The 72,089-nt window shown below is 42.2% G+C and overlaps 2 protein-coding genes, 1 long non-coding RNA gene, 1 pseudogene and 2 gene segments (V, D, J or C); 4 read left to right on the top strand and 2 right to left on the bottom strand.

The window, feature by feature from the left end:
- LOC111955591 (Ig kappa-b4 chain C region-like) overlaps nucleotides 1-1,203 on the top strand; it is a 2,019-nt gene extending 816 nt beyond the window's left edge. Inside the window, 1 exon segment of the C gene segment in view lies at nucleotides 604-1,203. Within this exon segment, the coding sequence occupies nucleotides 604-920 (317 nt within the window).
- A 16,647-nt stretch (nucleotides 1,204-17,850) lies between these two features.
- LOC111981729 (Ig kappa chain V region K29-213-like) lies at nucleotides 17,851-22,570 on the bottom strand. The segment is given in 4 exon segments: nucleotides 17,851-17,994; nucleotide 21,953; nucleotides 22,054-22,234; nucleotides 22,383-22,570. Coding segments are annotated over 4 exon segments (399 nt in total).
- A 4,818-nt stretch (nucleotides 22,571-27,388) lies between these two features.
- Nucleotides 27,389-29,766, top strand: LOC139029546 (tetraspanin-7-like). The gene has a single exon (XM_070449759.1). It carries the CDS (start codon nucleotides 27,995-27,997, stop codon nucleotides 29,081-29,083), a length of 1,089 nt encoding a protein of 362 aa, XP_070305860.1. The 5' UTR covers nucleotides 27,389-27,994; the 3' UTR covers nucleotides 29,084-29,766.
- A 2,535-nt stretch (nucleotides 29,767-32,301) lies between these two features.
- On the top strand, nucleotides 32,302-39,735 carry LOC111981693 (protein adenylyltransferase SelO-1, mitochondrial-like; annotated as a pseudogene).
- A 768-nt stretch (nucleotides 39,736-40,503) lies between these two features.
- Nucleotides 40,504-43,499, top strand: LOC112081355 (angiopoietin-related protein 5). Its single transcript, XM_024147789.2, has 7 exons — nucleotides 40,504-40,665; nucleotides 41,370-41,448; nucleotides 41,543-41,570; nucleotides 41,660-41,751; nucleotides 41,958-42,075; nucleotides 42,280-42,465; nucleotides 42,701-43,499. Exons 2-7 carry the CDS (start codon nucleotides 41,383-41,385, stop codon nucleotides 43,000-43,002), a joined length of 792 nt encoding a protein of 263 aa, XP_024003557.1. The 5' UTR covers nucleotides 40,504-40,665; nucleotides 41,370-41,382; the 3' UTR covers nucleotides 43,003-43,499.
- Nucleotides 43,500-60,273: 16,774 nt separating this feature from the next.
- On the bottom strand, nucleotides 60,274-65,864 carry LOC111980896 (uncharacterized). Its single transcript, XR_002879517.1, has 4 exons — nucleotides 65,792-65,864; nucleotides 64,402-64,443; nucleotides 62,616-64,103; nucleotides 60,274-60,776 (listed from the first exon to the last, which is right to left on the bottom strand). It is a non-coding gene; the product is annotated as an uncharacterized lncRNA (long non-coding RNA).
- Nucleotides 65,865-72,089: the final 6,225 nt, after the last annotated feature.

Below are 72,089 nucleotides of genomic sequence, written 5' to 3'. Positions count from 1 at the left end.
TATTATCTTTAACTCAAATATTTTTGGTTAAATGTAGCTTTTGACAGAGCCTTCTTTCAAATAAATATTTATTGAATCAAAATGATAAATTGTAGGTTTATTTGTATGTCTGATTTGTATAATTGCAGAATATCACTCCTAATTCTGGTATAATAACTAATAGTATTGTATATAGTATTCATCATTGTTGCATTGTGTTCATGGTAGACTTCATTGTTAGTGTGAAGACAAAGGGTCTCAGTTATGGTTGTAACTGACTTCATAATCCAACATGGATGATATGTGATGAAAATACTATGAATATGAGCAGGCTGTTCTGATCAAATCCATTCCTGAACAATATCTGTATAACATGTATAACTGACACCGTATGACTAGTAACTCTAGTTATTTAAACACTTTCTACTTGTTTGGTTCATAAATCTGCTTTATATCATATTACTTTAGTGTTTCTCCACATCTTTTAAACAATCCAACTTCTACATTAATATTTAGATGGCATTTCCAATTCACTTTATTTTGTTGTGTCCTTTGCTGAAGGTAATCTCTTACTGTAGCTGTACTTGATGTAGTTACTTAGTTGATGTGTTCTGTTTGTTCCAGGTAACAGTGCCCCCACCCTCACCGTCCTGCCCCCCTCTAGTGAGGAGCTGTCCAGTACAACAACAGCCACACTGACGTGTCTGGCCAACAAGGGTTTCCCCTCAGACTGGACCTTGAGCTGGAAAGTGGACGGGACCAGCAAGAACCAGAAGACCAGTCTCGGGGTCCTGGAGAAGGACGGTCTGTACAGCTGGAGCAGCACCCTGACTCTCACTGGCCAGGAGTGGACCAAGGCAGGAGAGGTGACCTGTGAAGCCCAGCAGAAATCCCAGACTCCAGTCACCAAGACCTTGAGGAAGGCTGACTGTTCTGGGTAGGACCCCTCAGTCACACACCCCTGTGGAGAGAGGCTGCTGGTTCCTCTGCTTTGACTCTGTTCTGAGATCAGATGTTCTCTGTCTTTTGATCACTGACATGTAGACTAACAGGGGGCTTTGCTTGAGTTCATGTATCAATCCTCTCTGTAGACTGAGATTGTGTCAGTGTTAAATTTGATGAGTTCTGTTCTGAGTTCTGTTTTATTACTATTAGATACTGTAGGAATGATTGCTTTGATGCTTTGATGAATAGATGAAAATAAATATTTCCCTTTGGAACACATATTTCTGTTGTCTTTTTAAATAATTAAACTACAGTCTTAAATGTTGTTGAATGGTATTGACATATATTAATAAAGCCTGATTCACAGTTTCTTTGAAAACTATCAGACCAAAATGTCACTGCTTAGTTATTTATGTTCTCACTTGAAACCACATCATCTTCAACCAGCAAATCAAATCAAATCAAATGTTACTAGTCACATGCGCCGAATACAACAGATGTAGAACTTACAGAGAAATGCTTACTTACGAGAGCCCTAACCAACAACACAGTTAAAAAAAAATATGGATAAGAATAAGAGATTAAAGTAACAAGTAATTAAAGAGCAGCAGTAAAATAACAATAGTGAGACTATATACAGGGGGGAACCGATACAGAGTCAATGTGCGGTGGCACCGGTTCGTTGAGGTAGTACGTACATGTAGGTAGATTTATTAAAGTGACTATGCATAGATGACAACAGAGAGTAGCGGTGGTGTAAAGAGGGGGAGAGGGGGGGCAATGCAAATAGTCTGGGTAGCCATTTGACTAGATGTTCAGGAGTCTAATGGCTTGGGGGTAGAAGCTGTTAAGAAGCCTCTTGGACCTAGACTTGGCTCTCCAGGACATCTTGCCATGCGGTAGCAGAGAGAACAGTCTATGACTAGGTTGGCTGGAGTTTTTTAGGGCCTTTTTAGGGACTTCCTCTGACACCACCTGGTATAGAGGTCCTGGATGGCAGAAAACTTGGCCCCAGTGATGTACTGGGTCTTTCGCACCACCCTCTGTTGAGCCTTGCGGTCGGAGGCCTAGCAGTTGCCATGACAGGCAGTGACGCAACCGGTCAGGATGCTCTCGATGTTGCAGCTGTAGAACCTTTTTAGGATCTGAGGACCCATGCCAAATCTTTTCAGTCTCCTGAGGGGGAATAGGTTTTGTTGTGTCCTCTTCACGACTGTCTTGGTGTGTTTGGACCATGTTAGTTTGATGGTGATGTGGACACCAAGGAACTTGAAGCTCTCAACCTGCTCCACTGCATCCCCGTCGATGAGAATGGGGGCGTGCCTGGTCCTCTTTTTCCTGTAGTCCACAATCATCTCCTTTGTCTTGATCATGTTGAGGGAGAGGTTGTTGTCCTGGCACCACATGGCCAGGTCTCTGACCAACTCCCTATAGGCTGTCTCATCATTGTCGGTGATCAGGCCTACCATTGTTGTGTCGTCGGCAAACTTAATTTATGGTGTTGGAGTCATGCTTGGCCATGCAGTCATGGGTGAACAGGGAGTACAGGAGGGGACTGAGCACACACCCCTGAGGGGTCCCCGTGTTGAGAATCAGCGTGGTAGATGTGTTGTTACCTACCCTTACCACCTGGGGGCTGCCCATCAGGAAGTCCAGGATCCAGTTGCAAAGGGAGGTGTTTAGTCCCAGGGTCCTTAGCTTATTGATGAGCTTTGAGGGCACTATGGTGTTGAAAGCTGAGCTGTAGTCAATGAATAGCATTCTCACATAGTTGTTCCTTTTGTCCAGGTGGGAATGGGCAGTGTGGAGTGCAATAGAGATCGCATCACCTGTGGATCTGTTGGGGCAGTATGCACATTGGAGTGGGTCTAGGGTTGCTGGGATGATGGTGTAGATGTGAGCAATGACCAGCCTTTCAAGGCATTTCATGGCTACAGACGTGAGTGCTATGGGTTGGTAGTCATTTAGGCAGGATTACCTTAGTGTTCTTGGGCACAGGGACTATGGTGGTCTGCTTGAAACATGTTGGTATTACAGACTCAGACAGGGAGAGGTTGAAGGTGTCAGTGAAGAGACTTGCCAGCTGGTCAGTGCATGCTCGCAGTACACGTTCTGGTAATCCTTCTGGCCCTGCGGCCTTAAAAATGTTGACCTGTTTAAAGGTCTTACTCACATCGGCTGCAGAGAGCGTGATCATCCAGTCTTCCGTGACAGTTGGTGCTCTCATGCATGTTTCAGTGTTATTTGCCTCGAAGCGAGCATAGAAGTAGTTTAGCTCATCTGGTAGGCTTGTGTCACTGTGCAGCTCTYRGCTGTSCTTCCMTTWGTAGTCTGTAATGGTTTGCAARTCCTGCCACATCCAAYTAGYGTCAGAGCCGGTGTAGATCGATTTGATCTTGGTCCTGTATTGATGCTTTGCCTGTTTGATGGTTCATCGGATGGCATAGCGGGATTTCTTATAAGCTTCCGGGTTAGAGTCCTGCTCCTTGAAAGCGGCAGCTCTAGCCTTTAGCTCAGTGCGGATGCTGCCTGTAATCCATGGCTTCTGGTTGGGGAATGTACGTACGGTCACTGTGGGGACGACGTCCACTTATTGATGAACCCAATGACTGACGTGGTGTACTCCTCAATACCATCAGAGGAATCCCAGAACATATTCCAGTCTGTGCCAGTAAAACAGGCCTGTAGTTTAGAATCTGTATCATCTGACTACTTATTGATCTAGTCACTGTTGCTTCCTGCTTTAATTTTAGCTCAAAAGCAGGAATCAGGAGGATATAATTATGGTCAGATTTGCCAATTGGAGGGCAACGGAGAGCTTTGTATGCGTCTGTGTGTGTGGAGTATATGTGCTCCAGAGTTCTTTTTCCCCTGGTTGCACATTTAACTTCTCAGGGATAGGCGTCCCACTAGCAAAGACTGCTGACACCTAGTGGAAGCCATAGGAATTGCAATATGGGAGCTGGACTTACCCTATACTTTCCATTGTAAGAGCATGGGATCTCAATTTTCTTTTTTACGGTTGGTTATTCTTTGGATTTTCTCCTACCATATCTATTGTGTTATAGTCTCATACATTATTTTAACATTTCTACAAACTTCAAAGTGTTTTCTTTCCAATGGTACCAATTATATGCATATCCTGGCTTCAGGGCCTGAGTAACAGGCAGTTAACTTTGGGCACGTCAGTCAGGCAAAAATTGAGAAAAAAGGACCCTAGACTGAAGATAGAAATTAAGTAAAACGGATTTAAGTTTCCTTGCATTAAAGTCCACGGCTACTAGGAGCGCCGCCTATGGGTGAGCGTTTTCTTGTTTGCTTATGGCGGAGTACAGCTCATTCAATGCTGTATTAGTGCCAGCCTCGGACTGAGGTGGTACGTAAACAGCTACGAAGAATACAGATGGAAACTCTCTCGGTATGTAGTGTGGTCTACAGCTTTTTTTTTCTTTTTTTTCTTTTTTTTCTTAATTTCACCTTTATTTAACCAGGTAGGCAAGTGCTTCTTCCTTAGCCAGGATTCAGACACGGCTTGAACATCTTGGCAAAGTGTGCTAAAGCAGTGAATAAAACAAACTTAGGTAGGAGGCTTCTAATGTTAACATGCATGAAACCAAGGCTATTACGGTTACAGAAGTCATCAAAAGAGAGCGCCTGGGGAATAGGAGTGGAGCTAGGCACTGCAGGGCCTGCATTCACCTCTACATCACCAGAGGAACAGAGGAGGAGTAGGATAAAGGTACGGCTAAAAGCTATGAGAATTGGTCGTCTAGATATTATCTAGAACTTAGCTTATCATGAGATTCTCTACCGCAGGTGAGCAATAGCTCGAGACCTCCTTAGATATCGTGCACCAGCTGTTATTTACAAAAATACATAGTCCGCCGCCCCTTGTCTTACCAGACTCCGCTGTTCTATCCTGCCAGTACATCGCATAACCAGCCAGCTGTATGTTGATATTGTCGTCGTTCAGACACGACTCCGTGAAGCATAAGATGTTACAGTTTTTAATGTCCCGTTGGTAGTTCGATCTTCTGCGTAATTCGTCGATTTTATTCTCCTAAGATTGCACGTTTGCTAGCAGAATGTCACGTTCGTCGTAACGATGAGACCAAGGCGCAGCGTGATTGAAATACATTCTTCTTTATTAAACGAAGAACACTTAAACAAACTAACAAAATAACAAAAACGAACGTGAAGCTATAAACAACTAGTGCTGACATGCAACTACACATAGACAACTACCCACAAACACAGGTGGGAAAAGGCTACCTAAGTATGGTTCTCAATCAGAGACAACGACAGACAGCTGCCTCTGATTGAGAACCACACGTGGCCAAACACACAGAAATACAAATCATAGAAAAAGGAACATAGAATGCCCACCCAAATCACACCCTGACCAAACCAAAATAGAGACATAAAAAGCTCTCTACGGTCAGGGCGTGGCACAGAATGGAGGGAAGTGGGGGTTTTTCTCGATCGCCTACAAAGTCTCAGAAGGCAGCCCACCCTTCGGCCCCTCTTTCTYCGCCTCCTTTTCACGCAGATCACGGGGATCGGGGCCTGTTCCAGAGGAAGCAGTATATCCTTCACATCGGGCTCATCAGAGTCATGAAATGAAATAAAGGATTCTGCTAGTCTGTGGAAATCGCAGTCCTGATGTCTAGAAGTTATTTTTGGTCATAAGAGATGGTAGCGGCAACATTATGAACAAAATAAGTAAAAAAATAAGTTACAAACAACGCAAATAAACAAACAAAAAATACAATCTGCTGGGGGCACGTAAAACGTCTGCCTTCTTCTCTGGCGCCATTTTACAGCAGTTGATATAACCCACAAGATAATACAATGTTAACAGATTAACAGGAGAGTCTAGACACTACAATGTTAACAGATTAATAGGAGAGGTCTAGATACTATAATGTTAACAGGATAACAGGAGAGGTGTAGATACTACAATGTTAACAGATTAACAGGGAGAGGTCTAAATACTATAATGTTACCAGATTAACAGGAGAGGTCTAGATACTATATGTTACCAGATTAACAGGAGAGGTGTAGTACTACAATGTTAACAGATTAACAGGAGAGGTGTAGATACTACAATGTTAACAGATTAACAGGAGAGGTGTAGATACTACAATGTTAACAGATTAACAGGAGAGGTCTAGATACTATATGTTAACAGATTAACAGGAGAGGTGTAGATACTACAATAACAGATTAACAGGAGAGGTGTAGATACTACAATGTTAACAGATTAACAGGAGAGGTCTAGATACTATAATGTTAACATATTAACAGGAGAGGTCTAGATACTATAATGTTAACCAGATTAACAGGAGAGGTGTAGATACTACAATGTTAACAGATTAACAGGAGAGGTCTAGATACTATAAATGTTAACAGATAACAGGAGAGGTGTAGATACTACAATGTTAACAGATTAACAGGAGAGGTCTAGATACTATAATGTTAACAGATTAACAGGAGAGGTGTAGATACTACAATGATAACAGATTAACAGGAGAGGTGTAGATACTACAATGTTAACAGATTAACAGAGAGGTGTAGATACTACAATATAACAGATAACAGGAGAGGTGTAGATACTACAATGTTAACAGATTAACAGGAGAGGTGTAGATACTACAATGTTAACAGATTAACAGGAGAGGTGTAGATACTACAATGTTAACAGATTAACAGGAGAGGTTAGATACTATAATGTTAACAGATTAACAGGAGAGGTGTAGATACTACAATGTAAACAGATTAACAGGAGAGGTGTAGATACTACAATGTTAACAGATTAACAGGAGAGGTGTAGATACTACAATGATAACAGATTAAACAGGAGAGAGTGTAGATACTACAATGTTAACAGATTAACAGGAGAGGTGTAGATACTACAATGATAACAGATTAACAGGAGAGGTGTAGATACTACAACGTTAACAGATTAACAGGAGAGGTGTATATACTACAATGTTAACAGTTAACTGGAGAGGTCTAGACAGTACAATGTTTCAAGAATAACAGGACAGGTCTAGCCACATGTACTAGGTGATGGTTATTTTGATTCATATCTTTGGACCATTTTTTGACCATGCTTGATTTATAGATTCATAAAGACAGTACGCTAATGTTATCAACATTTGATCACACTTGTATTAAGCAACGTCTGTTTTACAAGATCCACGTAATTTCAACGGTATCACATCTTCAAGATAGTCAAAGAGTCTTTTCTACCTCCAACCCCCTGGGAACAGAGTGAACATCTGGTGACAGTGCTGCTCTATTCTGGGACAAGCAGAACCACCCAGCCCTGTGTATGCAAATCTCAGTTTCACTCCCACAGCTATCAGTCTAGCAGTTGAACAGTTTCACTGTCTGAAATACCCTGGACTGGGCCAGATGTGAGGTAGTGACTGGTTTTAACCTCTGTAGTGGATTCAGGATGGGAGACATAATAGATATGCCATAATGTAGTTAATGACAGATAAAATGGGTATTCTACTTTATGATGATAGTTTATGTACAAGTAGTTTACATGTGTCTCATGTTGAATCCAGCGTCAGGTCTCATTCACAGAGCTAACAGTACATAACCTACTCATGAAAAAAGTTAATATGCTGCTGTTGATGATCACATCCATTGAATTTCCACAGCTGGTTGTAAGGTCCGTTTGGGGATTTTCTGATGGCTTGGGAGCCTGAAGCGATTGTAACTTTCAAGTAATGTTCAATTACGTGAATAAAAAGGGCATAAATACAATGCTATTTTTGGTTATTGGTTGTTTATTAGCAAGACAAAATTATAATTAATAATGGTGATCGTTTTTTTAAAGTCATACATCATGTAACTTCTGAACATATCACTTTATCTGTTTATTAGTGTTATGGTAATATGCTATGGTAACATATTGRTATCCATGGAAAAGAGGAATACCAGTCAGTTTCCACCTTCCAGTGATCATTGGCACGGCCAGCCCGCTCATTAGGCAGGATTAGGCGCCTGCCTATGGCGTTAGATTGACGAGGGCGGCATTTTCTGAGCTAAACTGACCAGTACACACATACAGCAACACATAAAACCTCACATAATTCTGCCCAAAAACAATGATCATTTCTCTCAACCAGTGGCATATGGGCTTTTTAGGTGAGCGCTGATGCAGCCCTATGATAAGCAGTGCCCACTGACAAAGGCAGGGGCGCAAAACATTTTGCTTGTCCATTCCCAGTGCGCCTCTCCAGGGTGCTGTTGGAGAGACACATCGCTGCGGCGTTCCACCAACGTTCCATAGAAAATAATCATCTAACATATATCATGTCGCGGATATAGGATATGGTAGAAAGAGTATAAGGCTTTTCTGTCGCCTACAGGACAGAGATAAAATGTTAAAAAGTGTAATGAGACGGACACTTACATCATGCAGGTTTCTCCGATCAATTTCTCTATTCATTTCACCTTTATTTAACCAGGTAGGCCAGTTGAGAACAAGTTCTCATTTACATCTGCGACCTGGCCAAGATGAAGCAAGCAGTGCGACAAAAACAACAACACAGAGTTACACATAAACAAACGTACAGTCAATAACACAAAAGAAAATAACAATTTAAAATCTATGTACAGTGTGTGCAAATGCAGAAGAGTAGGGAGATAGGCAATAAATAGGCCCGAGAGTCGAAAATAATTACAATTTAGCATTAATACTGGAGTGATATATGTGCAGATGATGATGTGCAAGTAGAGTTTCTGGGGTGCAAAAGAGCAAGAGGGTAAGTAATAATATGGAGATTAGGTAGTCGGGTGTGCTATTTACAGATTGGCTGTGTACAGGTACAGTGATCGGTAAGCTGCTCAGACTGCTGATGCTTAAAGTTCGAGAGGGAGATATAAGACCCCAGCTACAGAGATTTTTGCAATTTCTTCCAGTCATTGGCAGCAGAGAACTGGAAGGAAAGGTGGCCAACGGAGGTGTTGGCTTTGGAGATGACCAGTGAGATATACCTGCTGGAGCGCGTGCTACGGGTGAGTGTTGTTATGGTGACCAGTGAGCTGAGATAAGGCGGAGCTTTACCTAGCAAAGACTTGTAGATGACCTGGAGCCAGTGGGTCTGGCGACGAATATGTAGCGAGGGCCAGCCGACGAGAGCATACAGGTCACGGTTGTGGGTGGTATATGGGGCTTTGGTGACAAAATGGATGGCACTGTAATAGACTGCATCCAGTTTGCTGAGTAGAGTGTTGGAGGCTATTTTGTAAATGACATTGCTGAAGTCGAGGATCGGTAGGATAGTCAGTTTTACGAGGGTATGTTTGGCACCATGAGTGAGGGATTCTTTGTTGCGAAATAGGAAGCCGATTCTGGATGTAATTTTGGATTGGAGATGTTTATTATGAGTCTGGAAGGAGAGTTTACAGTCCAGCCAGGCACCTAGGTATTTGTAGTTGTCCACATAATCTAAGTCAGAACCGTCCAGAGTAGTGATGCTAGTCGGGCAGGCGGGTGCGCGCAGCGATCGGTTGAAGAGCATGCATTTAGTTTTACTAGCGTTTAAGAGCAGTTGGAGGCCACGGAAGGAGTGTTGTATGGCATTGAAGCTTGTTTGGAGGTTTGTTCACAGAGTGTCCAAATAAGGGCCAGATGTATACAGCATGGTGCCGTCTGCGTAGAGGTGGATCAAGGAATCACCCGCAGCAAGAGCGACATCATTGATATATACAGAGAAAAGAGTCGGCCCGAGATTTGATACCCCCATAGAGACTGCCAGAGGTCCGGACAACAGGCCCTCCGATTTGACACACTGAACTCTATCTGAGAAGTAATTGGTGAACCAGGAGAGGCAGTCATTTGAGAAACCAAGGCTGTTGAGTCTGCCGATAAGAATACGGTGATTGACAGAGTCGAAAGCCTTGGCCAGGTCGATGAAGACGGCTGCTCAGTACTGTCTTTTATCGATGGCGGTTATGATATCGTTTAGTACCTTGAGCGTGGCTGAGGTGCACCCGTGACCAGCTCGGAAACCGGATTGCAGAGCGGAGAAGGTACGTTGGGATTCGAAATGGCCAGTGATCTGTTTGTTAACTTGGCATTCAAAGACTTAAATGCTGCTGACTGACTTCATTTAAAAACATATATATATATATATTAATTACTACTTAGGCAAGTCAGTTAAGAACAAATAATTTTTTCCGATGACAACCTACCCCGGGACAATTGTACGTCGCCCTATGGGACTCCCAATCACCGCCGTTTGTGATTCAGCCCGGGATCGACCCAGCACCTGTAGTGATGCCTCTAGCATTGAGATGCAGTGCCTTAGACCACTGCGCCACTCGGTAGCCCAACTGATCTAAAGGGGAGATCTCCAGAGCCGGCTGCTCTCTGGAACTACCATAGTGGTGTATGATTGAGGGAGGTTTTTGTACGACTCTGTATCACTGTGTGAACACCCAGACACTGTTGGGGTAGTGTAAACTCTGACAGTAGTAATCTCCTGCATCTTCAGCCTGGACTCCACTGATGGTCAGAGTGAAGTCACTCCCAGATCCACTGCCACTGAATCTAGATATAATCTAAGTTTATTAGGTATTTAGGAGCTCCTCCAGGTTTCTGTTGATAACAGGCCATCCCCTTTCCATAGATGGCACTGTATACAGCACTGCAGGTCTTACAGCTGAATGTTAATGAGTGACCCAATGAAACAGTTTTCACTGTTGGAGTCTGAGTCACAATGACCTGGCCTCTGGACTCTGAAACAGAGATGGCATGTCGAATTAGCATTAAATTGTTCATTCATTTGTTCATATAGATTATTATCTTAAGCTGTAATAAGGTTATATAGCCTAATATTGCAATGGTTTGCGTCATTTTCTGTCAAATATATTACCTTGGAGACACAGGGAAAATATACATATGAAGACGGTGATTAAAGTCATGGTTGTTGTGGGTTCTGTTGTCATGAAGAACAGCTCTCAGTCATGAAGTGTTAAACTCACAGGGATATAAACACTTCCAGAGCACTGAAGCATGTGCTGTCTATGCAAAGTGTCCTATGTATGGGGGCTCACAATTGACCCAGCGTCGTCAGCGTTTGGCCGGGGTAGGCCGTCATTGTAAATAAGAATTTGTTCTTAACTGATTTGCCTAGTTAAATAAAGGTTAAATAAAAAAAATATATATGTAAATAGTTTTCCTGGACAGTCAAACTGATGTAATGTAGAAACCTGATAGCTATGTAATGACTGACATGGTTTCTAATATAAGTGCTGAATGGGGACTGATATATTGATTATAGACATCTACAAATGGAGCATATTGTTATTGCTGTGTTATTAGAGCAGATAGTATCGGCTTTATGTCTCCCTCCAGTGGTCAGGATCAGTAACTGCAGTCTGTGTGTGGACTATGATGCTGCTGACTGACTCTGATCGAAAGAGGAGATCTCCAGAGCTCTGACGTCTCCAGTCTCCTGCTTCACCTGCTGCTCTCTGGAACTACCACAGTGGTGTGAGGGAGGATGTATGGGTAATGTTTAGGGGCTTTAATGTATCTGTTTGAATCATGTTGATTAATTTCTAGCTATTCAAAACACAGGTCATCTTTAGGGGTTTGGATCATTGCACATCATCTCTAATCCAGATTGGTTGATGGTTTTCCTTGAGTTACTCAACAGAGTCAACATGTAGTTAATGTTCAGGAGAAACATTTAGTGATCAGTTATGATCTAAGGTCTTCTAGACACAGCTCTAGTTTGACTCTATTGTTGTTCAGCTCTACTACACACTGTGTCATTGTACTGGATCATCTCCTCCCCTCAGCACCTGCAGTAGGTCCCAGCTGTAGCAGTACAGTCACTGTGCAGTCTGACTGAGGGAGGTTTTTGTTCGGCTCTGTATCACTGTGTGAACACACAGCTACTAGGGCAGTGTAAACTCTGACAGTAGTAATCTCCTGCATCTTCATTCTGGACTCTACTGATGGTCAGAGTGAAGTCACTCCCAGATCCACTGCCACTGAATCTAGATGGAATCCCAGACTGAAGTGTTGTAGCAGTGTGAATAAGGAGTTTAGGAGTTCCTCCATTTTTCTGCTGGTACCAGGCTAGATAGACATTACCATGCACATCACTGCTGGTTTTACAGTTCAGAGAGACTGTCTGTCCTTCGAGAACAGCTTTCACTGCAGGAGTTTGAGTCACAGTGTACTGTCCTCTAGATTCTGAAAAACGGAATACAAATATTTATATGAAATTTATTTTACATATAGTAATCAATAGCTCTGAATCAATTTTAACATTAATATACATTTTGATGGCGTAGATTTAATTCATTTTTAACAAAAAATGCAAAACATTTTTTTTACCCTTGATGTAGAAAGCAAGTGTCCAGATGAAGATGGTGATAAAAGTCATGATTGTTGTGGGTTCTGTTGTCATGAAGGACAGCTCTCAGTCATGAAGTGTTAAACTCACAGGGCTATAAACACCCCCAGACCACTGAAGCATGTGCTGTCTATGCAGAGCATCATCACTATGCAAATAATATTCTGGTCGTCTCCCCATCCACCGTTAGTCAGTAAACTTAGACCACTAAGGATTTATCAGATTACAACTGAGAGTCCATTACAACCTGATCTTGCTCCCACAATTGTCCCCTAATAACCATTAAAGTCCATATTAATATGTAAATAAATTATGTGAATAAAAAGGTTATAAATACAATGGATATTATTGGTTTAAGGGCTATAACATATGATTACTATCAATGTTGTTTAGCAAGACAATAACATAATGAATACTGGAGAAAATATTTTCAAAAGTACTATATAATGTAACTAACTAACATACACTGAGTATACCAAACATTAAGAACACCTCACTTTGTCTGGTCATGGACTCTACAAGGTGTTGAAAGCGTTCCACAGGGATGCTGGTACATGTTGACTCCAATGCTTCCCACAGTTGTGTCAGGTTGGCTGGATGCCCTTTGGGTGGTGGACCATTCTTGATACACACGAGAAACTGTTGAGCGTGGAAAACCCAGCAGCGTTGCAGTTCTTGACACAAAACGTTGCGCCTGGCACCTACCACCATACCCTGTTCAAAGGCACTTACATTTTTGGTCTTGCTCATTCATCCTCAATGGCACACACACACAGTCCATGTCTCAATTGACACAAGTCTTAAAAATAATTATTTAACCTGTCTCCTTCCTTTTATATACACTGATTGAAGTGGATTTAACACGCGACATCACTAAGGGATCATAGATCTCACCTGGATTTACCCGGTCCGTCTATGTCATAGAAAGAGCAGGTGTCCTTAATGTTTTGTATACTCAGTGTGTATAATTTTGTCTGTTGCTAAATGTTCATGGAAATGAGGGTGGCAGGAATCCTAGTGGTTATGAGCATTGGGCTAGTAAATGAAATGTTGGTTTGAATCCCCGAGCTGACAAGGTAAATAAAATATTTTGATGTGCCCTTGAGCAAGGCACTTAACACTAAATGCTCCATGGTTTCCCTCAATAATGTCTGATCCCTGGCTGTGGATGGCATATGCCAATAACACATTTCCAACTCATATAATACACACATCTACATGTGTTAAATAAGACAAATGTAAGCACCCATTTAATTATTTAATATGGTATGGTAACATACTGTATTGATATCTATGGAAAATAGGAACGCTAGTCATGTTAAACCGCCCAGTGATCAATGGTCATGTATCGCCCCCTGCAGGGAAATTAGTGTTAATGTAGTGAGTTGTGTGGACTGAGTGGACTGAATATTGGACTGCAACAGAGAAGAGAGAGTCCACTGTGCAGAACTGCTACTCTGTCCCTGACTGAGTTCAGCTCCCTCCCTCCTCTCCTGTGTCTCTGATCAGACACACTGGGACTCTGTAGACTACCATTACAGTACATGAAACCCAGTTTCTCCTCTACATATTAAGAATATAATGTACAATATGTGTGATGTAACTTCAAATATCTTCAAGGAGCATCAGGAAGTCTGTTTTGGAAGATTACAGATTGTAACCGTTTTGCAGGTAGATGGGTTCATGGTTCTCCATGGGATAGTCAAGAACAAATGGAAATGACTGAATACGATCTAACAGCTTTGAGTTATCAGAAATAACTATTGTTGTTCAGCTCTACTACACAGCCAATCTAAAAGCACTCTTAGCAAACTCAGTTCTTATGTTGGGGACATTATATAAAATACAGTTATGCTATCTCAGTCAGCAATGTCCATGACTCTGTAGGGTGAGTAAAGTTCTTAAAACTTCTTTGGGATAGGGGGCAGCATTTTCACTTTTGGATGAAAAGCGTGCCCAGAGTAAACTGCCTCCTACTCAGTCCCAGATGCTAATATATGCATATTATTAGTAGTATTGGATAGAAAACACTCTGAAGTTTCTAAAACTGTTTGAATGATGTCTGTGAGTATAACAGAACTCATATGGCAGGCAAAAACCTGAGAAAAAATCCAAACAGGAAGTGGGAAATCTGAGGTTGGTCGTTGTTCAAAGCTTGGCCTATCGAATACACAGTGTCTATGGGGTCAAATTGCACTTCCTAAGGCTTCCACTAGATGTCAACCGTCTTTAGAAACTTGTTTCAGGCTTCTACTATAAAGGAGGGGGGAATGGGAGCTCTTTGAGTCAGGGGTCTAGCAGAGTGCCACAGACTTGTGACGCGCAGTCACGAGAGAGTTAGCTCTCGTTCCATGGCTTTTCTACAGACAATGGAATTCTCCGGTTGGAACATTATTGAACATTTATGATAAAAACATCCTAAAGACTGATTCTATACAACGTTTGACATGTTCCTACGACCAGTAATCTAACTTTTTGGAATTTTCGTCCGACCTTTCCGCTGGAAGTTGCACGCCCGTTTCGATTTGTTTACCAAACGCCCTAACAAAAGGAGGTATATCGACATAAATGATGAACTTTATCGAACAAATCAAAAATTTATTGTGGAACTGGGATTCCTGGGAGTGCATTCTGATGAAGATCATCAAAGGTAAGTGAATAATTTATAATGCTATTTCTGACTAATGTTGACTGCGCAACATGGCAGATATTTATTTTGGCTGGTTTGGGCTCTGAGCTCCTTACTCAGATTATTGCATGGTATGCTTTTTCCGTAAAGTTTTTTTGAAATCTGACACACGGTTGCATTAAGGAGAAGTGGATCTAAAGTTCCATGCATAACACTTGTATTTTCATCAACATTTATAATGAGTATTTCTGTGAATTAATGTGGCTCTCTGCAAAAATCACCGCATGTTTTGGAATTACTGAACATAACACGCCAATGTAAAATTAGATTTTTGGATATAAATATGCACTTTATCAAACAAAATATACATGTATTGTGTAACATTAAGTCCTATGAGTGTCATCTGATGAAGATCATCAAAGGTTAGTGATTCATTTTATCTCTATTTGTGCTTTTTGTGACTCCTCTCTTTGGCTGGAAAAATGGCTGGGTTTTTCTGTGACTTTGTAACGGTTTTCCTCCTCCTCTTCATCCGAAGAGGAGGAGCAGGGATTGAACCAAAATGCAGCGGGTTGTGAATACATATTGATTTATTAAACAAGACGAAGACGAAACGAAATACACTTGATAAACTACAAAACAAATAAACGATGTAGACAGACCTGGACCCGAACTTACATACAACGTGAAGAACGCATGAACCAGGAAACAGACTACATAAAACGAACAAACCGAAAACAGTCCCGTGTGGTGCACAGACACAGACACAGACACGGAAGACAATCACCCACAAACAAACAGTGTGAACAGCCAACCTATATATGGTTCTCAATCAGAGGAAAACATCAAACACCTGTCTCTGATTGAGAACCATATAAGGCTAATTACAAGTGACCTAAACATAGAAACACAAAACATAGAATGCCCACCCCAACTCACGCCCTGACCAACTAAACACATACAAAAATAACATAAAACAGGTCAGGAACGTGACAGACTTGGTGGTGACATAACATAATCATTTGTGGATCTTTTGCTCTAAAGCATTTTTTAAATCAGACACTGTGGCTGGATTAACGAGAATTGTATCTTTAAAATGGTGGCTGATACTTGTACAGTGGGGAGAACAAGTATTTGATACACTGCCGATTTTGCAGGTTTTCCTACTTACAAAGCATGTAGAGGTCTGTAATTTTTATAATAGGTACACTTCAACTGTGAGAGACGGAATCTAAAACAAAAATCCAGAAAATCACATTGTATGATTTTTAAGTAATTAATTTGCATTTTATTGCATGAAATAAGTATTTGATCACCTACCAACAGTAAGAATTCCGGCTCTCACAGACCTGTTAGTTTTTCTTTAAGAAGCCCTCTGTTCTCCACTCATTACCTGTATTAACTGCACCTGTTTGAACTCGTTACTGTATAAAAGACACCTGTCAACACATTCAATCAACAGACTCCAACCTCTCCACAATGGCCAAGACCAGAGAGCTGTGTAAGGAATCAGGGATAAAATTGTAGACCTGCACAAAGCTGGGATGGGCTACAGGAATAGGCAAGCAGCTTGGTGAGAAGGCAACAACTGTTGGCGAATTATTAGAAAATGGAAGAAGTTCAAGATGACGGTCAATCACCCTCGGTCTGGTGATCATGCAAGATTCACTCGTGGGGCATCAATGATATGAGGAAGGTGGGTATCAGCCCAGAACTACACGGCAGGATGGTCAATGACCTGAAGAGAGCTGGGACACAGTTCAAAGAAACCATTAGTAACACACTACGCCGTCATGGATTAAAATCCTGCAGCGCACGCAAGTTCTCCTGCTCAAGCCAGCGCATGTCCAGGCCCGTCTGAAGTTTGCCAATGACCATCTGGATGATCCAGAGGAGGAATGGGAGAAGGTCATGTGGTCTGATGAGACAAAAATAGAGCTTTTTGGTCTAAATCACTCGCCGTGTTTGGAGGAAAAGAGGATGAGTACGACCCAAGAACACATCCAACGTGAGCATGGAGGTGGAAACATCATTCTTTGGGGATGGATGGGGCATGTATCGCGAGATCTTGGCCAACAACCTCCTTCCTCAGTAAGAGCATTGAAGATGGGTCGTGCTGGGTCTTCCAGCATGACAACGACCCGAAACACACAGCCAGGGCAACTAAGGAGTGGCTCGTAAGAAGCATCTAAGTCTGGAGTGGCTAGCCAGTCTCCAGACTGAACCAATAGAAAATCTTTGGAGGGAGCTGAAAGTCCGTATTGCCCAGCGACAGCCCCGAAACCTGAAGGATCTGGAGAAGGTCTGTATGGAGGAGTGGGCAAAATCCTGCTGCAGTGTGTGCAAACTGGTCAAGAATACAGGAACCTATGATTCTGTAATTGCAAGACAAAAGGTTTCTGTACCAAATATTAAGTTCTGCTTTTCTGATGTATCAAATACTTATGTCATGCAATAAAATGCTAATTAATTACTTAAAAATCATACAATGTGATTTTCTGGATTTTTGTTTTAGATTCAGTCTCTCACAGTTGAAGTGTACCTATGATAAAAATTACAGACCTCTACATGCTTTGTAAGTAGGAAAACCTGCAAAATCGGCAGTGTATCAAATACTTGTTCTCCCCACTGTATGTTTGAGAAATTTAATTTATGAGATTTCTGTTTAATTGTATTTGGAGCCCTGCAATTTCATTGGCTGTTGGCGAGGGGTTCCGCAAGCGGAAGCGGTTCCCAGTCAGGTTAACCAGTTCCCAGACAGGTTAAATATATTGTCAGCTGCCTTAAGATGCCCTCATAGACAAATGTACCAGTGAGTCTGTGACTTCACAGTTAAGAATGGCCATCCTGCTAACTGATATAAGTGTGCAGTCTGACTGAGGGATGTTTTTGTACGGCTCTGTATCACTGTGTGAACACATCTTTACGATTGATGTAGTTGTAACTCTGACAGTAGTAATCTCCTGCATCTTCAACCTGGACTCCACTGATGGTCAGAGTGAAGTCACTATGAGATCCACTGCCACTGAATCTAGATGGAGTCCCAGACTGAAGTGTTGTAGCCCAGTATATCAGGAGTTTAGGAGCTCCTCCAGGTTTCTGGTGGTACCAGGCTAGGAAGTTATAATTAAACAGAGATTATTTGATTATGTTTTCAATACCTTATACTGCACAATTCATGATTTTCTTTAGTTTGAGATTAAGAATCAGTGGTAGAGACTTTGTAAGTGCATGAAGAGGTCAACTGTACAAAAGTCAGATGTCTGTGTGTTGAAACTATACTTTCAGTTCCTGTTGATTCTATGTTCCAGTCTTACTTCTGCTGGCACATGATAGCAATTGTAACGTTCGTTGTTTGAAGGAGACCAAGGCGCAGCGTAATTTGTGGTCATCACATTTATTTAAATGAGAACCAGCAACAAATTAACAAAGTGAAACCAAAACGAACGTACTGTTCCGTAGGCTACAAGAGCTGTACAAAAATAAGATCCCACAACATAGGTGGGGAAAAAAGCTACCTAAGTATGATTCCCAATCAGAGACAACGATAGACAGCTGCATCTGATTGGGAAACACACTCGGCCAAACACAAAGAAATACAAAACAAAGAATACCCACACCACATCACACCCTGACCTAACTAAATAGAGAAATAAAACGGCTCTCTAAGGTCAGGGCGTGACAGCAATAGGAGGAAGAAGGAATAGGAAACTAACTACAAATAACAATAAGCTGAACTCTGCCTAGCAGAGACATCTTTGTATTAGCAACTTTTAATTATTAGCTTATATGGTATTAAAGTTAAGGGCTTGCAATCATTATTAAAAAAACTAACCTCTGATCAAATACGTTTTCTTATGGTCACTTGTGTGCACATAGGGCAGAATTCCCTTACTATACTCATAACCCAGTACTATTAGTCGCTATTGTATTATACTAGTATTTCAGTACTATCAGTCTCTACTGTATTATACTAGTATTTGAGTAGTATCCGGGTGGTACTGAGAGTGCACTGTGTATGAAGGTTCTCAATCTTGTGTGAAGGAGGTTTTTGTACAGAGACATCACCAGAATGGATCACTGTGGTGGACTTTTGGAGGTGGCACAAAACTGGTGCTGAGAAGAAAGTCCATGTTTGTATTTTTTCACTCATTAAACACAGTTGAATCATGTTATTAAACATGTTTTGAGATGTTATCATCTTCTCCAGAGGAAAGACTTTTAGACTATATATTTTTAGAGATTTTTGTGGACAGAATGGTAGATGTTTAGAGCTCAGAGTGAGAGAATTGTTCACATACCACCATGTTCATTTGACAATAAAACCATAAGCATTCTAACATGTGATTAAGAAGTATCAGGTATGAAGGTACGACCCAGATGCAGACAACGTCGAATTAACAATGGTTTAATAATCCAACAGGGGCAGGCAATAGACAGGTCAGGGCAGTTAGGGGTCAGTAAACCAGAGGTGGGGCAACGGTACCAGATGGCAGACAGGCTCAGTGTCAGGGTAGGCAGAGGTCAATAATCCAGAGGTTGGGCCAAGGTACAGGTCGGCAGGCAGGCTCAGGGTCAGGGTGGGCAGAGGTCAATAATCCGGAGGTGGGGCAAAGGTACAGGTCGACAGGCAGGCTCAGGGTAGGCAGAGGTCAAAATTCCGGAGGTGGGGCAAAGGTACAGGTCGGCAGGCAGGGTCAGGGTAAGCAGAGGTCAATAATCCGGAGGTGGGGCAAAGGTACAGGTCGGCAGGCAGGCTCAGGGTCAGGGGCAGGCAGAGTGGTCAGGCAGGCGGGCTCAGAGTCAGGACAGGCAAGGGTCAAAACCAGGAGGGCGAGAAAAAGAGAGACTGGGAAAAGCAGGAGCTGAGAGACAAAAACGCTGTTTGATTTGACAAACAAGACGAACTGGCAACAGACAAACAGAGAACACAGGTATAAATACACAGGGGATAATGGTGAAGATGGGCAACCCCTGGTGGGGGGTGGAGACAATCACAAAGACAGGTGAAACAGATCAGTGTGTGACAAAAAGAGCACATTTTGATATCAGTTTTGAATGTCAGCTCATTGTTCTGTTGAGATGAAGCTACCCCTATTCCTATAATAAAACCAACACTTTGTATTGCATTCATAGTAGATGTTAACACTGGCAGTTTGAAGGTAAACCTCATCTATAGTTTTAAATAGTATTTTGAGGTCATTTTGGGATTGTATCTCAGAGTAGCTTTGACAAAATGAAGATGGAGAATTCATGTCTTATTTAAAATTGTGAATATTAAATGATACTGTATGCAGATTGTATCAAAGTGATTTTTAGTCTAGGACACGGCTTCATCTGTGTCCATGAAACCCGCTCCTAGTGTTTTGTTGCACTTGATGTGCTAAACTGTAGAGCATGAATGTAACATACATTTATCTGGTGGATTGATTGGTCTAAAAACTAATCCAGAGTTTTTTCGTTTTCCTTTATCTTTATAGATTGTTTATCATTATTCTCAGTTGTTTTCTGTACCGTAGCAAATTGTTTATTCAGTGTGTATTGTTGATCTGAAATGGTTTTGTTCACTGATAACACAGTGTCTCTTCTCTTCCCTCCTCTCCTAATGTTATAGAGTAGTAGTAGTAGTAACTGACCATCTCCTCTCGTAATGTTATAGAGTAGTAGTAGTAACTGACCCTCTCCTCTCATAATGTTATAGAGTAGTAGTAGTAGTAGTAACTGACTCTCTCTCCTAATGTTATAGGTAGTAGTAGTAGTAACTGAACACTCCTCTCATGTTATAGAGTAGTAGTAGTAACTGACCCTCTCCTAATGTTATAGAGTAGTATATAATGCACCTCTCCTCTCCTAATGTTATATAGTAGTAGAATAGTACTGACCTCTCCTCTCCTAATGTTATAGAGTAGTGGTAGTAACTGACCCTCTCCTCTCCTAATGTTATGAGTAGTAGTAGTAGTAACTGCCACTCTCCTCTCCTAATGTTATAGAGTAGTAGTAGTAGTAACTGACCTCTCCTCTCCTAATGTTATAGAGTAGTAGTAGTATAGTAACTGACCCTCTCCTCTCCTAATGTTATAGAGTAGTAGTAGTAACTGACACCTCCTCTCAATGTATAGAGTAGTAGTAGTAACTGACGCTCTCCTAATGTTATAGAGTAGTAATACTAACTGACCCTCTCCTCTCCTAATGTTATATAGTAGTGTAGTAACTGACACTCTCCCTCTAATGTTATAGAGTAGTAGTAGTAACTGACCCTCTCCTCTCCTAATGTTATAGAGTAGTAGTAGTAACTGACACTCTCCTCTCCTAATGTTATATATGTAGTAGTAGTAACTGACCCTCTCCTCTCTAATGTTATAGAGTAGTAGTAGTAACTGACCCTCTCCTCTCCTAATGTTATAGAGTAGTAGTAGTAACTGACCTCCTCTCTCCTAATGTTATAGAGTAGTAGTATACTGATCCTCTCCTCTCCTAATGTTTATAGTAGTAGTAGTAACTGACTCTTCCTAATGTTATAGAGTAGTAATAGTAACTGACCCTCTCCTAATGTTATATAGTAGTAGTAGTAGTAATGATCCTCTCCTCTCCTAATGTTACAGAGTAGTAATACTAACTGACCCTCTCCTCTCCTAATGTTTATGTAGTAGTAGTAGTAACTGACCCTCTCCTCTCCTAATGTTATAGAGTAGTAATAGTAACTGACCTCTCCTCTCCTAATGTTTAGAGTAGTAATAGTAACTGACCCTCTCCTCTCCTAATGTTATAGGAGTAGTAATAGTAACTGACCCTTTCCTCTCCTAATGTTATTAGTAGAGTAGTAGTAACTGATCCTCTCTCTCCTAAGTTATAGAGTAGTAATAGTAACTGACCTCTCTCTCTCATGTTATAGAGTAGTAATGTAACTGACCCGCTCCTCTCCTAATGTTATATAGTAGTAGTAGTAGTTAGTAGTAGTAACTGACCCCCCCTCTCCTAATGTTATAGAGTAGTAGTAGTAACTGACCCTCTCCTCTCCTAATGTTATAGAGTAGTAGTAGTAGTATCTGTAGTAGAGTGAAGTCAGTCCCAGATCCACTACCACTGAATCTAGATGGAGTCCCAGACTGAAGTGTTGTAGCACGGTAAATAAGGAGTTTAGGAGCTCCTCCAGGTTTCTGTTGGTACCAGGCTAAAATGTCATTGTTGTAAACATTACTGCTGGTTTTACAGTTCAGAGAGACTGTCTGTTCTGGGACAACAGCTTTCACTGCCGGAGTCTGTGTCACAACGTACTGTCCTCTGGATTCTGAAAAATATTGTAAAAACTTTTATAGGAATGAAATGTTACATATAGTAATGAATAGTTCTGAATACAAATATTAACATTGATATACTGTACATGTAAACACTGTAGATTTAATTCATTTTCAACAATAAATTCTGAAAATGTTAACCTTCTATGCAGAAAGCAAGTGTCCAGATGAAGATGGTGATTAAAGTCATGGTTGTTGTGGGTTCTGTTGTCATGAAGAACAGCTCTCAGTCATGAAGTGTTAAACTCACAGGGATATAAATGCTGTTAGAGCAGCGGAGCAGATGAATTATGCAAATTAATGTTACAAATCTATTTCAGGTTCCAAGTAGGCTCCCATCAGAAAAATTTTGAGATTTATTTTATAATAATTAGGTGGGTACTTAAATTTGTCTTATTTCATACAGTTTTATGCCCACGTGTGAATTGGAAAAGTTTTTTTTTTTTTTGCATATCCCAACTCCCCCTGAGAGAACCTCGGAGAGTGGGGTCAAGGCCAGGGTCTGCCATTGCCAACGGCGACCCTGGAGCAATTAGGGTTAAGTGCTTTGCTCAAGGTCACATCAGCATATTTTTCACCTTGTCGGCCCGGATATTCAAACTAGTAACCTTTCAGTTACTGGCCCAACGCTCTAACCGCTAGCTACCTGCTGCCCCTTTTACAACATCAAACAGCAACTGTTTTATCTGATAACTAATGTATGGTAACTTTTGTCACACCACCATTATATTGTTATTCTGATGATGATCAGATATAATGAACTGTCTGTTCACTCATGCTTGGTCTCTGATGTAAGTTCCTCTAATCAGTTAGTGAACACTTCTCTAAACTAAAGCTGGTAGGATTCCTCTGGTAGTGTTGTCTGTCCTCTGTGACTTTACCACCACTGTTAAATGTGAGATCAACATGTTTAATAAAGGAATATACAACATGGATCACTATCACTACTGCTGCTGTTGTCTTTTATATGGACAATATGGAGGAATACTAGCAACACTGATCTAATGCTGGACTGTACCTCCAGACTAGGAGAACCTGATACACAGAGGAAGGAAAAATACTAATATCTGGATTTAAGACACAATTCATATTTGTATTATCTAGAAATGTTATTATGAAGTGTTTGTTCTACCTGGAAGATGTTAAAGTGTATGTGTTGATTATGATTCTGTATGAGTGATCTCCACTGTAACAGCTGCAGCAACACAAAACAGAGAGGTTTTTGTACCAGCAGTAATAGGGATCGTATCACTGTGGTAGACTTTTAGTAGCGGTACCAGACTTGATGTTGGAAGTAAGTAAAGAACAAAATTAACTATTTTATTCACCTTTTGATGTCGTGTTTCAGTATCTCTATACGTTTTGCCTTGAAAATGAGGATTTTTCAACTTAACTTTTTTAATGATTTAACTTCTTATGGCTGGGGGCAGTATTGAGTAGCTTGGATAAATAAGGTGCCCAGAGGTGCCCAGAGTAAACTGCCTGCTACTCAGTCCCAGAAGCTAAGATATGCATATTATTTGTATATTTGGATAGAAAACACTCTGAAGTTTCTAAAACTGTTTGAATGAGTATATACTGAGTACTGTGAGTATAACAGAACTCATATGGCAGGCAAAAACCTGAGAAAAAATCCAACCATGAAGTGGGGAAATCTGAGGTTTGTAGTTTTTCAACTCTTTTCCTATCGAATACACAGTGTCTATGGGGTCATATTGCACATCATAAGGCTTCCACTAGATGTCAAGAGCCTTTAGAACCTTGTTTGATGCTTCTACTGTGAAGGAGGGGGGAATGAGAGGGGATTGAGTCAGAGGTCTGTCAGAGTGCCATTAGCTGACCACGTGAAAGTTAGCTTGCTTTCCATTGCATTTCTAAAGACAAAGGAATTCTCCGGTGGAACATTATTGAAGATTTATGTTAAAAACATCCTAAAGATTGATTCTATACTTCGTTTGACATGTTTCTACGGACTGTAACGGAACTTTTTGACTTTGTCTGCTCGCGTGTCATGAATTTGGATTACTGTGCTAAACGCGCTAACAAAAATGAGGTATTTGGACATAAATAATTAACTTTATCGAACAAATCAAACATTTATTGTGGAACTGGGATTCCTGGGAGTGCATTCTGATGAAGATCATCAAAGGTAAGTGAATATTTATAATGCTATTTCTGACTTCTGTTGACTACACGTGGCGGATATCTGGTTGGCTTGTTTTGGTCTCTGAGCACAGATCAGATTATTGCATGGTGTGCTTTTTCGGTAAAACTTTTTTGAAATCTAACACAGCGGTTGCATTAGGAGAAGTTTATCGAAAGTTCCATGCATAACACTTGTATTTTCATCAACATTTATGATGACTATTTCTGTAAATTGATGTGGCTCTCTGCAAAATCACCGGATGTTTTTGGAACTACTGAACATAACACGCCAATGTATACTGAGATTTTTTAATATAAATATGAACTTCAAACAAAATATACATGTACTGTGTAACAGGAAGTCCTATGAGTGTCATCTGATGAAGATCATCAAAGGTTAGTGATTAATTTATCTCTATTTCTGCTTTTTGTGACTCCTCTTTTCGGCTGGAAAAATGGCTGGGTTTTTCTGTCACTAGGTGCTTACCTAACATAATCGTTTGTGGAGCTTTCGCCGTAAAGCCTATTTGAAATCGGACACTGTGGTGGGATTAACAAGAAGTGTATCTTAAAATGGTGTAAAATACTTGTATGTTCGAGGAATTTTCTGTTGTTTGAATTTGGCGCCCTGCACTTTCACTGGCTGTTGTCATATCGATCCCGTTAGCGGGATCTCAGCCCAAATTAACAGGAGAGGTCTAGATACTACAATGTTAACAGATTAACAGGAGAGGTCTAGGTACTACAATGTTAACAGGAGAGGTCTAGGTACTACAATGTTAACAGGAGAGGTCTAGCCGCATGTAGTAGATGGTACATCTAATTCATCTTTCCTGGAACAGTTAACATGTTTGATTTATAGACTTAGTCTAATGCTATTGAACATTTGATCGATATGTCGGACTCTCACCAATGTGATCATTCCTGTATTTTGCTTAATTGCAATACTTTTAATATTATGTGTACAAATGTATAACATCTCAAGATAGAGTCTTCTCTACCTCCAACCCTCTGGGAATAGAGTGAACATCTGGTGACAGTTCTGCTCTATTCTGGGACAAGCAGAACCACCCAGCCCTGTGTATGTAAATCTCAGTTTCACTCCCACAGCTACCAGTCTACCAGTTTCACTGCCTGAAATACCCTGGACTGGGCCAGATGTGGAGAGAAGGGGTGGAGATGACTCAATTAAATGAATGGATGATTAAACTGTTAACCAATTTCAGTCACATTGTGGTGGCTATTATAGAAACGATACTCAGCACTGCTAAAAATAGCCAGGAATCAAAGTTTATCGAACTAAACTCTTTTCCCTAGGTTAACAAGAGGTGAATACTTCTACTGGAATTCTGATTCCTTTGGAAATGCTGCCCTCTACTGTGGTTTTCTGTGGCCTGTCCTATTTTTTTGTCCCTTTTTTCTATTCAGACACAAGTTAAACGTGACAAACACTAACTGACACATGGTGTGAGGTGTCAAGACGATGGAATAGGAGGAATCTCATGGCATGGATGTTACCATACATATGGACAATATTCCAGGCTTGGTTCGCACAGAGCCTTCCTCGCCCCCACCTCACTGGTGGAACACACTAGTTAAATGGCCCTCCAAGGTATGCCCCTCTCCCCTGCCCCTCCCCCCTGATGGACGGTTGTCCTTTTCAAACGACGCCTTCATTGTGCAAATGTGTTTAATTTAGCGGAAGGGGCTTTAATGAACCCTGATTGTTGTATGTGTGTGTGTCGCAGATGGAGGATGGGAATGACCAATGTTTGAGAGGGATGCACTCAGTCCAGCCGGGACAACGGGTTACCATTTAACAGCACCTGAGAGAAGGAGATATCTTCGGTCCATGAATTGGGAGACTATATTTAGCATTCAGAATCTATTTGGTGCAGATACCGTAGCCTGTTTCACCTCTTCCACGACTAAACACAATAAACCAATGCTATTTCTGGAAAATATGTATAAAACTTTGGTGTCAGTGCCATTTGCAGCAAACTATCAGAGGGGGAAATATATGAATGTGTCCAGGAAGCTCAAGATGGAGGATATACCATGATATAGTTGTGGGGCTATGACATCAAACTGAGACCTTCACCTTGTTTAATGGTTCCATGTTGTTAATGGCGGTCAGGCCATTAAGCCCATTACCCCCAACAAACTCTTTAGCTGTATTTGGTTTCCCATTGAGTATCAAAATCAACTCCGGTCTAATTCCAATTAAAACATTGTTCACAAAATGGCTGACGAGTATCGCAAGGGTAGAGGGGATCCAAAAGGGACTGTTCTTGTAATCTCTTTGTAAATTACTCAGATATTACCAAAAATAGAAGCTAGCATGACAAACTAACTGAAGCTATAGCATGCTAGCTAACCAAATACGTTGTCAAGTTTATTTTGGTCTCATGATGACAGTGGAGGCTGCTGAGGGGAGAACGGCTCATAATGATGGGTGAAATAGAGTTAATGGAATGGTATCAAAAACATGATACCATTCCAGCCATTATTATGAGACGTCCTCCCTTAATCCCTTAAGCAGCCTCCACTTCATGGACGACAGTTTCTCCCTTTGTACGTTTGTTTGGAAGAATTACAGCAATCGGCTCAATTTACATTCAAAAGCTAACTTTGGTTATGATCACTAATGTCTATGGGAAAGCTAGGGGACATGCCTCTCCTTCGACGCCATATCATTCTCTACCAACTGAGCCACACGGGACCTCTAATTTGCATGGATTTTGCAGGATATTATGGGATTGATAGTCAACAAAACAATTATATAGCCTATGTAAGGACGTGTAACCAGTTGTATTTCGTTATCTAGTACAGTTTATCAGATTCAGAGCAATCATCTAGTACATTTACAGTTGTGTTTCGTTATCTAGTACAGTTTATCAGATTCAGAGCACTCATCTAGTACATTTACAGTAGCGTTAGTTTCTATTGCCATCCAATCCCATTCCAAGTGCCATAAAGTACAGTAGTCCATACAGGTCCTCGACTGATATCGGTTCATAAAATGCTTGTCGACCACTTGCCTTATCTCAGCAGAATATAATACATGGTGAGTGCATGTGTCCTTGTTGGGATGATATTCACAAAATACAGGACATACCAGAATAGGGGACTTTCTTGCCGGCTTGTTGATGCTACAAATCGACCAGAGTGGGTACTAAAATCCTGACAAGTGACTCCTCCGCACCGAGAGAGGGGGTGCCTGGGTGGTTTCTGAGTCCAAGCCATCATAAACACCTCTGCCCCTGACCATCGAGCGAGAGGATGCGGCACTCACCATAGTGACATGGAACTCTGGTGACCACGCAGGTGGAAGCAATGCCCGGAATAAACAGATAAATGAGACAGAAAGAGCCAGGCTGCGGATGCAGATAACACCACGACACGACGCCTCCGTCAACAAGATTTACTGTGAAGTGTGGCTACGGAGGAGGGTGTGTGGGGAAGGTGGGTTAACAGCCAGTCGTAAAAAAACGGGGGAGGGGTTGCCTCATAGGGAGAAACAAGGGAGAACGGGAGGAGAGAAAGAAAAAGAGAGAGAAAGAGAGAGTGAGCAAGAAAGGGACGTAGATAAAGCCTGAACCGGCATCATGAGCTGTGCACTGCCCTACGACTCCTTGCCCGCTCGGCTGAGCCCCAGGCGAGCGGTGAACTGGGAACGTGAGCAGCTAGCGGCGCGGAGGCTCTCCTCTCCCAGAGGGCTGAGCCTCCTCAACCCTTCTACTGGGCTTCGGCGGCACTCGGCACTCCCCGGGTACATGCTCTCGTCCTTCCAGGAGCAGCAACACCAGGAGCACCAGGAACAGCTGCAGCAACAGCGCCTCTCATTGTCCCTGTGCTCCGAGGCCTCCATGGCACCCCCTGCTCCCCGCGTGGGTGGACCCCTGCCCTGCTGCCGGCCAGTGGGCGTCATGCCCCTGCTGCGCTTGGCCCTGCTGGCCTTCAGCTGCCTCTTTTGGGCAGCCGGTCTGGCCATCTTCACCTTGGGCGTGTGGGCCCAGGTTTCGCTGGCCGACTACATGCTGCTGTCAGCCAACCGCTACCCCAATGCCCCGCTCATCCTTCTGGCCACGGGGGCCATCGTCACAGCCTGGGGCTTCCTGGGCTGTCTGGGAGTGGCCGCCAACCTACCCTTTGTTCTGCGGGCATACGGCTTCATCCAGTTGGCGGCACTGATGGCAGGGCTAGCCGCCGGCCTCTCGGGCCTGTTTTACCGCGAGGACATTGCCGGAGGGTTCCGTAGCGGACTGCAGCAGGCAGTGGCGGGCTATGGCGAAGATGAGGGCCGCTCCAACGCTCTGGATAGCCTGCAGAGGGCACTAGAGTGCTGTGGGGCCGAGGGCTGGCGTGATTGGCTGACCTCCGACTGGGCCAATCAGGACGCAGCCTTCTCGCCCATGGGCAACGGCTCCTCTGTGTCGCTACCCGACAGCTGCTGCATGCAACGCAAGGGCTGCAGAAACCGACCCTTGCCAGCAGTGGGCAGTGAAGGGGTGGCGGTTGCTGGGATCCATCCCCACGGATGTTTCCGAAAGGTGTTCAGTTTCGTCAATGATAACGTCTTCCACATTGCTGCCACCGTGCTGGGGCTAGCCTTCACCCAGATAGGTGGCATCGCCCTGGCCTGTCTACTAGCTAACCGCCTGCAACCAAGACTACACCGACCAGTCGCACACTAATAAAGAGAGTGGGCAATACTGGACCTTGACTAGGGATCAACCAATTGCAGAGTTATACCATTTGACCTGTACAAGGCCTCTAACTTCACATTTGGGATTTTGTGTAGAAGAGGAAAATGGAGGACATATATTTTTACTCTGTCACTACTTTAATCCAAGAACGAGGTTAGCTGTGACATACCTGCTCCTTTTCATATCCACTCAACATCTCTTTCTCCGACCAACAATCCTGAGGTATTTACTGTATAAGACCGACCATTGACTGACTGTAAATATTCTGCCTGCTGTTCATGAACATGCCCCTTTAACAAATGTGAACACTGTACATATACTGTAATATACATGTGTGAAATGACTGTTTAACAAGATTTGCAGTTAAACAAAGTGTTATTTTATTATGTGCTATTTTGGCAGTCATAATAACTCATTTGGTTTTTTCTTGTAAATAATCCGGCACAGAGAAATGTAATATTTACTGTTATACTTGAACAGTATGATTGTTATGATCAGACCATACACTCTTAGAAAAAAAGGTTCCAAAAGGGTTCTTCGGCTGTCCCCATAGGAAAATCCTTTTTGGTTCCGGGTAGAACCCTTCTGGGTTCAATGTAGAACCCTCTGTGGAACAGGGTTCTACATGGAACCAGAACGGGTTCTTCTAAGTGTTCTCCTATGGGGACAGCCGAAGAAACCTTTTAGGTTCTAGGTAGCACCTTTTTTTTCTAAGAGTGTATTGACTATACCATTTTCCGTTTTGTGATATTTGTCTTGTATATCAATATTTGACAGTCGGTTGACCATTATGGAATATGTCTAATGTCCAAATTGCTACAGCAGACACACCCTAGGTCTAGTTCCTTGTATACATTTGTATTACTTAAAGTGTTTGTGCAGTTATATTTTGTGATACATACTCATCTTATGATGATACAATCCCAACATTCTGTGATAAATAGTCAGGTTAAGCTTTTGAAAAGACCAGACACATGTCTGTACCTCTGTGTGGAGTATTACGATGGGAATGTATCATCCTTTTCTGGTCTCGGTTTGCAAGTTCCTGTGACAATAATACTTTGTTATATTTAGCGCATACACCAATTCAACTACACACCAATTCTGTAATGGTCCCAAAGCATTGGCATGACACGGATATAGTGCATTGGTTGGGCTGTCACATAAGCATGAAGCAGTACTGGACAGCCTGAAAAATCATCATTACCTCAGTGATTCCTTTTGTACAACTATCGCAATTCCTCACAAGGTGCATTGTTGTTCATCAAACTGCAATAAGAATGGCAATTGACATTGATTTTATGTTGAATATGATTGATAATTATAATCAATGGCATTGAAATAAATCAACGTGAGGATAATTTCATGGTCAAGTAACTCAGACCTATGGAAGTCTATCATACAAAAAGTTACCATCTATATAGACAGGAATTAAATAGGGATTTTGTAGGCGGGGGAACTGTTTTCAAAATGTCTTGTTCCCCTAATCATTTTTAATAGACATCTATTCCCATTATAGGTTGTTTCAACACCCGCCTCCTAATTTATGTCTAGTGTACAGCCCAATGGATCAATACATTCCCTAATGTGATCTCACAATCACCATTTATCCTCTACCCTCCAATACTCACTGTGCATTTGGTTCTCCTTCTCTTGTAATTGTGTTGTGTGTGTGTTGTGTTCCACGTATTATAACAAAGCAGTAAGGCCGAGGGGGGTTGTGGTATATGGACAATATATCACGGCTAAGGGCTGTTCTTATGCATGACGCTACGCGGAGTGCCTGGACACAGACCTTAGCCGTGTTATATTGGCCATATACCACAACCCCCCGAGGTGCCTTATTGCTATTACAAACTGGTTACCAATGTAATTAGAGCAGTAAAAATACATGTTTTATGACACCCGTGTCAGCCAATCAGCATTCAAGGCTCAAACCACCCAGTTTATAATGTGTAACATCTATTCTAATGCTTATCAGGGACGGTGAACCTGACACACAGACATTACCTCATGACTGATGAACAAAAGACTTGTGTCATACCTCGTGACAGAGAATGGGTGTACTTCAGTCTGTTGGTTGTCCTTGACATGCGAGGCACAAACACATGACACCCCTGTACTACTCATGTTGACGTGGCCATAATCTGATACACACAACTTGTGTATATAAAAATATATTCACTGGAAAGCACATTTCACAAAAATACTCAAAGGAAAGGACGAGGGTGAGTTCCTTACCGTAATGAACTACACTCCAAAGACAAAACGATCTTCTGAGTGAATCTTTGAAAACAATAGTGTGTGTTGATGTTTCTGCAACTCTTTATAAACCATCTGTCGTGTATATCCTTTATGTATTTTGTGACGGTATACAGTATATGACTTGCTGTTGTATACATTTAAACTATGGGAATATGCATGAAAGTGGCCAATTGTCTCAAATGCCTATACTGTAAAAAAAAAAAATCCAACTAAGCCTTTATGATTAAAATTCCATAGTCATATCCCACCATTTTGCCCAAAAACTAATCCAGGGAGTCCTTCCCCAGTGCATCCTCTTTAAAGATATAAACTGCCAATTTTATCTCCAGCTTCACAGATTGGCAGGCACAGCACTTCCATCTGCATTTTAAAAGCCTTGGATGCTAGCTGGGTTTATTTTATGACCAGGACCAGTGCTGGAACTGAACCCAAGTATTAAATCTTCTGCATCGGTTATGGTCGATTCTGCCTGGGCCTCTCTGGCCAGACACAGTCACAGTGTTGAATTATGGGTACCTGTATGACATCTCATTTCAACCCAAGACAGGGGTGATAAGATCTCCTGCACAAGGAAGCAATAATGTGCCCTGGTCTATATTATTGGCAATTAACCACACACACAACGTGACACACACACACACACATAGCCAGGCATACCTTACTTACACACACACACTTTGAAAGCTCACTGTACAATAATACTTTCTTTGAGTATTGTAGCCCACTCCATCGGGCAATTAACATTCCCGATTTGGTTCAACCAAGGCAAAATAGACTAGAGGGATGTCACATGACCATAATGACAACATTCAAGTGTGTCAAATTGAGACTTTAAAGACTTTCTATGTAGGCTGGTTTTGAATAGTGCACTAATAAACTCCACTCACTGTTTTGCACCATGATCCAGTCAGTGTGAGAGTTGCCATAGGCTAAATCTATGAGTGGATTATAGAGCACTTGTTTTGTGCCGGGCACGACTAACTGGCCGACCCGACCTCTGTTGACCACTATAGTGGTCACTGTCGGCATGGACTCGGAGGGCTGTGCATCCTCATCTCTCGAGCGCCTGCCTTTCAACAATGTCGCGCTGAAAAAACTTCCACTTGACTCCTCCGAAGAACCAGGGTCTCGAACGGTGAGCGGAGCATGCTTCTCCCGCGTCCAGCCACAACCTCTTGTCAACCCCACTTTCGTGGCAGTATCCGGACCAGCACTCGCTCTGCTTGGGCTAGATGAGGAGGAAATATTTCACGACTTGCTTGGTCCAGAATATTTGAGCGGTTCTAAAGTTTTACCGGGCTCGGAGCCGGCTGCGCATTGTTACTGCGGTCATCAGTTTGGACTATTTGCTGGACAGCTGGGTGATGGGGCGGTGTGTTACCTTGGCGAAGTGGAAGCACCTGCGGGCCAAATCGGTTCCATGCAGCGTGACAACCCATGTGGGCGATGGGAAATACAGGTGAAGGGTGCAGGTGTCACACCTTACTCCAGGTAACAGCTTTTATTTTTGCCCTGCGTTTTGAATAGTCTAGCTGCCTAGGCCTAATAGGTTTTAAAGGAAGGCTCGCGTTTTTGTATAAACCTATCACAACCGACAATTAGCCTACGATAGGCCTAAAATGGCAACTTCACAAACTTTAACAGTATTATGATTTACAGCCTAGGCTCTATGCTTAATTTTAGGAGGTTAATGTTCGTTGTATGCACTCTTCCCTTTGCACTCTTTGTTAGTAATTCACTAGACCTATATATATATATATATATATATATATATATATATATATATATATATATATATATATATATATATATATATATATATATGCTCTTATTATTATTTAGGAGTAGGCTAACTAGGACATAATTTGTCTGTAAACATGCCCTTTGGAATGTAGGGGTATGTTCCAGAATGTTCGTCCGTGCAAAGGCACACAATAGGCATTTGCTGACTCAATGGATCTGGCATCCCAGCCAAGTCTCCCATGTCTAGATTAGAGCCATGTGATACAATTGCACAACAGCTACAGAGCTGCTTAAGAGATCAACTTCTTGGCACACTTCAACACCTTCTGCATTGCTAAACAATGCACAGGCATCTGAATTGTGTCAGGCCCACCTAGTGATTGGTACTACTGCTTGAGTAGGTCTACTTCTATTTGATTTGTACCAATTTGAATGCACACAAGACTTGTGCTCAAAGAATAAAACTCTTATGAATTTCAGATAGCTATCACTCATAATTGATTCTGGGACCAACACACCTTTTGGTCACACTTTACCTTCGTTTCACAGCTATCATGTGCATGTAGCCACGTAGAATCACAATTTCTTTACATCGTTACATGTAGGCCTAACTACTCTGTAAAAATAGGCCTAACTACAGTGTAAAAATAACTAATTTCAAACAGAAGTTGGGCAGTACTGTACCTGGCAAGAGGACCATTTATAATCTTATCCTTATTATTATTCCTAATCCATATAATGGTTGTTCTCCTCCTCTCTCGTCCCACCAGAGAGTCTGACGGACGGAAGGTCCTTCGTTCCAGCATCCGGGAGTTCCTGTGCAGCGAGGCCATGGCCGCTCTGGGCATCCCCACCACGCGTGCCGCCTCTCTGGTGACATCAGACCTCTATGTCAACAGAGACCCCCTCAACAATGGCCGGCGCCGTCCGGAGAGGTGTTCAGTGGTCCTGCGCATCGCCCCCTCCTTCATCAGGTGAACGGTTATTGGTGGTTCCCCTCTTCCTCTCAATTACAATATGTATCAATGGCCTCCTTTCCTTGTCTCCTTTCCTTCATGATGACCACAGTAGGAAGGTGAATGGATGGATTTATACAATATTTCTCTCCCTTGTCAAGTTCTCAGTGGTAGAGAGAGGAAGTCATTGAATATGATGATTTGGCCATATTATATTACTGTGATATCTTTCTTACTGTATGTGGGGTACCAGGGTCATAGGTGAAAGAAAACAAGGAAAATTATTAATTTAACAGCATCGGGATGTAGCTGACCGGCTGATTGACTGGCTGGCTGACTGGATGACTGGCTTACTGAATGACTAGCTGACTGACTGGCTGGCTGACTAGCTGACTAGCCATGAACTCTGCTTTTGGTACTGAATGCTGACTTGCTTGTGCAGGTTCGGGTCCTTTGAGATCTTTCAGTCTCGGGATGAGTTTTCAGGCCGACAGGGTCCCAGTCCAGGGCGCCACGACATTCGGGCTCAGCTAGTGGACTACGTCATCGACACCTTTTACCCTGACATCCAACGAAGCCACGGCAACCGCAAAGAGAGGAACACAGCATTTTTCAAAGAGGTATGGCCTACACTGAAACTTCAGTTTCAACGTGAGGTGCCTGTAGCACTATACGACAACTGTACTACCCTTTTGTATTTGTACTCTTATGATAAATATGAGATTGTTACTTATTATCAATATGAACAACGGTACCAGATGGACATTGCTAATATTCTAAAATGATTCTCTAGCACTGTACATTAACTATACAGGGTGAATACATTTCACCTTAAGTACACACTGTGACAAAATTACATTCAGTTGTAGACCTGCTCTGTGGCTCCCCCTTGTGTTCCCAGGTGACAGTGCGGACGGCTCGTCTGGTGGCCCAGTGGCAATGTGTTGGCTTCTGTCATGGTGTCCTCAACACAGACAACATGAGCATATTGGGACTTACTGTGGATTACGGCCCCTTTGGCTTCATAGACAGGTACATCTGCCTCACTTCCCCTTTCAACAGGAACTTCAAGATCCTATTGACATCAAAACATATTAATTCAGGAAATGGATACTTGTATCACGCGTGCTGTGCATAACTCACAAAATAACTTATAGGCAAGCTGAATATACAGTATTATGAGGTAGAAAGAACACTGAGTTAAAATTTGTTATTATACATTTTTGCTAACAAAATGCAATTTGTGCAGTTATATACGGTACATAATCGATTAATCATAAGGGCTTATTGGTAAACACTCCATATCTCTTCCCATCTTCCAGATTCGACCCAGAGTTTGTGTGCAACGCGTCGGACCGGAGGGGGCGCTACTCATACCAAGCCCAGCCGTCCGTGTGCCGTTGGAACCTGGCTCGTCTGGCTGAGGCCCTGGGCTCTGAGCTCCATGCATCCCAGGCAGCAGGGACCATCCTTGATGAGTTCATGCCCCTCTATGAGACCCTTTACCTGGCCAACATGAGGAAGAAGCTGGGCCTACTGAGGCGGAAGGAACCAGAGGACCAGGAGCTTGTCTCTGAGCTGCTGCAGCTCATGCACAACACAGGTATGGCGAGAGGGATGGAACAAACTGTGCAGAAAACAGGCATAATGTACCTGTATGAACAGAGGGGACTAACTCTGCACAACACGTTATTTGAACCAGCAACCAAACATTTAAAGTCCCCCCTCTCTCTCTCTCTCACAGGAGCAGACTTCACCAACACCTTCCGCTTGCTGAGTGGCGTGTCCTGCCCTGTGGCGGGGGAGGGGAAGGGGGCCACGGGCGGCCCGGTGGTGGACCTCATCCTGGAGCAGTGCGTCTCCCTGGAGGAGCTTAAGGTGGCCAACAAGCCCACCATGTAGCCCCGGTGAGGGGGGGTACAGTGGTGTGGCCCACCTGGAGGCTAGACCTCCATCACATGAAACCTAAATATGATCTTTAGTGATCAGAAACTCTGTTTTAATTCACAGTTCACAGGATTGGAAATGCAAGATGTATACATGTAATGCTCTACAACATGCATTGAGGTTAACTTGGAGGGAATTGACTTCAACAATTCTGCCACCAACCAATCCACTGTGATCCCCTCATTTTCATTCACACACAAACCACAAATGACTGGGCTATACAGTAGGTTAACCTAACAAATGTTCTCAGAAATGTTCCTAATCACATGTTTGCAAGATGTTGTGGTTCCTAATATCATCTTTCGTTGTGTTCCCTTGATGTGCATTCAGCGATTTGGAGAAAAATCATACAAGGATAATCTGTAAGTTAAAGCTGTTTTAGTGCAGAATGACTTGTTTAAGGTTGCTATACATTTGTATTATCTGTGGTTAAGTAGGTAGCTAGCAATATTAGCTACACATGCTAATGTAAGTGTCAGATATAGCACCTCAGTGTATGTATTCATATAGTTATCACCAAGTAATTAGCTAACTATATATATATATATATATTGCCCATTCTCCTAGCTACTGTTTTCAATCTAGCCCCTTAGTCTCAGTTTTTACCTCTCTCTTGACTCCCTCTATGCACACAGTGAGCTGGCTATGGTCCTCTCTATGGCCCAGACCAACCCAGCCATGTTTGGCCTGGCGGCAGACCGACCTGAGGTGGCCCATCAGCTGGAGAAGATAGGCAGGCTGAAGGAGCTGCTGAGCACCAATCAGGACGAGCTGAGGGCAAAGCAGAGAGAGGATTGGCTATGCTGGATCAGTCAGTACAGGTTGGTTAGTTAGGAGATGCCGGATCGAGGATCCTACTCAATCAAAACCACTTGGTTATTGATGAAAGAAATAGCATGCTTCCTGCATACCAAAGCATATGAATTGATCCATACTTTCTTGGTATTGTTTCACACCAGTGGTGGCTGGTGGCACTTTAAATTGGGAGGATGGGCTCATAGTAATGGCTGGAACAGCATAGATGGAATGGTCTCAAACACATCAAACACCTGGTTTCTATGTGTTTTATTCCATTCGCTCCATTCTATTAATTATTATGAGCTGTCCTCCCCTCACCAGCCTCCTCTGTTTCACGCTGTAATCATGGTTTACATCACCCCCCGTGTGTGTATGATGACCCAGGAAGCGGTTGGTGAAGGAGTGTGATGGAGCGAGGGAGGTGTGTACCATAGAGGAAGAGAGGATCCGTGTGATGGACAACACCAACCCACGCGTGGTGCTCCGCAACTACATTGCCCAGAATGCAATACAGGCTGCTGAAAATGGAGACTTCTCAGAGGTATAGAATTGACATGTTGTATCTACTTAATACACTGTAGCTATCAACACATGGTGAATATTTTTGTTGTTGCACTTTCTGTTTGTTGTTATATTACAGTATACAGTGAGCTCAAACTATTGGGACAGTGACACATTGCTAGGAATATTCCATGCTAGGAATATGGGAACAAATACTAAACTCATACTACACATTTAAGTGAATTTGTTCCAATACTTTTGGCCCCCAAAAATGGACTATGTACAAAAAGTGCTGTAATTTCTAAACGGTCACCCAATATGGATGAAAATAATCTGATTACTTTTGGATTACTTCTTTGGTTAGCCAGCATCTGCCTCTTCAGTTTATGCTGCAGATATCTTTAGGCAAGTGCTGGCTCAGCTGCCTTATGCATCTTCTTGATGAAATGGCATCACTGCTAAAAGGTCAGCTGCACTGTCAAGTTCCAAGGAAAGCATTCCCAACACTCATTCTTTGGTTGTGCAATGTTAATTTGAATGTTTGACCCAGCTATGAATGTCTGTCCCACACATAAATGTCTGACCCATAACAGTCTACTATGATAAATATGTCAATAGACAGATGTAACAGATCCAGGAGTAATCAGATTATTTCATGAGTTTGATGATCAATTGTGCAAATACTTTGAATGTGGACTATTCTAAGTTTGCAAAACACGTAGATCTATCTGAAAAGCAGACGGGTAGATTTTAGTGTACTCATTTCTACTGAAACTGGAAGTTTAGCTGAGTAAGCAGCTGATTTGTCATGTGTCATTCCAGTACTTGGGAAATAAACAGAATGGAGCAATGTTGACTAACCAAAAAAATCCTTTTGACCCAAAGATCCTGATGAAATTTTGGATGATTCAGTTTTCAGTAAGTGGGGGGGTCTGATGATTTTAGTTTTTTTTTAAAGGAGAGAACTTGGCCGTGTGAGATTTAAAATAGATTAGAACGGCTGGGAAAAGCTTCCATTCCCTCTGAAAGGTGACTTCCGGGTTGTCTAACGGCAGGTAGCCTAGCAGTTAAGAATGTTGTGCTAGTAATCGAAAGGTCGCTGGTTATAATCCACGAGCCAACTGGGTGAAAAATCTGATGTGCCCTTGAGCAAGGCACTTGACCCTATTATGCTCCTGTAAATCACTCTGGATAAGAGCTTCTGCTTAAAATGTAAAAACCTGCTACTTCAGTGTGCTTGAGTCAAACACATGCAGCTCACATCTTGATATTAGATGAAGTAATCCAAAATGTAATCAGCTGTTTAAAACTAACTGTAATCCGATTATTATTTAAAAAAATTGTAATCTGGGTTGATTAGTTACTTAATTTTTGTAGTCTAATTACGTCATCCCTGTTACATGTAATCCGTTAGTACCCAACCCTGTATATCATTGCTCATTATGTTAAATCAACTCTTGTTCAATCTCTCAGGTCCGCAGAGTTCTAAAAGTTCTAGAGAACCCCTACTCTGCCCATCCTGAGTCAGAACTACCTGGTGGGCCTAAAACATTTGGAGAGAGGTACCAGAAAGGGATGGAGAAAGACAAAGAGGGAAGGAAGGACGAGGGGAGGACAGATGGAAACCAAAATTGTGTCCCATATGACAGCAAGCCTCCTGTGTGGGCACGAGAGATCTGTGTCACCTGATCGTCATAGTGCCTCCCTGACCCCAAAACTCAACTGACAGTGGAGAAAGATGTAGATGGTGTTCTAGGTCCATTCTGCTTTTCAATGATGGAACCCTGCTCATTGTTCTGAGTCAGTTGGGTTAATGTCAAGGGGGGTAGTTCAGAGTGTATACTTCAGAGTGCTCCTGGATGTCAATCAGTAGAATAAACTGATGGTGAATGAAGACTCAGGTAATCAGTCAGTGACCTGTCTGTGTTGGAGAGACCAGGAGCACCCTGACTGTGTGTCTATGCACACACACACACTTGAATTTTGCATGTATTTAGATTATTTCACACACACCATGTAGTGTATGCATGATTAAAGAGATATAATCAAATAAACTCATACATTCAGAAACATAATCATTGATCATCTTACTAACACCCGCAAATGGTCTTCATCTTAGAACAGTGGTTAAAAACTGTATCTAGACACAATCTCTTGAATCCATGAATAAAATAATGTATATCTTAATAATACATCTTAATACAAGAGGCAAGGTTTCCCACAATGTTATGTTCATGTATATTATGTGATGTGTTGAAAGTGAGAAAAAAGGCTTTAAAATGAGTTTGTTCTGAACTTCGATGTGTATTTAAAAAATATGTATGCAAATTTTTATGTACAGCAGGTTTGGAATTGCTTATTGATAACTTGCTGTACCAAGTTACTCTGTCAAAACAGCAAACATTTTAATAAACCTATCACTACTTTATACTCAGCTGTATCTTTAAATTCTTCTGGATTTGATTGCGATGGACTTTTTCACATGTCTTTTCAGAATGTAGATGGTGTTGTACGTTTGTTTCATATTGATAGTACATACAGAACAGTACTCAGTACGCAGCCAATGTGCCACATTTTTTATCCTCACTTGGAGTGTTATCATAAGAGGGCTTGATTTGACTGTCCTGATTGCTACAACCAACCCACAAGATACAGTCTAACACATGTACTGTGGTAGAGTGAACCTAGAGCTATGGCCATAGTCTTGTTACATAAATCAGGTACAGTACTACAGGTGTGTCCTGGTTTTATTCATTTTAATCCTGTAGTTCTCCAATTCAAGGGTTGTTCTTACCTGGACCAGAGGGTGGCGCTAGTAGTTAGAAAACAATTCCTTTTGAATAGGATATATCTAAAGACATTTAAGAGATAAACACACATGGATTTGGTAACAAGTGTCCGTACTTTTATTTGATTTCTTGTTCATTGGACTGTGCTGTGTGTATTCCTGGCTGTTCATAATTTCCTGTAAAGTCCAGTATTGGAATGTCAAGAGTGTTTGCTTTGGAGCTGTGGCTCTGAGTAACAGGGATCGCCCACAATAACATTAGCACAAGCACGGTGTGGGGGAGTGTTTTTCCGCAACAACACTATGGGCAAGTTCATTTTGCATGGCCCTGTGCCCCGGTTGGGAGGAGTTTGCACATTTTAGAACCTTCCATTGGTTCTTAAGTGAAATCTCCCTGTCTGTGAGCCCTGTCTGTGATACTTAGAGGCATCTGACAACGCTAAACTGGAAACGTGGAGTCAGAGTGTGTACAGTAGGCGGTGCTTGAGTCAATAAATAAATAGGCTTACAAGAAATCCTCTCTAAACTGACTGGTCGTAGACAATACACCATAAAGGAATACACGGGCAGAGGTAGGTTCTCTCTACATATGTGAATCACCTGATGACAATTTCAAATTTGCGATTATAATAACTTGCATAATATTTATCCTGTGTGAAATGTCTAATGATGTCAGCATAACAAAAAAACATCTATAATTTTTCCTTTTCCCTTATTTGGGAACATGTATGGTGTTTACTGTTCTGTTAATGGAGTGGATATGGTGATGTTTCAAGTTCTCTCCAAATGTTTGAGTTTTCTAACACAAAAGTACAGTAGCTCTGGCTCAGAATGTCTGTTTCTCAATTTTTGGTTTTCTACATAATCACTACATGTTAGAGGAGACAGAAAAAGTAATTTACTTGCATGAATGGCCTACAACAAATGCTTGCTTGTGTAGGGGACCAGTGTGGGTTCAGATGTGGACAGGTTACTGATGCCACAATAATCATACTAACACACACCGAATACTACTAAGAGATAGATAATATCCTTAGACAAAGATCTATGTTTGACATGACTTTTCTGTTTAAGACCTGTAAAGGATGCAATTTAGGAAACATTGCATTTTTACAACGTTGGGTCACAACAGGGATAATAAGGAAACAGCAGAAGAAAAAGTAACTAAAATGACATTCTCATCGCTCCCTCTCTCTGTCTCACTGTCCCTCTCGCTCTCATCACCCCCCCCCCCTCTCTCATCACTCTTCCCCCTCTCTTTCTCCCTCTCTCTCAGAAAATTTGACAAAATGTGGAATAGGATATTTTTTTGTGGACTGGTTGTCTGTCTCATCTGCCTCACTGACCAGACTCAGGTAAATATACAGTCAGTCAGCACTGATAAACAGAGAAACATGTTATTCCTTTAAACCTGGGAGTAATCATTACTTATCTACTGGTTTTGTACAGGGCCAGAAAGCACCTTTAGTTGTTCAAGGTAAGTGTTAGTTATTTTTTTAAATCACTGACATATTGGAAAGACAAGAATTCATGTGCTGTATGTGCATGTGTGTTTGCTTGTTTCAGGGACAGATTGCACACAGATTAAAACTCTCTCCCCTCGAGCCACCAGTGGAGTGTATGTCATTCAACCTGCAGGAGTCAGATTCCCCTTTAAGGTATGGAAACATCTAAATATTTAGGCCAGGTACTATATCATTTGGTTGCACAGCCACACAGGGGCAGTAAAGCTTAGCTATGGAATGTTGAAGGTGTCGCCAGGCTTGCCAGAGTTACTGAAGTTCTACAGAGTTCCATTCTTGGACCGTTTTTGTTCACAAAAAAACTATTTCTTGATTCAAAAGTACATTGATGTTGTATACAGGTGTATTGTGAGATGCTGGTGGACGGAGGCTGGACAGTCTTTCAAAGGCGCACCGGAGCAGAGGTTCTTTTCAACAGGAAGTGGGCAGTGTACAAACAAGGCTTTGGGCATATACGGAGTAATGAAGGGTCCCTCTGAGCACCTCACATTTCACCAGCAACTAATACTGTAAAGTACTGTGTACTTTGCTGAGCCAATGTTGGCCAAATTGAAATGAATTTTTGTCTATAATAATGTTTACCTCTAAGGCAACTTATAGAGGTTTCCCTATACTGTCCGTTTTTCTCTTCTCAATTCAGTGCTCTTCCCTGTTGTTTCCTAGAGGACCACTGGCTGGGTCTGAGTAAGGTGTTTGCTCTAACAAAGGGCAGAGGGCGAAGATCGACCATGCGGGTCGACCTGTGGGACTTTGAAGGGAGCACTGCCTTCGCTGAGTACAGTGACTTCCGTCTGGGCACGGAGAAGGAGGCCTATAAGCTGAACGTTGGAGCCTACAGGGGCAACGCAGGTAACTGTGATTTCAACAGCACAAGGTGACAGTGGTCATATTATTTACTTCAGTGTTATAGTTATTTCACATTTGGTGGCAGCAATGGGACCATTACACATCACATATATGTCATATGATATTGTATGTATGCTGGGTTGATATTTATAAATGGTGTATGCTTTGGAAGTCAATACAATCAAGAGTGAAGTAGAACTGATGTACTCTCTCTTCATCACTCCCTGTCTCTCCGTAGGTGACGCCATCCGTGGGAAATACGCCGGCATTGACCAAAATGGCTTTGGCTTCAGCACAAACGACAAGGACAATGATGGCTGCTCGCCCTGCATCTTTGGCGACATCGCCGAGAACACGTGCAGCTTCTCGGAGGGAGGAGGAGGGTGGTGGTACAGTCGCTGTGGCTCTGCCAGCCTAAACGGAGACTGGCACCCCGCCGGCGAACACATCGGCTGGGCCTCCGGCCTCCACTGGGAGACCTGGAAAGGACCTGCCCCATACTCGGCCCGAGCGAGCCGCATGATGATTAAGTCTGTGTGAGGCCATGTCTCAATACATCTGAAATGGTTTCCTAGGCCTGTCTCCTTTGCTTTATGACCACCGGTCTGCGCCACGTTAGTGGGCATGTGTAGAGGAAACCATTGAAATAACTGGAACACACACAGCTATGTGTTCCATGGAGTGATGCCTGCATATTGTGCCATATTGCTTCGCTTGAATGGTCTGTTTATTAGGGTCTGTTGTGCAATCAACACACTGTATTTGTTTTTCCCATTCGCTTTGTTGTATTATATCATGGTGCATAAATCAGAGCCAACATGTAAGTGACAGAAATAGAAAATATCAATTTTTTTACCCTCTAAAGTCTACCATGAGTTATGTTTTCAGTGAAGAGAAAATACCATGTGAAAGTTTTATTTGTTACACTGCAACAATTCTACATCCAACTTCTGAAGTTTCATCACATAGTTTGACTATTTATATTGTAGAATGTTGATATTGCACGCATTTTTAAATAAAATACATTTTTGAACATTTGTTTAGCACAAACATTCAATAATGTTCAGAAACCAATCATTTTGCTTGAATTCACACATTCAAAGCTCTGTGTTTATAGAGAAATAGAAGTTGTACTTATTGCATATTAAATCATTCATGGTTTCTCATCATACAGTAAATAGGTTTGTTGTTCTCCTACCCTAGAAGCCTGGTTTCTAGTTTTCATTGATTAAGGATCTTTAACTTTGTTAAACGTTGCTACATTTAAAAAAATATGGTGACATCATTTAGGACCTTTCAGGTTTTTTATTTTTATTTTATTTTACCGTTATTTTACCAGGTAAGTTGACTGAGAACACGTTCTCATTTGCAGCAACGACCTGGGGAATAGTTACAGGGGAGAGGAGGGGGATGAATGAGCCAATTATAAACTGGGGATTATTAGGTGACCATGATGGTTTGAGGGCCAGATTGGGAATTTAGCCAGGTTGCAGTGACACATACATAACCTGAGCGGAAACCAGATTGCATACCAAAGAGAATACTATAGACATCAAGAAAGCCAGTCAACTTGTCAATAATCAACTTTTCCAACACTTTGATTAACAGGGCAAAATAGAAATAGGCCTATAACAGTTAGGATCAGCTATTGGCTGCCTTCCAAGCAATAGGAACCTCCCCAGAAAGGAGAGACGCAGGACGACGCAGGACGATGCCGCAGGACGATGCCGACCAGGAGAACGACCCCGGGGACGAGGTGCGGGTCAATCCAGACAGCGAAGGTGGAAATCACAGATGATGTTGGGATCCAGAATGTCCTCCACCGGAACCCAATACCGCTCCTTGGGGGCCATATCTCTCCCAGTCCACATCTCTCCCAGTCCACCAGATACTGGAGCCGACCCCCACGGCGCAGGGAGTCCAGCAGAGATCTGACAGCATATGCCGGACTGCCCTCGATGTCCGGGGGGTGGGGGTGGGCTGTCGTGGAGGACAGCATCAGCTAGGGGACCAGGAACCACCGGCCTGAGAAGGGAGACATGAAACGAGGGTGAGATACGGTAGTGACTGGGCAGTTGTAACCTATATGTCACCTCGTTGACCCTCCGGAGAACCTTGAACGGCCCAACAAAACGGGCTCAGTTTCTTGCAGGGCAAGTGGAGTGGGAGGTTCCTGGTAGAGAGCCAGATGCGATCCCCAGGGTGGAACACAGGGGTCTCATTGCGGTGGCAGTCTGCCTGTTCTTTTTGACGATGGACGGCGCGCTGGAGTCTCACGTGAGCGTCTCTCCACACTTCTGCGCGCCACAACCACTCATCAACTGCAGGAGCTTAAGTCTGGCGGGGAGTCCACGAGGCTAGGGCCGGCTGAAAACCCAGAACACACTGGAAGGGGGGTCAACCCAGTGGAGGAGTGACGCAGCGAGTTCTGGGCAAACTCTGCCCATGGAAGAAATCGTGCCCACTCACCCTGCCGGTCCTGACAGTGACTCCTCAGGGAAGTGAGGCTGACCGTGACCTTCTCCATGAAGGCCCTCCATACTTGTGATGTGAATTGGGGGCCACGGTCAGAGACGATGTCCTCCGGAAGGCCATAATGCCGGAAGACCTGCTGGAAGAGTGCCTCAGTGACCTGGAGAGCAGTGGGGAAACCAGGAAGAGGGATTAAACAACATGATTTAGAAAATCTATCCACTACCACCAGAATGGTGCTGAAACCGTCAGAGAGGAGATCGGTTACAAAGTCAATGGATAGATGAGACTAGGGTCGCTGAGGCATGGGAAGCGGCAGGAGCATCCCTGCTGGTGCATTCCGGGGGGACTTGGTTAAGGCACATATGGAACAGGAGTTGACATAATGAGTTACTTCCTGCGCCAGTACTTCTCAGCGATGGAGTGGATAGTGCGAGAAATACCTGGATGTCCAGCAACAACAGCTGTGTGTGCCTAGGTCAGCAGTCGATCCCTTGTCCCTGTGGGAACGTAGATGCGCTCAGGAGGACAGTTCAGGGCTGTGGGCTCCCTCTCTGTGTCCCAGGCCACTGGACCTACGACTTGGGAGGATGGGATTATAGGTGCACTCTGGACAGGACCCTATCCCGAATCGTAGATACAGGACAAGGCATCGGCCTTGATGTTATTGGAACCTGGACGATAGGTCAGCGTGAAGTCGAACCTGGTGAAGAAAAGTGCCCAGTCTGTGATTCTCATCCTTTACCATGAAATGATATGGTTATGGCGTTGAAGCCAAGGGAGACCGAGAATTATCTTGTGAACTGGTGATGAAGAAGGGGATGTTTTCCTGATGATTGGACTACACGGACTAAACGGTGAGGGTGAGTGGTTGAGTGATGTGGGTGATGGTTCTGGACCCAAGAGGCCGACTATCCAGGTCTTAAATCGGGAAAGGAGAGGAGAGCGGATATGAGTTGATGTTAAGAGAGGAGGCAAGGGTCTGGTCAATAAAGTTCCCAGCGGCACCGGAATCCACTAACGCTGTTGACAGTACATGAGGGACAGTCAGCTAGTGTAATGACACCAAAAAGGGCCTGATGAAGATGGAATACTCACTCCTGCCCTAGGTGCTGGAGCCTCACATGACCATCTCTCTGCTCTTGTGGATCCCAAATGTGGACATGCCAGACACCTCTGGACCTCATGCCCTCCTTGTCCACAGTACAGACAGCACCCCAGCTGTATCCGTCTGTGCACTCCGCAGCGGGGAGACGAGTGAACCCTACCTCCACGGGTTCTGGCTCTGATCCCGAGTATTCACTGAGGGAGGAAGAGAAATGATGAGAGGACCGGCGCTTCAGAAGTAGGTTATCCAGACGGATGGCCATTGCAATGAGTGCCTCCAAGGTGAGATTGTCGTCTTGACAGGCCAGTTCCGTCTGGACCTCTTCACACAAACCTCTTCTAAATAGCGTGCGAAGTGCCGGCTCATTCCACCTACTGGATGCTGCTATAGTCCGAAAGGTGAACGCGTACTCAGCAGCCGTCTGATTCCCCTTCCGTAATTGCAGTAGCCGCTCACTTCCCTCTCTGCCCTCCGGGGAATTATCAAAAATACATTTAAAACAGAGCCCTGAACCCTTCATGAATCCAGCTCCTCCTCTCCTCTCTCCCAGACAGCCGTAACCCATTCCAACGCCCGCCCAGTCAGCAGAGAAATTACCGTGGACCTCTCTGTGGTGGGAGCTCCCCTCTGATGCGATAAGTTGAGGGAGCACTGAAGTAGGAAGCCACGGCATTTGGATGGTGTACCTGTCAGGACCCGGTGAGAGAAACAGTCACTAATAGTCGGCAGAACCCAGAAGATGAGGCAGACTCAGCAGTACTAGAGATGGTGGTTTAATAAAAGGACAAGATCTTCAGGCAAAGAATATAAATCCACCACGTCCAAAAATAAAGCCAAGAGGCACAAAATGGATATCCTCCAAAATACAAAGAAACTCCACAAAGTGGTAAAAACAGCAGGGAAAAACAAACCTCAAAAGACTACTCAAAAATACACAAGCACTAAACCAGAGAACCTCTGGAAAATCCAATAAGAGAAATATATGTTCACAACAAGGCTGGGGCTGGGTGCTAACATACAAACACTGAGCAAAGAACTGAGGAACACACAGGGTTTAAATACTAACAAGGGAACGACACACAGGTGCAAACAATAATTAGAGCAAGGAAAAAACAAAAGGTACAAAAAAGGTGCAATGGGGACATCTAGTGACCAAAACCTGAACAGTCCTGGCCAAAACCTGACAGTACCATCATATTTATCCGGGAGGTATCGCTGACTTGAGCGGTTTGATGAATGGGCTGATGTACTGGCTCACTGGGTCGACTGGTATCCTCCGCTGGATGAAGGCAACGCCCCCCGGGTGTGTTTGAGATGTTGCACACTGAAGAACCTCCTCCATAGCCAATCCCAGTTATGCCAGCCAGTCATGGTGTTGATGTAAAAGAGAAACCTGTTCATTGACCGTCTGAGAGAGATTTAAATTTCCTGCTGCTTCCATGGTTTGAGTTGGTATTCTGTAATGATGACGCAGTGAGTCGAGGTGCAGGTAAAACATTCTATAAACAACAAAAATGAAACAAGATAGCGTAACAGTGGCGAGATGCATGAAAACAGGAATAACACTAACTTGAGGAATGAACAAAGGAAAGGGACCTATAATGAGGTCCAGGTGTGAATCATAATGAGTGCCAGGTGCGCGTAATGATGATTCCCAGGATCGGTGGTTATTATTCCGGCGATGTTTCACGCCGGAGGGCAGGAGCAGGAGTAGACGTGACAGTCCGAGGCGGTTTGGTAAAATTAAGCAATAAGGCCCGGTCTAATGCACTAATTAAGTATCTGTAACGGTTGTCGAAGTCGTTCTCCTCCTCAGACGAGGAGGAGCATGGATCGGACCAAGACGCAGAGTGGAAAGTGGTCATTATTTAATGAAAACAATACGATACGATACAAAACACCAAACGTGACAAAACCGAAAACAGTCCCGTGTGGCACGAACACTGACACGAGATACAAACACCCACAAAACACACGTGAAACCCCGGCTGCCTTAGTATGATTCTCAATCAGGGACAACGATTGACAGCTGCCTCTGATTGAGAATCATACCAGGCCGAACACAAAACCCCAACATAGAAAATCACACATAGACAGCCCACCCCAACTCACGCCCTGACCAACTAAATAAATACAAGAAAAAGGAAAAACAGGTCAGGAACGTGACAGTATCAGCTAAGGGCTGTTCTTAAGCACAACGCAAGGCGGAGTGCCTGGATACAGCCCCTAGCTGTGGTATATTGGTCATATACCACAAACCCCCGAGGTACCTTATTGCTATTTAAAACTGGCTACCAACATAATTATAGCAGTAAAAATAAATGTTTTGTCATACACTTGTCATACACTTACCACGGCTGTCAGCCAATCAGAATTCAGGGCTTGAACCACCCAGTTCATAATGGTCAATATACCACAGCTAAGGGCTGTTCTTAGGCACGACGCAAAGCGGAATGGTTAGACGGTGCAACAGTTCAACACCGCAGGAGTAAATGTCAGTTGGCTTTTCATAGACAAGCATTCAGAGGTCCAGACAGCAGGTCCAAGAGAGAGAGAGACAGGGTTGAAACAGCAGGTCCGGGACAAGGTAACACCTCTGGTAAAACAGGTCAGGGTTCCATAGCCGCAGGTAGAAACACTAGAACTAGATTGGCAGCACTACTAGGGGGACTGGGGACAGGGACAGACTGGAGTCATCAGGTCAGGTAGTCCTGGGGCTCAGGTTCTCCAGGATGGGGGAGGGGGGACATAAAGAGAGAGAGGAGACTTAAAGGGAGTCAGCCTAAGATCACACAGTACAGCAGATAGGACAGACTGACCCGAGCCCACCGCCACATAGGGTAGCATAGATACTGGAGACTGAGACAGAGGGGGTTGGGGGACAGAGGGGGTTGTGGCCCCGTCCAATGTTACCCCTGGACAGGGCCAGTCAGGCAGGATATAATCCCACCTATTTACCGAAAGCACAGACCCACAAGGGATATCAACAGACCACTAACTTTCTACCCTGAGACATGGTCAGGTATAGCTCAAAATATCTCCCCCACCGTATGAGCAGAGGAGCCAGTGAGTTATCCCCCGTAATAGGATCAGAGGCAGAGAATCCCAGTGGAGAGTCAGCCAGGCAGAGACAGAAAGGGTGGTTCATCACTCCAGTGCCTTATTGCCGTTCACCTTTGCACCTCTCGGCCAGACTATGCTCAATAATAGGACTTACTAAAGAGATGAGTATTCAGTAAGTCTTCAGTAAAGCCTTAAAGGTTGAGACAGAGTCTGCGTCTCTCACATAGATCGGCAGACCATTCCATAAAGGAGGAGCTCTATAGGAGAAAGCCCTGACTCCAGCTGTTTGCTTAGAAATTCTAGGAACAATAAGGAGTTCTGCATCTTGTGACTAAACTTTGGTATTTCACATAAACAAACAAAAAAGATTTTGCATTAATGACTCTGTGGTGGAAGTGTTCAACACCAAATAGTGCTCATCAAAGATTCTGAACATAAAACACGGGACATTAAAAGTGAAATTCGAGTTTTGTAAATATACCACTTACATTTCATAAATGTGCCAAAGTGATTGAAAAAAACATATATATACTGAGTGTACAAAATATTGAGAAATATTGAGTTGCAATATTGAGTTGCACCCCCCTTTTGCCCTCAGAACATGCCTCCATTCGTTAGGGTATGGACCCTACAAAGTGTCGAAGCGTTCCACAGGGATTCTGGCCCATGTTGACTCCAATGCTTCCCACAGTTGTGTCAAGTTGGCTGGATGTCCTTTGGGTGGTGGACCATTGTTGATGCACACGGGAAACTGTTGAGTGTGAAAAACACAGCAGCATTGCAGATCCTGACACACTGAAACCGATGCGCCTCGCACGTACTACCATACCACGTTCAAAAGGCCCTTAAATATTTTGTCTTGGACATTCACCCTCAATGGCACACATACACAATCCATGTCTCCAGGCTTAAAAATCATTATTTAACCTGTCTCCTCCCCTTCATCTACACTGATTGGAGTTGATTTAGTAGGTGACGTCAATCAGGCATCATAGCTTTCAACTGGATTCACGTGGTTGGTCTATGTCAAGGAAAAAGCATGTGTTCCTAATGTTTTTATAATCAGTGTATATTGTAGCAATCCTCGCTATATGAGCCACGTTACAATTCCCACCATGTGAGTTAACCCTATTGGTGTGATGCGTAAGGTGTTTGCAGGGATTGATGTGAAGGTTTGAAAGGCAGTTGCCCGTAGGACAAGTCAGGAATCTTTTTTGGTTGCCCAAAGATTATAATCACTTGACCGAGTGACCAGAACGATCAGTTGTGGAATTCTTTGTATTTTAGTGGTCAGTAAAAAATACAAAATAAAAATGGGGTGGAACGAGAAAGATCAGTTTTAGACTGGAATTATTTGCAGTTTGGTTGTTTTAAAAAAAGAAAAATTGCCTGCCCAATGGTGCAACCTCAGAGTAGGCTCAACTAGTACGACTGCTCAGTACACTTCCCGCAGACAATAGGGCAACCCTTAGTGTCAATCCCTGTTTCACATCCCTGCCCTGCTGTTCACTACAATATCTTAAATGACAGCGTTTTTAATGAATTTGATTATATAATCTTGAAGCCCATTCAAAACAGCATGGGAAAGGATACTGAAGTAAAGCATAAGCAGCTGTCACTTTCACAGCGAATATAAATCCCTGATTACACATGAAGGCGATATCATGGCGACGTTAGCTGGCTACACGCATGCACAGAATCACCTGATCAGGTCTAACTGTCGTGTAACTTCTCCCATAACCATAGCCCTAACCTTAAAGAGTGACTCCCTTTAAAGAGACACAAATCCCTTTAAAAGCGGCCGATGTGGCATCAATATGAGTCAGAAACAGTTATTTTAGTGTCAAAATTGACTTCTAATTTTGGTCAAGTCGGAGTTTGGAACATCAGTGCGTCATAACAGCTAAATTAACGTTGGGTTTCAATTTAAAAATGTCCATTTGCCCACTAACATGGGGTGAACAGTTGTGGTGATTGCTCTCTACCCAATAGCATAGACAGTGCGACAGAACTGCCCAGCATCTACGACTCTGTTTTCATAAGACAACACATTGCACAATTTTTTACTTGAGAAAAACTGCCCCAAACACCTTAGTTATAATGCAAAAAATAATTACAGATTTTAGTTATTTTAGATTCATTCTGGGGATTTTTAGGAAGTGAAATAGGCTACAGTGTCTCATGGTGGACAAAAATCATTAACCAAATGCAGAATCAGTCAGGAAACACCTCCAAGACTGAAATCTTGTTTTTCTAACGAGCTACAGAAAAACACATGTGCCAATCGCACTTTAACCAAGTTGAAGCGTTGGTTAAAGTGCTTAACTTCACCTGGGTTATTGTGAAATTGAATTATCATTTTGATAAGCTAATGTCATTATTTTGACAAGGCAAGTAAATTCTTGTCATAATTCAACATTCCAAAATCCAACATTTGCGACTGTTGGATAAACGTCTGGTATCGTAGTGAGTTGATAGTAAATATACTGTTTGTGACAACTGTCAGTGACACAAGCAACAAAGGCAAACACATACTTAGAAAAGGAAGTACTTTCCATGGACCACAATTGAAGGACGTTGACTTAAAACGACTTGCCATTAACTATCTTCAGATGGTAGGTCAGCTGGTCTGGAGAAGCTCTGGTCATGCAGCTGTAGGTGAGGTCTACCTCTCCAGTGCTCAGAGGGGTATCCTACGAAGCAAGCTACATCTACTCAGGGTTTTCTAAAGCTAACCAGCTTCAGTTAGCATCATGTTCCAGCTCAGGCTTAATCCGTACTACAACCTCTAGCAGACTTGTAACTCCGCTTGCATGTCGCACATGGCTGGTCACACACCAAACTCTTCATTGAGACAATGTTAAAACATAAATCCATGGGCAAGTCTGCCACATTTTAATTTGTACTGAAATCAAAGTGAAAGAAAAAGTTATCTTGCAAATTCTGCAAGCTATGGTATGAAATAGTATTTTAGAAGTGCTGTCTTTATTGTTTTACTTATTGTTAATGGTCGACTTGTGAGCTTATCAATGCACAACCACAAGCACCTTTCTCCTAGCTAGTTTAAATTGCATTATGTCATTACTAAATGTGTAATGTGATATATTTAAGAGGAGTTAGCCTGCCCCGGAGCAGGCTACTTCTGAAGGATTTGTTGCAATAGAAATTGACCTGGCTAAAAGGTGAGCCACTTTTGTAAGACCAGTTTTTCAGAGTTGCAGAGTTACCTCGCTACCACCTCGAACCTGCTTCGTAGGGTTACCCATCTGGTCACCTCTGAGGCTGTGTTTGGCAGGGTGTGTCAAGACAAAACATTTTTGGGGTCCTGATACCTCCACTATGGGTTCAATGCATCGAAACCAATGACATCTTTCTGCTCCAGCAAGCATTACTCATGTCAGAGTTTTTGCAGAGTCACAGAGGAGCCATCCCATTCTAGAACATCGGTGTTGGACACTGAGGATAAATCTGAGGGAAGAGCATCCACAGAGCAGTGTTAGAGGGAACTGATTGGTCTACAGCATAAACTGAGGAGTGTCCAAAAGTAATCAGATTACTTTTATTGTCATGTATTCTGACCGTGACAAATGGTTGCGATAAAGAAACACATGCACAGATCATGATAAGGATCTTTCCAGGGGATCCACGGGGGTGGGACAGGGACGGAACGGGGGATTACCTACGGCTCCGCACCCTCAACCTAAATAAATACGTTTACAGGAAACCCTCTCTGAATGAACTTTAAACTGACTGGGAGTAGACCATAGACCGTAACGGAATACACAGGAGTAGGTAGGTTCTCTACATTTATTAGTCACATGCATGATTATAATAACTTACATAATATGTATCCTGTGTGAAATGTCTAACTAGTATTTAACTGTTTAATTTCCGCCTAATTGGGTCAAACTGAATTTCAAGGGTACATGTATGGCAGGGGTGTCAAAGTCAAATGGACGGAGGGCCAAATAAAAAATTTAGCTACAAGCCGAGGGCCGGACTGTTCGAATGTTCATTGAAAAATTTTTAAATGACGCATATAGTCTAGTGAACCTAATTGAACCTACTGAAAACCTAACAAATATATTCCAATATGATCAGATAAATAAAGCAATATTTTCTTATGGCTCTGTCAGTAATCTTTAATTTTCAACAGACACAAAAGACAAATTTCCTTTATATAAAAAATCCCCATAAATAGAACATTAAATGAAAGAAACCGGTATTCAAGGCACCATCAGTAGCCTATATTTTCTATTTAGCAAAAGTGGGCTAAATTTACTTCAAAGAAAAAAACAATAATAGCAATTTCTATCATCCACTCAACTGAAATATTTTAAAATATAATTGGATTGAATACAATAAATATAAAGTGCAAAAATCTATTAATCAAAACAACACTTTGTTAAGGAGAAGTAACATGCAGTGAAAACAAATATTAAACTTTAACTTTTAAACTTGAACTGAGTAAAAACTCTAAATATGTGATTGCACAGTAATGTTCACTTGTTTGAGGTTGAGGGTGATACTTGGTGGTGTCCCATCTTTTCCACAAGTTCATCAATGTTCGGGGTAAGGCTCTGAGCTGAGGAAATCCTCAAAATTGAGTGGAGGTGTTCAGCGATAAGTCGACTTCTGTGTGATGTTTTGTTCAGGTCATCAAAGAAAACAGTTGTTCACACAGGTATGTGCTGCCAAACATAGACAACGTTTGAGCAGCCTGGATGCGCAGCTGGGGCATTGTGTCGGGGAGGAAACGGGCGAACTCCGCAGCACCCACTGCCGCATATTTTGCCCTCAGTGCATCATTGCATTGGAGGTCAATCAACTCCATTTGGAGGTTTGGTGGTGAGCTTTCCACGTCAACAGCAAATGGGTTCCGAGCAGTTCCAACCTGCTTTTTTGTGCTTCAAAGTCAGCAAATCGGCGTCGAAAGTCAGCGGCAAGCATACCTATTTTATCAGCCAACTGTGCGCTCGGGAACGCACTGGTAGAGAGCTTCTCTTCATGGTCTTGGCAGCTGGGAAAGTGGCTCAAATTTTCTTTCCGCATCTGCGTCTCCCACAGAGTCAGTTTGGTTTTAAATGCCTTCACTGTACTGTACATATCAGAGATGACATGATCCCGACCTGCAGCTGCAAGTTCATTCATTCAGATGACTCGTAATGTCACACAGAAAAGCCATTTCACACAGAAACATTTCGTCTCGGAGTTGGTTGTTGCTTTCCCTTTGCTGTCCAAGAACAGACAAATCTCCTCACGAAGCTCGAAACATCTTTGAAGCACCTTTCCTGGCTTAGCCATCGCACCCTGTGTGATAAGGCAATCAACCATGCTCCGTTTCTAACTCCGTCAGAAATGCCTTGAACTGGCGGTGATTCAAACCTTTGTCTGTATAAGTAACTGTGCGCGTGATGATGCTCATTACATGCTCCATTTTCAAGGCTTTACCGCACAACGCTTCCTGGTGTATGATACAATGATAAGCTGTCAGCTCACCTGTCGCGTTTTCCTCTTGCATCTTTTCCCGTATCTTCGCCACCAGTCCGCTCCTGTGTCCACACATCGCAGGTGCTCCGTCGGTTGTCAACCCACGAGTTTTTCCCAAGGCAGCTCCATCTCATTTACACATCTTGACACCTCTTCATACAAATCATGCCCCGTAGTTGTGCCATGCATAGGACGTAAAGCCAAAAACTCCTCTGTCACGCTTAGGCTGGAGTCCACTCGCGGATGAAAATTGACAACTGGGCAATGTCAGAAATGTCGGTGCTCTCATCCACAGCAAGGAATATGCAATGAAATCTTTTCCCTTTTTCACAAGCTGCTCTTTTAGATATGATGAGCAACTGGTCTACTCTCTCGGCAATGGTGTTTCTGCTCAGACTCACATTTAAAAAGAGTTGCCTTTTTTCTGGGCAAACTTCGTCACAAACTTTAATCATGCAGTTTTGATGAAATCCCCCTCCGTAAATGGCCGGGCTGATTTAGCGATCTCTTCTGCCAAAATAAAACTGGCCTTGACAGCAGCCTGGCCTTGTGATTTTCTTTTTTGAACAGAGGCTGTCGAGATTTGAGGCTCGTTTTAATTCCTCTGCCTTTTGTAGCCTTTGTTCCATGTCCATATTCTTGTTTTTTGTCCGCGTGTTCGTTTCATAATTGCGTCTCAGATTATACTCTTTCAGTACGCCACACTTCTCCACACAGAAGACACAATTTTCCAACTACCTCCGTGAACATATACTCCGACTCCCACCTTGTTTGAAACCCCGGTTCTCAGTGTCCACCTTCCGTTTTGCCATTTTTGATGGGTATCTGAAAGTTATTTTACTGTGATGCTGACGACTGTCGTGTGCCAATAAATATTGAAATGAAGCAGCCTATGCTCGGTGCGTCACCGTTGCATTGTGGGAAATGTAAATTGGTGCGTGTAAAAGATCTGCGGGCTGCCGGCTTGCTGCGGTCTGCGGGCCGGTTCTAATAATAAATCAAGATCATCCAGGGGCCGTAAAAAACCTTCTCGCGGGCCGGATGTGGCCCGCGGGCCTTGACTCTGACATATGTGATGTATGGTGACCACTATGTTGTGAGTGGAGTGGAAATGGTGAAGTTTCAATTCTCTGTGATAATGTTGTGATATTTGACACTAGTTTGCTAAGATTTTAGATAAATTAGACATTAATATCAGTCTTTTTAGCCATTTTCAAAATAGAATATGAAATTTTGGTGGGATTACAATAAAAAAATTCATTGGATATCAATGATACCCATAAATAGCAAAAAAAGCTTGAAAATAAAATGACATCTCATACGCTCCCTCCTCTCTGTCTCTCTGTCCCTCTCGCTCTCATCACCCCCCCCCCCCTCCTCTTCTCTCATCACGTCGTCCCCCTCTCGTCTTTTCTCTCCTCTTCTCTCAGATAAAATTTGACATAATGTGGAATAGGTGCTACTTTTTGTGGACTGGTTGTGTCTGTCTCATCTGCCTCATCTGACAGACTCAAGGTAATATACAGTCAGTCCAATCACTGGATAAACATTGAAAAATGTTATTCCCTTATAACCCTGGAGTTAACCAATTACTTAATCTGCTGGTTTTGTAACAAAGGTCCAGTAAAAAACCTTTAGTTGTTCAAGTAATGTTATACAACTTATTTGTTTACCTTTAATGAAAATACTATCGAAGAGATCAACCAATTCTTTACCTATCCCCTGTCTTTATTCAATATGTTCATTGTGTTATGTTAGCACTGGTGGTGTTTGCTTTGTTTCAGGGCACAATTGGCACAAGATTCAATAACTCTCTCCCCTCGAGCCATCCCAGTTGGAAGATTTATGTCATTTCAGCCTGCGGAGTCCACATCCCTCCTTGTCAGGGTACTGGAACATCAAAAATATTTAGGCCAGGTTACTATAATCACTAGGGGATGTCCACAATTATATCGGTGGAGCATATTCTGGAATCGGACGATATTAGCTAAAAATGCCACACATCGGCCACAATGTCTTGTTTAAACGCTGACAGTGCAAACCGATGTCAAAGCTGATCGGTGACAACCTTATATAACGTAAGGTAGATGAAGTAATATATGGCACGCACAGAAAGACATGCCTTTCACAGAACAAAAGCAGAAAAATACTAAGCGCACACTTCCAACAACTAAACAAGTTCAAGTCCAGCAGTCATTTGAAAGAGTAAGAACATTTCAGCGAGACAACTCAAAGGCGAAATCCATTAACGCCAAGATAATGGTTTCATTGCAGTTGACAATCAACCGTCCTCTGTCGTGGATGATGTTGGCTTTCACCGACTGGTCGAGCCCCGGTACACACTATTTTTCAGATGTTGCCCTACCGGAGTTACACAGTTTTGTTGAAATGTGCATCTGTGAGCTACTTGCTATGGGCGTCACAACTGACATTTGGACCAGCGATGTCAGCCCTATGAGCATGCTGAGTCTGACAGCACAGTGGGTTGACGAGGATTTCGTACTGAGGAAAGCCGTATTGCATGCTCATGAATGTGCTGGTTCTCCTACCGCTGCTGCCATTTCAATGGCATTTGAGAACATGTTTGAAACATGAACACTCCTAGCGCCATTCGAACAACTGACTCGATAAATTAGCTAATCAACTGCGTCTGCAGCAGACGTGATACCCTCTGTATTGAAACGCCTGCTCAACTAAACTGCCGACACAGACCGTGGGGTTAAAACTTACAAAAGTACTCAAGGCTATGAACAAGCGATTTTGTGGCATTCTCTCTGAGCCTCTTTACTGTGTCACCACCATGCTCAATGCTAGGTACAAGGACCGCTACTTCGATCCAGACCAGAAACAGGGTTTATGTGAAATGTTATATACACAACAGGACAAGATGGAAACGGACACAGTGACAGTGCGCACAGAGGAAGAGAGGCCATGGACAGACAGAGCTGAAACTTCACTGCTTGACATGTATGATGAAATCCTGGTTGAGAATGAAACAACTGAACATATTAACCATGAAAGAGCACAGCAAGGAAGTAAAAAAAATAGGTTTGATTATGTTTTAGTGGTAATGGGGACATACGTAAATGCCAACAAAATAACTTTTTGGTCAGTGTGGTGTGGTGTGTGTGTAACCTTTATTTAACTTGGCAAGTCAGTTAAGAACACATTTTTATTTACAATGATGGCCTACTCCGGCCAAATCCGTACGACGCTAGGCCAATTGTGCGCCGCCCTATGGGACTCCCAATCACGGCCGGATGTGATACAGCCTGGATTCGAACCAGTGACTGTAGTGACGCCTCTTGCACTGAGATGCAGTGCCTTAGACCGCTGCATCCATGTGTGTGTGTGTGTGTTAACTATTTAACTGTACTAGAATGCTTAAAAGGCCGCTAAAATTTTTTATATTGGTTATCGGTATCGTTTTTTTTGGCAAGGAAAATATCGGTATCGGACAAAAATATCATATTGGTGCATCACTAATATCTACTATTGTCATTTGGTTACACAACCACACAGGGGCGGTAAAGCTTAGCTATAGAATGTTGAAGGTGTTGCCAGGCTTGCAAGAGTTAATGGAGTTCCACAAGGTTCCATTCTTGGACCGTTTTGTTCACAACAAAACAACTTGTCAAAAACATAGTTGATTCAAAAGTACATTGATATTGAATTCAGGTGTTTTGTGAAATGCTTGCGTGCGGACGGAGGCTGGACAGTCTTTCAGAGGCGCTCTGTGGCAGAGGTTCTTTTCAACAGGAAGTGGGCCAAGTACGAATAAGGCTTTGGAAATCTACAGAGTAAGGAATGGTCCCTCTGAGCACCTCACATTCCACCAGCAACTGATACTGAAAACTGTGTAGTTTACTGAGGCAATGTTGCAAACATTGAAATGAATTTGTTTATAATGCTCATGTTTACTTCTAAGTCAACCTATCATAGAGGGTTCCGCATGCTGCAGTGTTATGTTATGTACATTTTTCCCTTCTCAATTCAGTTCTCTTTGCTGTTGTTTCCTAGAGGACCACTGGCTGGGTCTGAGTAAGGTGTTTGCTCTAACCAAGGGGGGTCGGGGGCTGAGATCGACCATGTGGGTCGATCTGTGGGACTTTGAAGGGGGCACTGCCTTCGCTGAGTACAGTGACTTCCGTCTGGGCACGGAGAAGGAGGCCTATAAGCTGAACGTTGGAGCCTACAGGGGCAACGCAGATAAATGTGATTTCAACAGCACAAGGTGACAGTGGGCATATTATTTACTTCAGTGTTATAGTTATTTCACATTTGGTGGCAGCAATGGGACCTCTACACATCACATATATGTCATATGATATGTATTCTGGGTTGATATTCTTAAATGGTGTATCCTTTGGAAGTCAATACAATCAAGAGTGAAGTAGAACTGATGTACTCTCTCTTCATCACTCCCTGTCTCTCCGTAGGTGACGCCATCCGTGGGAAATACGCCGGCATTGACCAAAATGGCTTTGGCTTCAGCACAAACGACAAGGACAATGATGGCTGCTCGCCCTGCATCTTTGGCGACATCGCCGAGAACACGTGCAGCTTCTCGGAGGGAGGAGGAGGGTGGTGGTACAGTCGCTGTGGCTCTGCCAGCCTAAACGGAGACTGGCACCCCGCCGGCGAACACATCGGCTGGGCCTCCGGCCTCCACTGGGAGACCTGGAAAGGACCTGCCCCATACTCGGCCCGAGCGAGCCGCATGATGTTCAAGGCTGTGTGGAAGAAGATTATTACAGCAAACTAATACGAAAACGAATCATGAAAACTATTTCGTAAACTGAAATAAAACAAGGCAAGGTTTGACAAACAAAACTATACTGAAACTTATCTTTAACTTACTAAAATAAAAACACTTGACCAGTTATGGTCTATAAGTCCAACATGGTCAGAGTCACCATGTTTTCAGTGAAGAGAAAATACCATGTGGAAGTTTTATTTGTTGCACTGCGACAATTCTGCATATCTAATGTGAACAGTTTAAAGTGTTTGACATAATTTATAGTCTGGAATGTTGACATTTTATGCGTTTTCAAATATAATTATCTTTAGAACATTTGTTAAGCACACACTTAGCCCATACTCAATAAAGTTCAGACACCATTATTTTGCCCTGTAAACATGCTTGAATTCACACATTCAAAGCTCTGTGTTTCAAGTGAAATACAAAGTTGTACTTATTGCATATTAAATCATTCATGGTTTCTCATCATAGAGTAAATAGGTTGTTGTTCTCCTACCCTAGAAGCCTGGTTTCTAGCTTTGATTGAATAGGGATATTTAGCTTTGTTACACATTGCTACATTAATCCCAGGGCTCACTTGAAAAAGAGATCTCAATGTGACTGATCATGGTTAAATCAAGCATAAAAAGAATGAAGGCTTCAACTTTGATGAACAGATTATGATTAACAAATCAACATGCCCTGTTGTGCCTACTACAACTCTTTGAACATGACGTAACATTTCAGATAAAGCAGAACAATTAGAAGAAAGTCTTCGTCAACAATTTAATTTCTGTTTCAAATAAATGAAGCCCACTTTGTCACCTGTCTCACTCAGCATTCCTGTGATTTCTTTACACACTGTCCTGAAGAGATAATTATGCACACACACACAAAGAGGTATTGTAACATGTATTGCTACTTTTATTATGATGCATTATATTGAGGTATTAACCCAGAATAACAACCAAATGGACTAACAGACTTGGAACATTCAAGTGGTCATGTCTTGTGTCTTTTGACTTACGTTCTTTCTTTCTCTCCTTTTTCTCTTTCTTCTGGAAGACTTTTCCATCCGGCTGCTCCTTCCATCGCACAGATGCACCTCCATCTGTCTGGGCGATCTCTGCCTGTATCTTAAAACAACATGGATGACAAATGCTGTATAAAGATGTGATCCACAGGAAATGATCTGATGGCCATTTCCTCATTTGTATAAGGGTTGTCACATGTCTGAGAAGTATTTTTTCACTTCATTGATTAGGCTACAGTACAACGCTGTAAAAGAGCCATAGCAAATCTATAGCAAAGATCCAAAGTTCCTCCCTGAAACCTCTCCTCCCACCTGTGTGAGAATTTGCTCTTTCACCAGAGGGTCATTAAGGTCAACTCCTGGAGGTACTTTCAGAAACATCTTCACCATGCTTACAGTTTTCTTTCCTGTGAAGAGAAACATCTTGACATCAGGCTCTTATTCATTAGTGCACACCGTAGCAAAAGGTTTTGCAACAGAAAACGAAAACAAACGTTTCTTATACCCTTTGAAAGTAACTGCCTCTTAACTGCCTCTCATTCCGTATCATGTCCCCTAATCCTTTCAATGGGGTTGACGATTATATCATAACATTTGTAAAAACGCAGTAATTTAAGATATGTGAAAAGGTTGGACACGCCTACTCATTTCAGGGCTTTTCTTTATATTTTCTACATTGTAGAATTATACTGAAGACATCAAAACTATGAAATAACACATATGGAATCATGTAGTAACCAAAAAAGTGTTAAACAAATCAAAATATATTTTATATTTGAGATTCTTCAAAGTAGCCACCCTTTGCCTTAATGACAGCTTTGCACACTCTTGGCATTCTCTCAACTAGTTTCATGAGGTAGTCACCTGGAATGCATTTTAATTAACAGGTGTGCCTTGTTAAAAGTCCATTTGTGGAATATCTTAACCTTCTTAATGCGTTTGAGCCTATCAGTTGTGTTGTGACAAGGTAGGGGTGGTATACAGAGTTCCCTCTGTTGCAGAGGATAAATTCATTAGAATAACTGCACCTCAGATTTCAGCCCAAATAAATGCTTCAGAGTTCAAGCAACAGACACATCTCAACATCAACTGTTCAGAGGAGTCTGCGTGAATCAGGCCTTCATGGTTGAATTGCTGCAAAGAAACCACTTCTAAAGGACACCAATAAGAAGAAGAGACTTGCTTGGGCCAAGAAACACAAGCAATGGACAATAGACTGGTAGAAATCTGTCCTTTGGTCTGATGAGTCCAAATTAGCGATTTTTGGTTCCAACCGCCATATCTTTGTGAGACGCAGAATAGGTAAACGGATGATCTCCGCATGTGTGGTTCCCAACGTGAAGCATGGAGGAGATGGTGTGAGGGGGCTTTACTGGTGACACTGTCTGATTTATTTAGAATTCAATGCACATTTAACCAGCATGGCTATAACAGCATTTTGCAGCAATACGCCATCCCATCTGGTTTGCGCTTAGTGGGATCATCATTTGTTTTTCAACAGGACAATGACCCAACACACCGCCAGGCTGTGTAAGGGCTATTTGACCAAGAAGGAGAGTGATGGAGTGCTGCATCAGATGAACTGGCCTCCACAATCACCCAACCTCAACCAAATTGAGATGGTTTTGGATTAGTTGGACTGCAGAGTGAAGGAAAAGCAGCCAACATGTGCTCAGCCTATGTGGGAACTCCTTCAAGACTGTTTGAAAACCATTCCAGGTCAAGCTAGTTGAGAGAATGCCAAGATTGTGCAAAGCTGTCATCAAGGGAAAGGGTGGCTACTTTGAAGAATCTAACATATAAAATATATTTAGATTTGTTTAACCAAACACTTTTTTGGTTACTACATGAGTCCATATGTGTTATTTTATAGTTTATGTCTTCATTATTATTCTACAATGTAGAAAATAGTGCAAATAAAGAAAAACCCCTGAATGAGTAGGTGTATCCAAATGTTTGAGTGGTAGTGTATATATAATTATATTTGTGTTGGTGGATGGCCAGATGGCTTTTGTAAAGTTTTAGCCCTGAAGACCATTCAAAACAAACGACAAGGCTACTTCCTCGAAAACAATGCATCACTTGCATAGCGTATTGGACAAATTCAGACAGCTCTGGTTTGGCCCGTTTGCTTCCTTTTTTGGTTCTAGTGAATACTACCCATGATAGTAGTCCAAAAGAGAAGGAAAAGCTGCGGAATGTGTCTTTATAACGATCTTCAGATAAAAATAGGTGGGGGTGCTTACCTTTTTCCTCGCAGTCTTTAAGGGTGTAGCCTGAAACTCTGTCTTCTAAGTGTATCACATTCATTGCCCTGCCACCAGCTGAACCCTTCAGATAGCACTCCTGTCGACTTTGTGAGAAGATCAACATTTAGTTAGACTTTATCTTTTGATTATGTTGATATCTGTTGCATATGAAAGTTTGTGTAATTGCTAACTCAGTCACGTGGTAAATTTGCTGTTGAGGTTATGAAGCTATGTGCAGCTGGAGATTCCTTTTCATGGTTTACGAACTAATATGATCAGTGTTACTGGTAGCAGCATAAAATTACATACAGAATTATTAGAATGCACAATGAGATTCTAACAAAATCATCCATATTGGTAAAGAAAAGCTTTAATTCTAGAAACATATCAAATATGGTAAAATATTGGATAAAACAATGAATTTGTAGATATATTGTAATTTGATAGGATATCTGTGGGTACCAGTAACAGTTATAAAAACTACACTAACAGCTGTACCATTGGAATGTTGTATATTTCAATTGAACATGTCTACCTGTGAATATATGTGAAATACTGACAGGCATCAAGTTGGGTGCAGTTGACATTGGTTTGCATTCGGGCTTGCAAAGTTCTTAATGTCATTATAAATGAAACAAACATCTTTCAAGAGCTCCCTCACACAACCTGTGTGACAAAGACAAAATAAAACAGTTCAGGCAAGTCAGCCAGGTCGCAAGCCTCAGACTGCGCTATTGGACGTCTGACCAAGGCAGTATGACAGTTCGTCCACCAGAGGGCTGTTGAGCAGGTGTTATCACGTGATCAGGTCTAATGGTCGTGTAACTTCTCCCTTAATTAACAGTAGCCCTGACCCTGACCAAGTTGAGTCCTTGCCTAAACTTAACCAAATCTGGGTTATTGCGTCATTGAAGTCATCAATGTGATGAGCTATTGTCATTATTTTGACCAGGCAAGTCAATTCTAGTGATGATTCGACATTCCAAAATCGGACATTTGCGGCTGTTGGACAAAAGTCTAGTATCGCAGTGAGTTGATAGTAAATATACTGTTTGTGACAACTGTCAGTGACACAAGCAACAATAAAGGCAAACATACTTAGAAAGGGAGTACTTTCCCTGGACCAGAATTTAAGGGCATTGACTTAAAACCACTTGCCATTAACTATTTTCAGACGGTAGGTCATTGGGTTTGGTGATGCACTGGTCATGCAGCAGTAGGTCCCGTCATCTGCTGGCTTCACATTTGAAAGGGTGAGGTCTACCTCTCCAATGCTCAGGTCTCCTCTGAGACTGTATTTGTCAGGGTGTGTCGGGCCAAAAAGGATGTCAGGTCCGGATACATCCACTATTGGTTCAACGCACCAAAACCAATTACTACATTTTCTGCTCCAGCAAGCATTACTCATGTCAGAGTTTTTGCAGAGCAGAGTCACAGAGGATCCATCCCGTACTAGAACAGCTGTGTTGGACACTGAGGATAAATCTGTGGGAAGAGCATCCACAGAGCAATTCAAACCATAAGACCACCAAACATTCACAAATCACTATACAGATGTAGGATCTTAATTTCACCCATATTGTCACAGCAAAATAATCCTGCAGCAACAGGATTTGAACATTTAGTCCATAATGTTGCTTGAACGGTGGTTATATGCTTTTAGCTGGCCAAAAGTAGGCTACTTGAAAAGTGCAATACTGTTAATATAATCGTGTGTTAGTGCAGGTTTTCAGTGAATCTCTGCATATCCAGCGATGTAGCAAAATTCTTAGATTTAACTTACCCAGCAGAAGAGTAGTGAACAGCATGAACTGAAACATGCTGGCTGTGAGTGAGGAAGTAGGCCAAGTCAGTTTAGCATCATGAACAAGAAACCAGGGGAATTTGGTAGAAACAATCATGTCATGTGAATTGCTAAACATGCTGATACAACTCCATATTTCCTAGGTCATAAAGACAGATAAACTATAAACAGGCATGGCATACGTAACTGTACAGCTTGTAGCTGGACATTCATTTCCTTATAACACATTGGAGAGTGCAGTAAATGTAACTCACAGGGAAAGATAATCAAATTGAGCTTTCATTGTTGTGTTATCTTGTCCTATTGATGACATTAAATGCAAAAATAGTGATTTGCATAGCTGCACCATAGCTGCATTACAAGCTTCTTGTTAGATGGTTGAATAAGAAACAATGTGCCAATGCACCCTATTTTTTTTCACAAACCAACAATGGGGTTTCATGGTTTGCTTTATCTGTAATTGAAGTAACTCAAATCGAAACAAAAATAGGCAGAACAAACTTTTGCTAACTTTAGCTATCGCTAGCTAACAATCAATGGTAGTGAAAAGAGAACCCAGATTAATTTCTTTAACTTTTTACTGCAGTGGGCTAAATCAGGGTCACACAAAGTGATTATTGGTAGTCAAACAAATCTACTTCGAAACAAAAGTATACACCTCACACATGGTTATGGGCTTAAAAAGAAGACACCTGTACCATGTCAGATATAGAGGTGAAATGCATTCAATTTTGAGTTTGCATCTCAATATTACACTTCATATACATCACAGAAGACTGAAATATAGAAAAACTGTTAGAAACACCGGTTTTTCGTTAGGTATTTTGAAATAATCTTTATTAATTATTAAATTATGAAAAATATTAATAACATTCCACCCATGAGGCCAAAGAGGGCGCTTTTGGTCATTGACTGCAGGAAAGGGCTACATGGCTAAATCACTCCAAGTAAACTTAAACCAAATAATGAGTTGATTTCAGTTGATTTGTCAATTACATTTTTTTAATTGCACTTTTATCCCTATCACTCCCACTGATTTTTAGCTAGCGGTGGCTAAAGTTAGCTGCTTGTAGTTGCTGTTTAATGAAAACCGAACAAAGGATTACAGTTTCTCTTGGCCCATAGACTACTTTCAGGGTGAGGAACCATCTAACACCAAGATATAAAATCCTGAACTTCCCCTTGAAAGTCAGCCAAAAAACATTAACAATGGAACAACATTTCAAGGTGCATTCCATGAACTGCATTTACAAATGTGCATATACAGTACATTGCAAAATTAATATAAAATGGAAAAATATTTCAAGCTGCATTCTAAAGTCCATTCTAAAACAATAAAAGAATTTAAAATATATAATACCACACTTACTCTGTAAGCTCAACCTCCAACGCTCCATTTGGCCCCCCTAGAGGCAGACAGGTATGAAGAGGTGGCCGTCTACAGTGAGTGTGTGTTTATTAGTGCTCAATCGTCCCTTTCTTATATGCTGCTGATCAGCACAAAACACACCCACCACCCACAAAGCCCATACTTAGATATGTTGCTCGACCACATCCTTGTTTGTTTTTACACCCACTTATAGGAAGATGGGCAAAGAATAAAGTTGAATTATTCATTAACATATTGAAATATGCCTTTGGAAAGTATTCAGACCCTTTGACTTTTTCAACATTTTGTTAGGTTATAGCTTTATTCTAAAATGTATTAAATTGTGTTTTCCTCAATCAACACACAATAATGACAAAGCAAAAACAGTTTTTTATAATGTTTTGCTTATTTATTCAAAATAATAAAAATAAAAAAAAATTACATAAGTATTTAGACCCTTTCTCAGTACTTTGTTGAAGCACCTTTGGCAGCAATTACAGCCTCGAGTCTTCTTGCAAATGACGCTACAAGCTTGGCACACCTGTATTTGGGGAGTTTTTCCCATTCGTCTCTGCAGATCCTCTCAAGCTCTGTCAGGTTGGATGGGGAGCTATTTTTAGGTCTCTCCAGAGATGTTCGATCGGGTTCACGTCCGGGCTCTGGCTGGCTCACTCAAGAACATTCAGAGACTCCAGACGTGACACTTGGCATTCAGGCCAAAGAGATTAATCTTGATTTCATCAGAACATCAGAATCTTGTTTTCATGATCTGAGAGTCTTTAGGTGCCTTTTGGCAAACTCCAAGCAGGCTGTCATGTGCCTTTTACTGAGGAGTGGCATCCGTCTGGGCACTCAACCATAAAGGCCTGATTAGTGAAGTGCTCCAGAGATGGATGCCCTTCTGGAAGGTTCTCCCATCTCCACAGAGGAACTCTAGAGCTCTGTCAGAGTGACCATCGGGTTTTTGGTCACCTCCTTGACCAAGGCCCTTCTCCCCCGATTGCTCAGATTTGCCAGGTTCAGGACCTTATATAGTCAGGAGTGTGCCTTTCCATGTCATGTCCAATCAATTGAATTTACCACAGGTGGACTCCAATCAAGTTGTAGAAACATCTCAAGGATTTTCAATGGAAACAGGATGCACCCAAGCTCAATTTCAAGTCTCATAGCAAAGGGTCTGAATACTTATGTAAATAAGGTATTTCTGTTTTATTTTTTAATAAATTTGCTAACATTTCTAAAAACCTGTTTTCACTTGGTCATTATTGGGTATTGTGTGTAGATTGCTGACAATTTTTATTTATTTAATCCATTTTTGAATAAGGCTGTAACATAACAAAATGTGAAAATATTCAAGGGGTCTGAATACTTTCCGAAGGCACTGTATATAACTCAGTTCCAAAGTTCTGTGAGTGAGTGAGTCTCACCAGATGTCAACACAATTGAACATTAATGGGAGATTCTGGAGCGCCACCTGAAACAGCGTTTTCCACCATCATCAACAAAACAGCAAATGATGGAATATCTCATAGAAGAATGGTGTCGCATCCCTCCAATAGTTTCATACACTTGTAGAATTTATGCCAAGGCACATTGAAGGTGTTCTGGCAGCCTGTGGTGGCCCAACGCCCTACTAAAACACTTTATCTGGGTGTTTCTTTTATTTTGGCAGTTCGCTGTATAATTACCCTCTAGTGGAAAATGTAGTTACCAGGTGAAAGCAAATTCTTAGTGGGCATCTAGCATTGCTTTCACCTGGGTCATATTCATTAGTGCACACCGTATCAAAACGTTTTGCAACCGAAATGAAAAAAAAGCGTTTCTTATTGGACAAATTGAATGAATACAGCTAGTGAAAACATAATTTTTTTTTACATTAAAATGTTTGGTCCATTTTATCAAGAGCGACTTATAGTAGTGAGTGAATGGCATTCTTCTTACTTTTTTTGCACTGGTCGCCCATGGGAATCGAACCCACAACCCTGGTGTTGCAAGCACCATGCTCTGACCCAACTGACCCCTACAATACAATCCTGTTATCTTGTCTAAGAGCAGATGAGGGCTAGAAAACGAGGAGAGCGGAAGCTACTGTAGACTGTTGAAATGTACCCATTTCTTTCACCTGTACTGTGTTTCAGATCAGTGAAGAGTGCAGGAGAGAAGACAGATTCCCCCTTTGTGAAGAAGAAGCCACTATAGACTATTGAGATGTACCCAATATGTGGGGGGACCTTGGTTAGAATGAATCCAGCTTTTGTCAAATTAATGTCAAAAGCAGTTTTGTTGTGAATTTTAGCTAAACTCTAACCCTTTTCCTAACATTAGCTTGATTATCATAACTTGCTCCGTTAATTATCCTAAACTGCTGCATAAAAAGTAAAATCTGATGTTAATTTGTCAAAAGCAGGATCCCGCCTAGCCATGACCGGGGTCCAGGGTTTGCTTACACCTGTTCAGTTCTTTAAATCATTGCAGTCAGATGAAGGAAAGCTGATAAGGAGAGACATTCCTTATAGGAGTAAACGTCTTCCAACTATTGAGAAAAACTCCTCTACAGACAAATCAGTTGAATGGCCGTTGATTTCCATAAGCGGGTACGTTTTTTTATGGGTCCTCCTATGTGTGCACGCATCATTTTGTTATGGGTGTTATATTAAAGTCCATAGACAGCTCTTTAGTTTCAAGTTTGGGGAAGCTTACAATTTATCCTACCATTTCTACCGATCTGCATGCCAGTTATGAGAAATTTTTATATGGGCATTTTCGTGGAACAATTTTCCAGCTGGAACAGCAGTTTTTTATAGCGTTTTATCTGGATATATGGAATGATCAGATCATGATATTTCACTCTTTCACATCGAGGCTTGGTGATTATCGAGGCCGGGAGTGTTGGAAAGCTATTTCAAATACTGAGGAACTATCATTCGCCATGGATGTTAAAGAAACAGACTTCCTTGACTTACTGTGTGAGGTCAAGAAAAAAATGACTGCGAAACTCAGATTATTAGTGGTGGACGATTTACCAAAACTTGTTTCTCAATAGTGTAGGAGGTTGTGAACTCAACACCGTAAACAACATAATGAGAACGGTAAATGACTATAGTAAATACATGCATTAACAGAAATGAATGTAAATGACACGGGATTAACGGTACATTTACTAGGCCTACTGGTGTCGTGTCTCTGGCTATCATTAAATGTGAAGACTGTTATTTTATCAAATTAATTCTATAATTATTATTACGTGATTAAACTAATCATGTAAATTTAATTAACTAGGAAGTTGGGGAATCACGGAAAATCTTCAGATTACAGTTATAATTTTTCAAATATAACTCAATTAGTCTTCTATTAATGAATTATTCTTTCCAAACGTCGGAAATTGTTGGTTATCTGCACGAACCCAGCCTAAACTATGAATCATCCATACACCAATTGGCTTAATCATTTATTTACTAACTAACTAAATAATCACAGAAATGCATAACAAACAAACAGTATATTGGTTACTAACAATGATAGGGAAGATCCCATAGTGGGCTAAACCGATAAAGGAGCGGGAAAGACAAAATGGATCACTACACACAGTGGATAATTATATAATAATTATTGAAATGCTAATCCTTTGCACATGAACGTTCACTCAATCGGGAATAATTGCAATCAATATATTTACGCCCATCTGTTGTTGTGATCTTCTCTGTTGGAATTGTCGGTCCGTCTGCTGAAGAGTCAGTTCATCAGAGAGTCCCTGGTTACTTCCCTAGAAGTCACAGAAGTCAGAAGACAGAAGTCTTTCATGGTTGTAGCTCTATCGGCGGCTCCTGATAGCGTATGTTGTAATGGATACGTCAGGCGTCCATTGTTCTTAGGATAGATGTTTCGTCGGTTTTCGCATCCTAGGTTTACATAATTTGTAGGTGCAGTCTAGTAATTAGTATCTAAGATTTGCTCTTATTCTGTAGGGATCAAATAGTCTCAGAGTTTAACCATTTCCAGCTGTGTAGCCAATGCTCCACGTGGTATGGTTAGGAATTCAACAACCATTGCAACCATAGTTTCACCAGGGTTTGCGTGGTCTGATGTGAATTGGGTAAAGGGGCTCTTATAGAAATGTAGAAAAGGGGTTGGTTCATCATTTCCAACCAATGCCTATTTACTTGGGTGTGGCCACTGAGTGAGCATATTTTACTTATGAAAACAATTGTGTCATTTTAAATGTTAACATCATTTCGCAAATACTTTCATCTTTACTCATTCACTTTATACAATAATTAGATGCAAACCTCATAACTGAGGCACCTGTATAAACAGAGTTAGGGTAATGTGGCTGTATTGTCTTTCATGAGGTGACAAACATGAAACAAAACGGACCAGGTCGTAGCTGGCTTCTCCACCGACCATTTATACATTCTCCAAAATAGGAATATTGTTCAGTTCCCAAATTCTGGGATGGAGTAGAATTGGGCCGGAGAATCCCTTTGTCTTACAGTGAAACTCTCCCTCCATACTGCTGGCCAGGGAGAGTCTCTTTACAGAATTTATGAGAGTGGGGTTAAGTTGTAAAACTGCCCCCCCCTCCCTCCTAACAGGAGAGGGGGGGGGGGGGGTTGTTCACATCTCTGCTAGCCAATTCACTGAAAAGGCTAGCTTCATGACATTGGAAAACATATGTAATGGGGAATTGATCAAAAATAAGCAATCGAAGAGGAAACTATTCCCACAATGAAATAACGAATGCACAAGAATTAGCGGGAAACAGCTGAGCGCATTCTGGAGAGCTGAGTGCATTCATTCCAGAGAGACAAGCCATATCTTCGCCACACATCTAGTGATTGACTTGGACTAAAATAGATGCCGGTACTCATTTTTGGTGTCGGGGTACTGTTTATATTTAGGTGCAGGAACTGTACAATACTTTTGATACAATATTTATGAGATGTGCAGGAACTCAAGCAGTAGAAAATGTAAGGTTCTGGTACTCAGTTCTGGTGAGCTCCTGCCCAAGTCAAGCACTGCACACACACCTCCCCTACTTCTTGTTGCAACATTTTAAATGCTTATAACTAACAGCCGCAACTCAATCATGTAGGACTATTACATAAATTGCATAGTTTATTTACAAAAAAGTACATTTATAAAAAAGCACACTGCAATTTGACATACCAGGTATCAAGCAGAAATGGACTTGAAAAATAAAAATAAATTTGGTGCCCATCAATATTACAAACTTACAGTATCATATTTATCCTCATATAAACTCAGCAAAAAAAGAAACTGCCCTTTTTCAGGACCCTGTCTTTCAAAGATAATTCATAAAAATCCAAATAACTTCACAGATCTTCAAAGTGAAGGGTTTAAACACTGTTTCCCATGAACCATAAACAATTAATGAACATGCACCTGTGGAACGGTCATTAAAACAATAACAGTTTACAGATGGTAGGCAATTAAGGTCACAGTTATGAAAACTTAGGACACTAAAGAGGCCTTTCTAATGACTCTGAAAAACACCAAAATTAAGATGCCCAGGGTCCCTGCTCATCTGCGTGAATGTGCCTTTGGCATGCTGCAAGGAGGCATGAGAACTGCAGATGTGGCCAGGGCAATAAATTGCAATGTCTGTACTGTGAGACACCTAAGACAGCGCTACAGGGAGACAGGACAGACAGCTGATCGTCCTTGCAGTGGCAGACCACGTGTAACAACACCTGCACAGGAACGGTACATCCGAACATCACACCTGCGGGACAGGTACAGGATGGCAACAACAACTGCCCAAGTTACACCAGGAACGCACAATCCCTCCATCAGTGCTCAGACTGTCCACAATAGGCTGAGAGAGGCTGGACGGAGGGCTTGTAGGCATATTGTAAGGCAGGTCCTCACCAGACATCACCGGCAACAACGTTGCCTATGGGCACAAACCCACCGTTGCTGGACCAAACAGGACTGGCAAAAAGTGCTCTTCACTTACGAGTCGCGGTTTTGTCTCACCAGGGGATATGGTCGGATTCGCGTTTATCGTCGAAGTAATGAGCGTTACACCGAGGCCTGTACTCTGGAGAGGGATCGATTTGGAGGTGGATGGTCCGTCATGGTCTGGGGCGGTGTGTCACAGCATCATTGGACTGAGCTTGTTGTCATTGCAGGCAATCTCAACGCTGTGCGTTACAGGGAAGATATCCTCCTCCCTCATGTGGTACCCTTCCTGCAGGCTCATCCTGACATGACCCTCCAGCATGACAATGCCTCCAGCCATACTGCTTATTCTGTGCGTGATTTCCTGCAAGACACG

Source organism: Salvelinus sp. IW2-2015, linkage group LG3 (assembly GCF_002910315.2).
Source record: "Salvelinus sp. IW2-2015 linkage group LG3, ASM291031v2, whole genome shotgun sequence".
Lineage (NCBI taxonomy): Eukaryota > Metazoa > Chordata > Actinopteri > Salmoniformes > Salmonidae > Salvelinus > Salvelinus sp. IW2-2015.
The sequence above is the reverse complement of the archived record's forward strand: the minus strand, read 5'-3'. Positions and strand labels throughout refer to the sequence as shown.

Bases quoted from the DNA above. Each gene is read 5' to 3' on its own strand.
- LOC112081355 (XM_024147789.2), top strand. From the start codon at position 41,383: ATGTGGAATAGGATATTTTTTTGTGGACTGGTTGTCTGTCTCATCTGC. The intron at 41,752-41,957 runs GTATGGAAACAT...TGTTGTATACAG, and splicing joins GAGTCAGATTCCCCTTTAAG to GTGTATTGTGAGATGCTGGT. The intron at 42,076-42,279 runs GTAATGAAGGGT...GTTGTTTCCTAG, and splicing joins AGGCTTTGGGCATATACGGA to AGGACCACTGGCTGGGTCTG.
- LOC139029546 (XM_070449759.1), top strand. From the start codon at position 27,995: ATGAGCTGTGCACTGCCCTACGACTCCTTGCCCGCTCGGCTGAGCCCC.